Source organism: Armigeres subalbatus, unplaced genomic scaffold (assembly GCF_024139115.2).
Source record: "Armigeres subalbatus isolate Guangzhou_Male unplaced genomic scaffold, GZ_Asu_2 Contig1821, whole genome shotgun sequence".
NCBI classification, from domain to species: Eukaryota; Metazoa; Arthropoda; class Insecta; order Diptera; family Culicidae; genus Armigeres; species Armigeres subalbatus.
In genome coordinates, this window is record NW_026942641.1 from 1 (window position 1) to 72089 (window position 72089).

Sequence of the window (72089 nt, forward strand, 5' to 3'; positions counted from 1 at the left end):
AAGATTGATTACGTGCCTTCATCTATGCAGCAGGCCGACATTTTGACGAAAGGATTGCCTGCTCCAGGTTTCAAGAAACTGCGTGATAGTTTGGGAATGGTTGTTTTCCATGTTTAAGGGGGTGTGTTATGTGTGTAAACCTAGCTTATACCATAGGCTCTTTTAGTTCTTACAGTTACCTGTCAATTATGACTTTTTTTTTATCCAGTTGATATTAGTACCTCAAACAATAAAGAAGTGTTTCTCTGTATCGCGTTCGTTTCTATGTACCTATACCATATCACTTCAGAATAGCAGGCTGGAAGCCCCCTTCTCCGTTTCCACACACAGGGCCGAGACGACTTCGATCTTACTTTCTACAGCAAACGGTGCAACTGTGACGGAGGAAAAAGGGGAAGCTTCCAAAGTGCTTAGAATGGTGCGTCTCGGAGGTGACATCATAGCAGCACCATAAAGGAAAGGGATTATTCCGTCATCATTAAATACCGACGAATATAATCAGTGCGAGGTGGGCAGTTGCTATCATTATTGGATGGAAACTGTCGTTCAATGATAGAGGTCATACTGGAAGGTGGAAAGGCATCAGGGCCACGAATTGAAAGATGATGCGAATACTTGCCTGTAAGAGCAGGCTGGAAGACCCCGAACACAGGGCCGAGACGACTACGCTTACGATGAATTCCAGAAGGCGCGACTGTGACGGGGAGGTAAGGATATTCCAAAGTGCTCTTTAGCATGCGTCTCGGTGGTTGTTCATTAATTACTGACTTGTCCCTGATGTTGTTAAAAAAACTCCGCCTTCAGCATTGTGGCAGCACGACGATTCACAAACTCTCGAAATTGGACTCTCTCTGTCCATGTTTCTCATGCTAATGCAGTAATTCTCAAATGCTTAGGAATACCCACTTTGGAAGAGACGAAACTTAGTTCTGCTAAACTTCTTCCTTTAGGTACTAGCTTCACTATTTTCGGTTTGCAGTTTGGTTCTAACACCAGACATACTCTGACTATGAAAGCAATATCGTCCTCATTGGTGCTTGTTTCAAAAGCCGATAAATAAATCCAAACAAGCTCTGCATCAAGACTGTTTTCACTGACCCTGCTAGTGACTTAGTTCCGTGCACCATCGGTTTGGCTGGAGTACCATCGTTTGTTCGAAGACGTTTTGGTGTGTTTCTAATCCAATTAGAACGATTCTGGTCGGATAAGAAAGTGGAAACTGGTGTCCTTAATAGGAATCGATTCCACCTTAGCACTCAAAGAACTAATCGCTGTGGGAATCTCGCCTATGCACGGTGGCTAAAATCGTGTTTTTAGCGCGTTTATTAAATAGCACCTTAATTATGTGATTTAGCATAATGGTGACTTCTAGACATTTTATCAGTAAGTCGACACGCTTTTCTTCTTCTTCTTCTTATTGGCATTACATCCTCACACTGGGACAGAGCCGCTTCGCAGCTTAGTGTTCATTAAGCACTTCCACAGTTATTACCTGCGAGGTTTCTAAGACAAGTTACCATTTTTGCATTCGTATATCATGAGGCTAACGCGATGATACTTTTATGCCCTGGGAAGTCGAGACAATTTCCAATCCGAAAATTGCCTAGACCGGAACCGGGAATCGAACCCAGCCACCCTTAGCATGGTCTTGCTTTGTAGCCGCGCGTCTTACCGCACGGCTAAGGAGGGCCCTAGTCGACACGCTCCTTTGGAGGTATTATCATTATGATCAATCCCCCTAAAAATGAGATGAAAAATTATTTTTTTCCACTTTACAACATGGAAGATATAAGTCTTCGCGAGAGTTGCAGTAAAAGTTCATTACTTTTGGAGATTTATTGCATTTTATGCCAACAAGTTTTGAACATGTTCGATGTATAAGCATACAATCTTATGGAGACGCATGGTGCATTGGTTCATCAACTCCTTGTGGTGGGTGATTGATTTCTACCTTGCAAAGTAGGAAATGGTTTTTGATGAAACATTACTTATGTCGAATTCGTTTTTAAACCTGGGTCAGTGCCAACCCGAACCCTGAATAAAAAAACACTTTCAGTTCCATCTGTCATTGGATATGTTGGTGTGCGTAGCATCGTGTTTGTTTTGATTCGAAACATATGATCCAGGACATCCAGTGCACTGGCAGTGCGTTGGCGTTGACTAATCAGATCATGATAAATAAATATGTTCAAGTGCGTGAACTGATTTTTTCGGATAGTGGAATTTACTTTTGGGTGGATATAAACAGGGAAACTGCTCCTGGAATTCATCTCATGGCTCCGATATTCATATCATCAAAAACAAAGCAATGGAAAGGAATTTGGATTGTTTATTATTTTTGTGATTTTTCTCAACAGTAAGCACGCATGTTGACAAAAAGAGGCGACGAAATTGGTGCTGCATTTCTTTGTTTCCCGTTGAGATGAATATATGTTCAGTGAGATGGAGATCGGAACAGTTCCCCTATTTAATTATATTCAAAAACCCGTGCACAAGAATTCCGTATTTCCGTAAATTCATCGATTTCTGCAAAAGTTTTTTTTTTCGGGGAACACTCAGAAGCATGTATTGTAGATCCAGTTGAAAACCGAACTGAGCTCTCGCGACAATCGCATTTTCTCCCATTTCCGAATGTCGCAACTGCATCGCGAGTTATGCGCCTGATGGCGCACGGCTATGGCATAGATGCGCACTACTCGCTATGCAGTTGCGACATCCGGAAATGGGAGAAAATGCAATTGTCGCGAGAGCTCAGTTCGGTATTCAACTGGATCTACAATAATAAAAATTCTCCAGGATTCGCTAATTTTTTTTCCTCGCTACCTCTCCTGATAAAGGTAGCCTCACACCTCGGGAAAATTTTCCGCCGGATTTTGGGCTCCGTGCATTTTCAATTTTCAAGAATCTCCCGGAGGAATCGCTCAAGGTACTTCCGGAGGAATTTATGTACGAAACTTGCGGAGCAATTCCTGAAGGATACTTCGAGTAAGTTCCTGTATTCTAGAAGGATTTTCTGAAGGAATTATATTGTAGGAATTTCCAAATTAATTCCTAGAGCAACTTCCAGAGAAAATCCTGGAACAGTATTCAAAGATATTCCTAGAAGATTTTCAAAGGAATTCATCTCGAAAGGATCGCTTGGAAGAAATATGGAGGAATGCCTGAAAGATATCGCCAAAAATTCAAGAAAGAATTACTGAGAGAATCTCTGAAGTGATTTCTGGCAGAATTCCCGAAGAAAATCCTGAAACGCACGAAAGAGTTTTTGGAAGAATTTCAAAAGAAATTCTGCATAAGAAATAATTCTAGTCGGTATTCCTCAAATATATTTTTCTGACAATTCTTAGCGGATTTTGTAAACGGGTTTCAAGGGGAATTCCCAAACTACATAATTCCATCCACCGACCTAATTTAGGACACCATCTGTGAGAAAAACCTGAATGAACTTAAGAATACATAACTTCCCTAACAATTATTTTTAAAACTGAATCTAGGCAACAGTACCGGATTAGTTTCATTTTAAACTACAATAACAAATATCGCAAAATTCCCGGAAAAAAGATTTCCAACGCGCATTTTATTTTAATAAACAAATAGTTTCGTTTCTCCCTTCTGCTTGTTTATTCCACCCAGTCCCACCCACCCACGTGGTTTTGACAGTTGCAGTACAGTTGTATTGGTGAACCCGGTGCGAAACCGTGAAACAACACAGTGCGAACCCGACAGCTTTGGGGTTGGAACTAGTGCGAACCTAGTTCCAACCTGAGCGAATAAAAAAACACTTTGACAGCACTTAGGTTGGAACTGGTTCCAACCTAGGTTGGAACTTTTTAAAAACGAATTCGACATTACATTCGCTTACAACTCTACAGTTCAGATATTTATTTAAAGTTCATTACTTGTACTTTGTTATGCGTATGAGATTGACTGTCACAATTTGCCAATTGTCAAATAGCAGTTCAATCAAATATGCCAAAAAAATACAATAAAACTGTTATAACTTTTTTGTTTTTTAAGTTTTTAAGTCACAATAGCCACCCAAGGACGTATTTTAATGCTATCTAAAACTTTCTAGAACATTAAAAAATATATAATGAAAACCCCATTTTTAAGGGGTTGTCAACATAAAACGTAAAAAATCTCCAAAAGTAACGGAATTACAAACTTGGTGTCTTCGACAAAGTTTTTCAGGAGAACTTTTACTAGGGGAAACCGCCAAATGTTGAACGGCTAATTTTGTCGCCTATTGTTGAACTCCCATAAGAAATGCACGTGCGTTCAACAATAGGCGAAGAAATTAGCCGTTCAACATTTGACGAATTACCCTACAATTTTTATGAAGAATCAAACCTTATATGTTGGGAAATGAATTTTATGAAATATGGTGGGAAAATGAATTTTTCATCTCACTTTTAGGGATTGATCAGTAAGCTGAATACCTCCAAAAAAAAAGCGCATTAACTTACTGATTAAATGTCTCGAAGAAACCATTACACTAAATTGCATAATAAAGGTACTATTAAATAAACGCGTTCAAAACACGATTTTAGCCACTGTGCAATGTCTGCTTTCATCGTTTCGATCACAGCTGGTAAAGATAAACTTTTATGTTCTTATTATTCTTGATAGGAATTGATCGTTTGAGAACAGATCCACACAACAATCACACATCCAGAAAACGTCCCTCTCGTGAACTCCTAGCATGCCCATCAGCAAGGAATCGACCATCACGCAGTTGGCATGAAAAATGGCACCAATGGTGAGCAAATTGATTTTATTATATGACGAGCACGTGTGGGCAGTTTTTCAGGGTAAGCTTGGTAAGTGAGTCCTCGTGCAGGGTAGCACCAGCAGGTAGACAACAAGCGAGTTGGGTAATATTGAGCTTCCTAATGTTGCTTCCAGATGGCGCTTCCAACCAGTACGCTACATCCAGAAGGTAGCTAAAGCAGAAAGGGTACGATGGGCAGGGCATGTTGCAAAAATGCCGGACAGCAGCCCTGCAAATATGGTGTTCGCTTTCAATCCGGCAAGTATAAGTAGGCGTGGAGCGTAGCCAGCTAGGTAGGCTGACCAGGTACAGAAAAACTTGGCGTGCATGAGGCGCAACCGAAATATGGCCTCGAACCGTGAATTGTGGTGTGGCGTCAAATTGTTGATTTAGTGTTATTTGTTTAGATGTTAACTAAATAAATGAAGGGCTACGAAATGACATTGGGCTCTGTTGAACTTCTATAAAAAGCTACAAGTAGCCGCAAGCAGGCCCTATCAAAGCAACCGTATGTCGCGCACTAGCCTAGTCCTGGTATTTGTTGGGACTTCAAACAAATATTTCCCGACTGGCATCCAGCGGCTGCCAGCTCTCTGGCATCCAGCGGCTGAGTATGAAATGCTATTCCCCAGAAGCTGTACTTAAAATGGCAGCCCCGTCCCGGTGGATAAGTTACCTTGGGCATACAACCTACTGTTTCCAAAGCATCAACTTGATTGATAATCCGACAATGAAAGATTACGGACTGAAACAACGAAACCACGGACACGAATAGGAACACGGAACGTTTTGACCCTATGAGGCACGCCGCATGAAGCTTGAGATCCTGGGACTGAGTGAAGTCCGTTGGCCAAACTTTGGAGAACACAAAATGCTATACTCTGGTTCACGAGGTGAACACGCTCCCCGGCATTGCGAAATTGGCTTCCTACTAAGCGCCCAGGCACGCCCTGCGCTTTTAAAGTGGGAACCTATAAGCGAAAGGATAATCTTTGTCGGATTTATAACACGGGTCCGAAAGCTTAATCCAATGGTAAGCGCCAACCGATGCTGCCGATCTGCAAGACAAAGAGAACTCCCTCAACTCAAAGCCGTCGTAGATAGAATTACCAAGGATGATATTATGATCTGTATTGGCGACTTGAATACGAAGATCGGATCCGACAACTCCAACCATGAGCATCACCGATGAGACCTAGATGAGGATAAAGGAACGAAGGCCAAAGCCGTGATAGAGCGAACAAAACCCAGAGGAGCCAAAGTCTCACTCCGTCAACAATATTCGGATCTGGAGAAGGAAGTGAAACGCTCATGTCGACGGGACAAGCGAGTGTGGGCGACATTGGCCTTCTATACGATATCTTACGATGCTTAAGCGGGCGAAGATGAATGCAACGATGACTGTAAAAGATACGAATGGTACAACTGACCAGCTGAAATCGAACAACTTTTTCAAGTGCCAGCACACTACCATCACTTCAGCATGATCTGTCTAGGATGCGACGCATAACACGCTTCAATACCGAAGCTCCATCACTGCTAGAGAAACAGCCACCCAAAACATGTAATCGAACAAAGCCCCAGGGGTCGATCGCATATCAGCCGGGATGCTCAAAACTGACCCCATGACATCCGCTCAACTATTGCATCGTTTATTTCGTTATACCTGGGGCACCGCAACTTTCCACTTTCCCTTCGATGGGACTCAAACCCACGACCCTACCAGTCTAGTGTACTGTAGGGTCGTGGGTTTGAGTCCCATCGAAGAGAAAGTGGTTACCTCCAATACATTTTTCAAATCATAATCTTCCACATAATGTACATATTCACATATGAGTTTTCCTAACAAATTCTAATAGCCATTTTACTTGGTATTCATTGACTACGAAAAAGCACACTCCGTACATTCATTTACTACGTAAAAGCTTTCGATCATCTGAGCCACGATATCTGTTGAGCACCCTTAAACCTTAGGAAGTTTCGGATAAAATTGTTGGCCTCAAAGCGCAGTACGAAGCTTTAAAATACAAATACCTGCAAAATAAAGCTTCTTCGAACATCAATCGAGTAGTCGCTGTGGTTAGGCAAGAATATATTCTATCTCCACTACCATTTCTCGTTGTAATCGACGCCGTTATGGTGGCTGGGATTAACCGTGTACCAAACCGTTGTAAAATCTGCTGATAATAATTCAGAACAAACGCAACGGGGATCTGATATGCAGCTCTTCTACAGCAGGAAACAATGGAGAAGGTTGAAAACTTTCAAGATCTTGGCAGTCAGTCACCGTCGGACGGTGAAAACAAGATAAGCACGGATCAAGAAGGCTATAACTGCTTTTGCTAGTTTACGAAACATATGAAGAATCCATTGGAGATCCAAACAGATCCAAGGTAACCATGAGCCTGAAGCAGTATGATCGTATTATAGTTATGAGCTATACTGCCGTAATCTGAAAAAGTGACGTATACGCCATTTTCTAAAAATGGTGTTAAGGAGTACTACTCATCGAGCTCTTTAACAGAAAAATGGAAAACATGCATGTTGTAAAATGGCTGTTACGTCACTTTTCCAGATTACGGCAGTATAATCATAATGCGATCATATGTTAGCCCTTCTCCTTGTTGGTTAGCATATGCCATAAGGGACGATTCAAATGTCACGTCCACTACTCTCCCCCCTCTGTCACACTTTTTTGTATACCTAGTATATGTACTGCCATAAAACCTTACCCCCCCTTAAACCTTAGACGTCATTTTTGAACAACCCATAAACATACTTTAAATATGCAGTTCGTCGTGTTTCAGCTAAATAGTTATTTGGGATTAGCCAACACATCAAATTTTGAATATTCAATTCTAACGTGTAAGCCATGTTGGCATACGCTAGACAGACTAGGTGTGTATCATCAGAGATCATGCAAAAGCTGCCTGTACCGTTTGCTACGTTTCATTCAGGCCTGGTGTCCTTACAACTGGAGCTCTATTGACAATGCCATCAGGGGCTGATACAGTTAGGAATTCGAGAGCGTAAATAGAGGTGGGTCGGTCACACACTCCGAAAGAGTAGCTAAGCAAGCGCTGGGTTGGACGATGAAGCCTAAATAAAGAATGATGGGAAGTTGAAAGTAATCTGTCCGGGGTTCAGGTCAAGCCTAAAGCGAGAAGTTGTCCAAAATAGAAACTTTTACTATGGCTTAATATGTATATCCCTAGGAGTTCTTTCAGAAATTACGCAATGCTAACGTTACGTTATTTGAGAAAAGCTCCTAGTGTTTTGACCATTTCACAGGAAATAGACCCTCGCTTCCCTTCCTGTTCACCATGAGGTTTATCGTGGTCAAATGCCGGAGGCCTCACGTTACTTATTGTACAACCCCCAGGATGTAAAACAAAGTGGGCAAGGTGTGAAAATCATCTCATATGTATATGTCCTGGTTAACAGCTGTTAGAAAGAAATTTTTATGACGCCGTTTTAAATGCGAATTTTGTCTTCCTGCTATTAAAGATCATGCACCGTTGCTGATTAATGTTTTATTTTTAACAATTATCTTGCAAATTTAATTAATCGATTGATTGTGTTTTCCTAGCGCAATAAAACTTGTTTTTTCTCGTTTAAGCTTCGCTATTCAGTTGCTTTTCTTGTTTTGCAGGCCATGTTGATAATCATTTTACTTTTTTTTTGCGAAATGACATCTTACCCGAATCGGTGAAGGTTATCACTAGCTAGCCTTGAGTACATCTGAGTTTTTACTAGGTCTGAGTTTTTTTTTCAGTGGTATGGCAAAATTGAACAATTAAAATTGAGAGCTGAGATTAAAGGGGTGCAAAATTCGCTACTCATTATATCACAAATGTCTTATATAGCGCTATATTCAAGTTGATAAGAAAGTACGCCTGCGAATAAAAACTCTTATTCAATAAAATACAGTCTGTTTCTTTTTTCTTCAGTTATTTGTTTCAATGTTCAAAATAATGTTTTGAAAAATCGGATTGCAAATACTTACACGAATACACATTGCAGGCAGCAAATTAAATTACTACGCCTTGATAATAATAATTCACAAATGATTGCATATTATAGTATGATTCGGGCTTACGGACGGTAATGTTAAAATAATAAACTCAGCTCTGCATATGCACAGCTCATATTTAAAACTCGCATACTGATAATAAATCCACGTGTCTCTGCGGGAGGCTTTGTGGATTGTCACAGCCTTTCCTACCAATACACGTGGATTGTTCTTCGAAAATTTCATATCAGTTTGTTTATTTTATGTTAGCTAGATCCTGCGAAGATATTCTCAGCACTAGACTAGTTCTGATATCCAGAAATGTTAGAAAAAATATAAACACTAGAATACACTAATCTACAAATGAAAAATTAAAATATATACTCAGTTTTCACCAAAGTATCAGTTAATTACATGCTTAATGAAAAGCATTTATTTGTTTTATACGAATTTTCGAAAAAAAAACAACAATTTTTATACACATTTTACCATTTGTTACTTGTAGTGTGATCCGAGCGATTTTTTTTCTGTTCCTCGATCGTTTCGCACACATTTGTGAGTAATAACGAATACCGAGATAATAGCACGGGGATCATCCATAAAGCATGTGGTCATTGGGAATATGGAGTTGCTGCGAACTACACACATCGTGAAATTTTTTGATTAACTTAAGGCCATGATTGAGACAGCTTGAATGAGAATCCCAAAAAGACCACCTGCTTTAAGGATGATCTTATATTTATGTGATTATTGTACCATTGGCTTTTAAACCACGAGGTTATCGGGCTTCTGCACATGCTATGCGGCTTCTTCACTGCTTTCCTTACACGTTTACATGTGTTGAAAGGCTGAACGATCATCTTACAGCAATTGAAATGATCATTTATAAACTAGTGCTAAATTGTTTCACATAAATTTGTTCCACTTATCGATGCAGTCAAAAATAGAGAGATAAAAAACAAACACTAAAATATTAACACATTTAGGAACAGAGAAAATATAATTTATGAAACCAATAATGATTTTACAATAGACAATCGCGGAGATTTGGCAAAATAATATTATTTTCTATATTTGATTTTTGAGCCATCACTGGGAATGGGCAGAATACGAACAATAGTAAGATTAAGTTAAAAAAGACATTTTTTTCACTTCTAAGTGGATTAGAAAAGTTCCTTCTTAGAAATTTTAAATTGATAACAAATTTATTTTTCCAGGTTTTTGATAGAGGAAATCGGTTTAAAATGCGACATTTAGGCAAAGCGAATTACCGCAATTTCTTAGTCAACAGCTTATAATTTTTTTCTTTTTTCTTAAAGTTTTCTTTTCTACTAGCTAAAAATGTATCAATGGTCTGCTTAGCCTAATGTAGCTTGTTAAGATTACGATTTACGATTTTTTGATATCCCAATGAATAAAAATAAGATGAGCAAATGTTGACATAAAGATACACTTTATCTCTTTATCTGAACAAGCTATAAATCTAATGACAGTTTATTTCCAGTCTCAATCAATAACAAAATTAAACATTTTAGGTTATGCAGCGACTGTACTTAACCTAAATCTTTTGACAGAATAGTTTATAATTAGGTCAAGACTATAGTCATGTTTTTCATAAGACGAGCTCGCAAAATTCCATTAAATTCCACCACTTGATTGTACCTTAATTGACAGAAACGTATTTGAACCTCAACAGTAAGGCCGTCTTCAGTGTCTCGTATTTGACTCGACGAAGTACGAGACACTGAAGACGGCCTTACTGGTGAGGTTGGTATACGTATCTATGGAATTATACGAAATCGTCTTGTGACAAGTAAAAACATTTTTTTGTTAAATATCTTGGCTGCGCAGTACATGTTTCGAAATGGACAAATTGATATGAAATTCGCGAAAAAGAATCCACGTGTCTTGAAGGGACTCGAACTCTCAACCTCCTACTCTCTAGAAAGGCGTGATAACCCCTTCACAACAAGACCACTTAAAGGTTTTGCGGAAAAGCCATCAGAATCCGCAAATTGGATGTCTTTGGATACTCGATTGGTCCAATGTTCACATGTGCTCAACTGTTGTATATCTGCAGTCAAGCGAGCGCACCTAGAAAAACCCAGATTAATCCACCTACAGTGAGATTTTGACCCTTCCTTAAGCCCCAAACGCAATACAACGGAACGGCGACGGAAACGGCAAATTTGACAGAAAATATATGGGCTAACTGTCAATTTTTTTGTTTCCGTCGCCGTTCCGTTGTATTGCGTTTGGGGCTTTACCCAAGCAACCAGAAGTTCAGATTTTACTTAAATTTACTCTTAACCGAACTAATTGGTTCACTATGGTTCACATCAAGTTCCAAGCATCCTTAACGAAACTTTAAAGTTCACTTAAAGTTCCGTTACATACAAAAAATTACTTAAAATGAGAGCTGATTAAGCCAAAATAGCCCTTCTTATCCGAACTTCTGGTTGCTTGGGTAGTTATAAGGATTTTTTTTTCCAGACTTCAGTATTTAAACCGAGATAAAACTACTCAGCTTCCCACGGTGATTTTCCGTGAAGCTGACAAAATAATTGCCTACTCAAAGGCGGATGTCATGGGTTGTATAACAACTTAACGAATGATAACGTACTGTGCTTCATGCTGCCTATCTATAAGGCGCTCGTCGGATTGAATAACTATTGTGACATGGTTAGTAACTATCGTAACGGTGGTTTAATATATTGTACTCGTAATTTCCAGAGACCTTGGTATTAATTAATCCAGAACTAACTAAATCAGTCATTGATCTGAGCGAAACTCAATAGCGTTCAATAATAACATATATTTCGCCTTATGGATGCCTAATTTGGTAAAACTAAACTTGTTCAATACCTTAAAAATGAGCGAGATTTTTATGGTAGTAAATTTCAGAATTTGCACACATACGCACACATACATGCATACAAGTGATCTATTAGTGTCTCAAAACATGCTCACATTTGCTATCTAGCTTCCACTGAAGAAATTTTTGAAATCCCTTTCAATTTTTACGTTTTTTGTTTTCCTGAGAAGATTTTCTTGTACATGCTTCTATATGTTCCTTAATTAAAATCATTTGTTTCTTTGAAACAAATCAGAAAAATAGGCATAATTCCATGTCATATTATTTGTTATAATTATATTTTCAATGTCAAAGTGTATTTGTTTAAAATACCATACATTTTATTTAATAATTCACGAGGTTTCTTGATAGATCAATACGTAACACACCTGCGTAACGCATACAAAGTGAAATTATAGACACTTCCGAAGGAAGGGTCAAAAAACCTGATTAATCCACTTAGCGGTGATCGTGCCTTTCTCGTGCATTATAAAATAGTATATTGGCCATTACTCTTGAGCCCATAGTCCGATCTAGCCAATTTTCGATAGGAAACAATGGTAGAATATCCTGCGTCGCATGCAACTTGTTGCGAGTAAATCGGTTGAGGATAAGTGCCTGAAAAATAAGTTACATTTTTTAGGTGGGTGCGCACAGACACACACACACATACGCACACACATACACACAGACATCACCTCAATTCGTCGAGCTGAGTCGATTGGTATATAATACTATGGGTCTCCGGGCCTTCTATAAAAAGTTTGTTTTTGGAGCGATCATATAGCCTTTACGTGTAGTACTTAGTATACAAGAAAGGCAAAAATAAACAAGATAAGAAATAAAATTTCAGAAACCTGAATAAGAAATATAAAGCAAGGCTATAAAGCAAGACCATGCTGAGGGTGGATGGGTTCGATTTCCGGTGCCAGTCTAGGCAATTTTCTGATTTTAAATTGTCTCGATCTCCCTGGGCATAAAAGTATCATTGTGTTAGCCTCATGATATACGAATGCAAAAATGGTAACTTGGATTAGAAACATCTCGGTTAATAACTGTGGATGTGCTGAATGAACGAGGCGGCAATGTCCCAGTGGGGGATGTAATGCCAGTAAGAAGAAGAAGAAGAAGAAGAACTTTTTCATTTGTATAAGTGTAGATCATCTTAAAATGCTCGCAATAAAGTGATTTTTATTTTTTTTAATTTTTAATTAAAAAAAAGTGTGCTAAGGATTACTTAGGGGACGCACTTCCCCTACAAATTAGCGCGTAAGCCATTTTGCACGTTCAACCATCCAAACATTATTAGGGTTTCGCATAGCGTCTGGACGGTCTGGACTATGGCATACGTATTCAAGCCAAATTCGCACAAGTGACTGGTTCTATTCAGCCGCCAGTATCAACAAAAGGTTATTTACATTGTTTACATTGATTATGAATAGAAGCGCGTATAAGCTAATCACCAAGGATTGATAGCAGACAATGGCCCGAAATGGGAGAATAGAAGTTGTTTGAAACTAGAGAATAATGGTTGACACCTGGGTGGTGCGGATAGAATCGATTTGGTTGTCAAACTGAAGCCAAAGTTTTCTATTGTGCCGGAGCCAAACATTGAAGATTGTGGTTATGTTCGTTTCTGATCTAATATTGAGAAGTATTGTTATTATTTTGGGAAAAAATAAAAATAAACTTTGTTTGAGTTTTGTATTCTTTGTAACAAATATTCTCACATTATATTTCGAGTGGACAATTAGTGGAATGCAACTAAAAAGCACTCGCTACGAAATTTCACGAGATCCAGCAGCTGATTGGAGCATGAATGTATGTAAACAATCGTAAAGTCATGTAGAGTCTAGCGCATTTGTGCGCCTTCATGCAGCGTGGAAAGAGAAATTCGAAGAGCGGGAAATGTTTGACAGCCAAGTAACTGCAAAATAATTTTGTTTATGGGAGTGATTTCAAAATATCCCTCTACTCGCTTGAGCGCAGAAAAGCGGCTCTATCCGCTGCACCCAGGTTGACACACATTGACCGTTAATGGGCTTCAATTGCAAAAATAATCATCGTAATATTGAGTCTGAATACCCTACAGGCTCAGACTATGAATTTTATCACTTGATGATTATGAAAGTATTCCAAACTAATTGGAAGTAATGGGCATGTACCTATGACGCTTCATGAACATACTGCAATAAGGGAAGTAGCTTGAGAATACCCTATTAGATAAAGTTGTGATCGTGATTATAACAAGCATCTGGCACTATTGAATCCAAGGTTCGATGGCAAATCGAATCTGAACAATGAATAGAAGTATGTCATAAACTGTAGGTGTAAATTACAGACTTGGTTTTATTTGTTCTCATTCAAACAATTGAACATGCTTCAAAAATATAAGAAAAACTATTTCCCAACTGCCGCAAGTAGGGGGAACTGGGGTAATAAGTACCCCTGGGGCAAAACGATCTTTTGGCATTTTTAGCGAAGTTCCAAGAGCATTTTCAAGAATGTTTACTCCTGGATTGGTAGTTCGAGATCCGAACTACATGCGCTGGTGTTAATATTTGGAAAAACTGCCGAAAAAGTACTCAAAAATGCCAAAAGGTCGTTTTGCCCCGGGAGTGCATTTTACCTCAGCTTCCCCTATTAATACTTCACAAGTACCGCCTGACGTAGACTACTAAAACACTTGTTAGTAGACGAACTTGTACTATCCCATCCCATCGTCTTTAAGTACGAGACACCGAAGACGGTCTTACCGTTGAAGAGGAAATACGTATCTGTAAAGTTATAATCAAGTGGTGGAATTAAATGGAATAGTACAAACTCGAAAGATCGAGAACGTGAAGAGACGGAGCAACTGTACCGCGCTAATAACGCACGAAAGTTTTATAAGAAGTTAAACCGTTCACGTAAGGGCCACGTGCCACAGCCCAAAATGTGTAAGGATATGAACGGGAACCTTCTTACGAACGAGCGTGAAGTGTTCCAAAGGTGACATTAGCACTACAAAGAGCACATGAATGGCGATGTGGCAGACAACGGTGTCGGTATGGTAATGAACCTAGGATCAAGCGCGCAGGACATACGACTTCCAGCTCCGAATCTCCAGGAAATCCAGGAGGAGATCGGCCGACTGAAAAACAACAAAGCCCTTGGATTTGACCAACTACCAAAAGAGCTGTTTAAATACGGTGGTGAGGCACTGGCTAGAGCACTGCACTGGGTAATTTCCAAGGTTTAGGAGGATGAGGTTCTGCCGCAGGAGTGGATGGAAGGTGTCGTGTATCCCATTTACAGAAAGAGCGATAAGCTGGATTGTAGCAACTGAACGCCGCCTAGAAGGTTCTCTCCACCGCCGCCTAACAACAATCGCAAGAGAGTGTGTGGGGCAGTACCAGGAGGGATTTATGGGTGAACGCTCTACCACAGACCAGGTATTCACCGTACGTCAGGTATTGCAGAAACAACATGCCCACACATAATCTATTTATAGACTTCTATTTATTGACATATTATGGCACGTAACTTTGAGAAGATGGAGGAAGCCTACATCAGATTAAAAAGCAAAGCTAAACAGATTGGACTAGCCATCAACACGCCGAAGACAAAGTACATATATGATAGGAAGAGGGTCAAGAAAGGACAACGCGAGCCACCCACCACGAGTTTGTATTGGTTATGACGAAATCGAGGTGGTTGAAGAATTCTCGCTTAACTTTTCAAAAGGTCCTAAGTAACATTTTTTTCATGAATTAATTTGAATACAGCAATCAATAGAACAGCATGAAAGCTATTGATTGCGCTATTCAAATTAATTCATGAATAAAATGTTACTTAGGACCTTTTGAAAAGTTAAGCGAGAATTCGTGTACTTATGCTCACGATACCAGCAGAGATAAGGCTCCCCCCAGACCTAAGCGATTTCATCGCAGCGACGGCGACAACTAGTCGTTGCGATTTCTGTCGTTGGGTCGCTGCAGGCAATGCTCTATTTACGCTTCCATACCAACTGCGACAGAATCGCTGTCGCCAAGCGATAGAAATAGGATAGGACCGATAGACGATAGGACCAACGCGCACTGGGAGTTTTCGAAAGGAAAGTGCTGCGTACCATCTATGGTGGGATGCAGACGGCGGACGGTATACGTGGAGAAGACGAATGTACCACGAGCTGCATCAGCTGTTGGGAGAACTAGAGTCCTACAAGAAGAGTAACGTCATGTGCCACGTTTGACAGGTCTCCTGCTCGTTTGGAACGCGCATTTGTATGGAACTGACAGACGATTCTGTTCCAATTCTGACACTTGACGACACTGTTATTATAGTCACTGTAGGGAGAACCATTCATCGTTCACACCGCGAAAATCGGAAGATTTCCCAAGTGCAGTACACGCTCATTTGAATCTACTCAAAAGTGAGTCAAAATGACTCACTTTAGCAATTTGATGGAAATGTCAAAAAGTGAGTAACATTATATTTTGCAAGTGAGTCAATTTTCACTCACTTCTCAGAGTTTTATGGAACGTACACACGGTCAAGCAGTTTGACCAACATTGACTCTACCTCTCGTTTATTCAAACATCCATCAAGTTTTATCAACAGCGACACGAACAATCAATTTATTCGACCAACAATATCACACACGAACGAACGAAGCGCCAACTTAAGCACCAACCATCAAAACATATATGGGGGTTTGTGCAACTTCACTACAAATGCTCAAACATGTTCGGCGAACCTTGACTCCACCCCCGACAACTCAAACCAAAATCAAACCGTTTTAATTTTTTACAACCGAGCCGCCAACTGTCAAATTGTTGTTCGAACAACTTCACACACGTTCAAACAAAGCAGCAACCGAAGCGTATTCTTGGGGGTGGAGTCAATGTTCGTCGAACTGCTTGACTGGTGTGTACGTTGCATTAGGCTTTACTCACTTTTGCGTTATATTGTTTTCAAACCGTCAAACAGTTTGAAAAATATCCGCGAAAAAGGTTCTCTTATTTTTATAAAGTTTTTTATTTAGTTTTGTTGTTAATTTGTGATGTGGTGATGTGGTGAGCACAGCAGATGCACAGAGCTGGTGGTGGTAATCTGGTTGTGCATGTCCCCAAGAATTCTCGCAGAACTGGCAGTTCCGCTGCACGATCGAACCGGAGAAGTTGCTTTGATAAATTCAATGTCGGAATCGATGATTTCAAGACAAAATTTTCAAAACGACTTATCTGCTTTTGTAAACTACCGCTACCTGTTGATGGTGTTGGTTTGCGTGGGAGAGCTATCAGATTCGTCAAATCGTTGTTTAAATCTTTGTTTACAAAAGCAGATAAGTCGTTTTGAAAATTTTGTCTTGATTTCTCCTATTCGCGATATGGTGTTGATGGAATAAGGAACTAATGATGTGGGTACTTGACTTTTGCCTAAGGGGTCCACGGTGTCAACAAACGTGGTGAATATGTGCCCTAAATGTACCGGATCATGATGCGATCCAAGCACCAAGACCGGCATGTGCCAGTACTGCGACAGAACCGGAATGGAGACTATTATTATCGGAGCGTTTGTGATGTACATTAAATATCCATGCCTGGACTGCGTCTGCAACGGGCAGGTGGTTCAGCAGAAGCGGGTAACCATCCCAGTGCCGGCCGGCGTTGATGATGGACAGAAGGAGCTGCCCATTACATTCAAGTAAGTTTCTAGGACTGGGCTTGTTACGTGATACTTTCCAACTGTGGATGCATGTTAATGAAAGCATGCATTGATCTCGTATTTGTTGTTGTTCTCAACTATACGATGAATTTGTAATCATTAAATGGATACAGGATCAAATACGTTGTATCGTTAAGGCGTTATAAGGTTATCTACGTTTTAATTTTATATTCACAGCGTATGGAAGAGTCGCTACTTCCGCCGACACGATTCCGATGTGCTCACTGACGGGTGCAGGACGTCTACAAAGACCAGGCCACGTGTTTTTAAACGGGCCAACAGCTATGGCACCGGTGACCATTTGAACCAGATCCCGATTAAGCTAAACAAGCAGTAAGCGCTGATACACGTAAGAATGTTCCGTTTTGATTGTGTTACAATTTACTCTTATTTTTAGGTATACGAAATAAGAGTAATGATCCTCTGCACGCTTAGTTCAGTCCACCCAAATATGGGTGAAGAGTACCTAAAATCACCAAAAAGTGCACATACCTAGATATGGGTGAATTGCCATTTACCTATTTATGGGTAAACCCAGTTCACCCATATATAGGTACTTTAATAGGAGCGGTTTATTAGTAAAATTCACCCATATTTGGGTGGTTGCTTGCTTTTGTTTTGTTTGAGAATATTTTCAACAGAAACAATTTCTAAATTAATAATAAAAGCTTTTTAATTTATTATTTATCGAGAAAACATTAATACAAGTTCAACATAGTACATAATTGAAGCCTCTATCTAATAAAACGAAAGCATATACCACTTTTAAAATCGGGAACAGCAGGAGCTACTTCTGGTGACATAAGTAACAGTTGGTTCCGCCGTCTGATATTCCTCCTTGTTGCGTGGGCGAAACGGGTGTTCATCTCGTTGAACACTTTGTGGTGTGGATGACAATTTGTTCCACGGCTGGCAGCTGTTAACAGTGAGGCGAATTCATAATTTTTATTGTCTAGATGCGGATGATAATTGAAACTTACCTGGAACTGTGAATACGGTGGCTGCTGATTCGACGGATTCCACATTTTGGTTCGAAATGAGGAATGCTCTAGCAGGACTAGATGGCTTCGCTGGTGTTATCACGGTGTATTGGTTTGCTCTATGAGGGGTTATGAGAAAACCGGGTGGGGTGATGGGATGTGATCCAACATAGATTTTGCACTGCTTCTGGGGAGTCCATAGCCGCCCAAAGTACAGCTGCCAGATGTAAAAGAAGATTTTGCTTGGAATAGCCTCTGCTGCGGTCATAGATTTGCTGAAACATGCAATAACGTCAATTCTAACAGTACAAATTATTTGCTTCCAGCATCACTTACCGCTATTTCAGGGAATCTGCAGGTCACAATTACAATCGTAACTATACTTGAGTACCGGTGCGGGTATTTCATCGCCGGCCGTCGGCTACATGCATGCCGAATTTTCCCGAATAGTGATAGCACTATCAAGAACGGAAGTTCCACCAGCGGAAATCCTTGGGAAGCGAGCTGCACAGTTCTTTTAAGGGCGTTCCGACTTCTGCTGTTTCTATAAGGATGACAGAGGAAGTGCCATGAATGTTAGAGGAGCGGATCTTTATTCAAACTTACCTATTGGTTGGGTGCATGCAATGGATGTAATTCCATAGGTATCCGTATCCGTTGAGGCTGAGAAGTGGTTGAATATTCGGCAGTTTTTCGGCAATTTTTAACATCAACTTCCTAAAACGGTTTTATTGATCTGATCGTGGTTCTGACTGGTTCTGATAATGTTTATTTTTTCACCCAAATATGAGTAAATTAGTTTACCCATATCTTGGTTAAGTCATATTACGAAGAATTTGAGTGAAATTGACTGATTTTCTCAGTACATTTCACTCATAATATAAGTAAAGTTTACAGTACCCAAATATGGGTGATTAAAGTACCCATAAATAGGTAAACTGATCTAAGCGTGTGGACTGGATAAGGTTCATCTAATTCTTCATCAAATTCCACCTCTCCAGGCCTTCATCGTGCACATCGAAATCAACGTCTCGTTTCTTAGTGAGGATAAAGTTCGCTTAGCGCCCGAAAGGTGATTTTTCTAGCCGAGGTTCTAGCGACTTAACCACACGATGAAACCGGTTCTCAGATTGTAAGAAAGGTCAACTCGGAGGATTGAGATTATATTTCATCCTCGGCGTTGCACGGGTCTTCGTATGGTACGTGTATTGCACCAGAAAATTTCCCACCAGCTGCAACTAGAACGAAATACATCACTGAAGAGGCAGCCACAAGCAGCTCAAACTCAACAACCTCAGAAGAATCCTTTAGACGACGCTTAAAACGTTTATGGCCACCGGAAATTATTTAATATTACAATTATATTTTCAACAAGATAATATGCTAACTAATGTGTTGTTTAGTAGGAATGCTAGGAACGGTTGTTAAGTGGTTATTTGTATACAATGTTAGAGCGAAACAAAAATGTGCTGTATCTAACCCATGGGTTAGGATGCATCCTCGCCAAGATCTAACTAATAAATTAATTAATAAAATGAGTGAAGCAGATAGCTTCTTTTTCTAATATTTAAAATGCCATTCCTTTATCAATCTGAATGTGCCCAGCATTTCCTAAAAGTGAGTAAGATCTACTCACTTTTTGTTGCAAAAAAGTGAGTAAGTCTTACTCTAATTTTGACATGATGCTGTATTACTCTTAAGTGAGTAAACATACGGTTACTCAAAAGTGAGCTGTTCCACCTTTTTTCAAAGTGAGTCGAATATGACTCACTTTTGAGTAGATCCAAATGAGCGTGTAGGTGCGGTGGGTGGGCACAAATTAGCCGGCCAGTAATATGGGGGACACACTTGTGGTATTCATACCATGGTACAAAAATCTTGAAATGAGTGCCATACCAATTATTGTCTTCATTAAAGATAGCCTTGAAATTATTTTCTTGTCGCCTTGTACCATGGTACGAATACCACAAGTGTGTGCCCCATATAACGTGAGAAGTTCTTGTCTACAAAGGCAGTTTCGCCTTTTTGAAATGTTGGGTCCGAAATATGTTGCTGTGAGTTCTAGAGGTGTTGCATTGCTCTTCCCTGCATGTTGCGCATGATGTTGACATGAGGTTGCGCCGTTGCGGGCACTCGAGCAGTTGCAAGAGAGCAAGTGAGTGTTTAAGTTAGCAATAACACGATTTTTCATAAAATATGCAGATCAAAGGATTAATATGTGCGGGAAGTATTTGATATAAGAGTTTGATTGTTATTATAAAAATTGTGGTGCGCATACTGGGTATATCTACATCTTATAAATCGATTTTTTCTGTTGAAGCGGTGGTAAGTACACTTTACCGTTGTTCTGTTTTTACGTTTGCTCGAATAAACCAAAACATTTATCGGTAATGTGACCAGCAAGCGTCCTGCGAAACGCGGGACGCCTTTCTGGATTGCGTCACTGGCATAAAGATGGATCCTCCAAAAGTGCATTTCGCATACATTTTGGCCCAAAAAAAATGGAAAAATATTTGTAAGGCTGTATGAATTGTAATAAATTTGTAACACGAAGTTGAAAAATGCAGCGTCCCGCGAAACGCGGGACGTCTGGTCACATTATTTATCGGTCAGGGATGCCCATGTCATGCATACACGCACAGCTGAAAGTATGCTCTTTTCGGCAGAAATACACTTTTGCGGGAGAATGGGACTACCCACAAAAGGAGTAAAATTTGATGCATAAAAAGGATAAGTTTTAAACACTTCTCCTGTTTTCATGCATAGATGTTAATCATTTGTGAATAAAAGATAGTCATAATTGTGCATAATATTTATTCCTTTTTGTGTGTAGTCCCATTCTCCCACGAAAGAGCGTACTTTGAAGTAATAATTGAATACTTTATAGTCAAAAGAGCATACTTTCTTTTGTGTGTAAACTTTTTTAGCAGTGTAAAGACATGCTGCACGCTGCACATAAAGACTGAGGGTCTGTTCAAATATTACGTAACGCAATAGGGGGTGGGGGTTGTTTGATTTTTGTTACGCTTTGTTATGCAAAATATAGGGGGTGGTCCTTCGAAATATTGTTACGCGTAACAAATTATTTGCATAGAGAAAAAATATTTTAAAAATTAAAAAATATTCATTATGATGATATGGAAATGCTAATATCATCTTCCAAACTTGGACGTACATGTTCATGATAGAATTAGAGGCGAAAGTATAGAATTGATAGTTCCGTTAGGATACGGCAGGCATGAAGAATGTTTTTATAGAAGTCGATTTGAAAGCGAGCGGAGGGCAATATTTGTGATGGCACATATCACACGACCTTCCTTCTGTGATATGTGCCATCACAAATATTGCCCTCCGCTCGCTTTCAAATCGACTTCTATAAAAACATTCTTCATGCCTGCCGTATCCTAACGGAACTATCAATTCTATACTTTCGCCTCTAATTCTATCATGAACATGTACGTCCAAGTTTGGAAGATGATATTAGCATTTCCATATCATTGTAAATCGTTTAACTTCACGTAGAAGTAACACACACGAAATCATTAATTTAGAATATTCATTGTGTTTAAAAAGCATGACATATGCAATAGATAATAATGTATGGCACCGTCCTTCAAATTCTATTAAAATAAAGACCTTTTTTTTAAAAAAATAGCATTTGTTATGCGTTACGCATAGGGGTGGGGGTGGTTCTGAAAATTGTTACGGATTGTTACAAGGGGTGGGGGGTTCTTAAAAACAACGTTTTTTGCGTTACATAATATTTGAACAGGCCCTCCTGGATAGAGTGGTACACAGAAAAAATAAAGAACCTAAAAAAAAGTTTAAAAAACTTAACTTTGAGTACAAAGTTCAAATTTTTAACTCAATATTAGGTAGTTTTCTCACTCCCTCTCATGAATGATATTATAAACAAAGAGAGCTGCATCGACCCAACGTGTGCTGTTCCGTGGAAGAAGCCAAATTTGAGTTGTTTTCACCATAGTCTCGAGTGAGTGAAAATAACATAAATTTGAGTTGGTGAAACTTCATAGTGGGTGAAAATTCAACACATTCAACATTTTTTCGCATTTTACTTATTTTTGGCTTCTTCCACGCAAGGGCGGATTTGAGTGAAAGGAACCGTAAAGTGAGTTGTTTCGCGGTTCCGTGTAGACATCTTGGGGTCTGTTCAAATATTACGGGTAGATCAAACAACCTAAATATTGAGTTGTTTTAGATTTAGCATCTCTTTCATTCCTCTCGTTGTTATTTGTAGATCCAGTTGAAAACCGAAGTGAGCTCGCGCGACAATCGCATTTTCTCCCATCTATGGATGTCGCAACTGCATCGCGAGTGGTGCGCATGATGGCGCACGACTACAGTCGCGATTCGCTGGTTTGCCTCGACCCAACTAACGAATTCGGTCTTCTACACTGACAAAAATCCAATCATATCCATTATGTGTGGCATACATAAATTTTGACTCTATAGCATTTCTCACATAACGGCTATGTGAATTCGCATAGCATATATGTGGAAACACACATAACCCTCATTAACTAATAACCTTTATGTGGATTCTCCGCGGGTGGTTATTAACGCACACATAAAATTTATTTGTAAATTTCTTTAGATTTTTGCCAATAAAAAGGTGTGGATTTATTTTAGCGTAGTTGGGTCAACTGACAGCCATTTGATCACGTGTATTTCGACTTCACCATCACAAATGATGTCCAGTGACGCCCTTTTCCGTTTTCCGTTTTTACTCTGAATTTTGACGTAAGGTTGCTTTTTAGTTGGGCCATGGCCCAACTAAAAAGTGACCCAAGTATTGAAATCCCAACCAGCGAATCACGAATGTATGGCATAGATGAGCACTACTCGCCATGCAGTTGCGACATCCGGAAATGTGGGTAAATGCGATTGTCGCGAAACCTCAGTTTGGTTTTCAACTGGACCTACAATATCAAAAACAGAGAAAGAAAACTACTTAATGATAGCAGTTTGATGGGGGAGGCCAATTTTCAGGTTGCCGTGTTGGGGGTTAGGGGTTGTACTTATTTTTTTCACCAAATTGAACCTTGCATTGGGTGGAAACAACTTTGTTTTAAATTATTGATATAAAAAATTTTGGAATGATTTATAAAAGTTAATGTATGAATGAATTCATTTTATATTAAGAAGAGCGATGTCTGCGGTTGAAGGCAACTCCTCGGGCAACTCTGCATAACTTTTGACGCTTGACAGATTCTGAGCAATGCCAAAATTGTAGTTTAACAGCACACATAATCAGAGCCAATACCGAAGGGTGCACACACATATGGTGTCATGCTTCAAGCAAACAATGAAAATTTGTGTTACAAAATTTTGTCAATTTTTTAGTGCAATGGATTATAGAAGGAGATGAGTGTTATAATTTGTTATTTAATACATTAAATGTACTTTGTGATATGATATTGTATTGTATACATTTGAGAGAGTTAGTTCTGAAAATGTATTGCGAGAGATCGGCTGGTACCTGGTGCTGGGAATTTGGTTTCATCAGTACCCGCTAAGCTGCGGTGGACGACGGAGGTCCTTCGTAGCTTAGTAGGGAAAGCACCTGTCATGCGAACTGGGGTCGTGGGATCAAACCCACCGAAGGGCGGTTACCCTCAATACCTTTTCCGAACTAAATCTATCACATGTTGTACATATGCATAATCAAGTTTCAGACATAGTAATTAATTTCCACTCCGGGTGGCTTAATACCCGGCATATAGGCAATTAACTTTGAATGTACTGATCTCGAGTGGCGATCTCTCTTCGCTTGTGTGGTCGTGTTGGGATCTGACGACCAAACTGGCACAACCTCACACAACCCTACTTCATTGAGCGCCGTTGCTGATGAAGCAAGTGTGTAGGAGCCGGACAATATTAAATACTCATCCTACTTGGTTGACATTGTGTACAAAAATACATTTGAGAGAGTTAGTTCTGAAAATGTATTGCGAGAGATCGGCTGGTACCTGGTGCTGGGAATTTGGTTTCATCAGTACCCGCTAAGCTGCGGTGGACGACGGAGGTCCTTCGTAGCTTAGTAGGGAAAGCACCTGTCATGCGAACTGGGGTCGTGGGATCAAACCCCACCGAAGGGGCGGTTACCCTCCAATACCTTTTCCGAACTAAATCTATCACATGTTGTACATATGCATAATCTTATTTTTCGTTATTATGCATCTCGAGATAAAATAGAATACTGCGGCTTCCTGCTGGTTGCTTCTCAGGTAATCGCAACGGTCACTAAACACAACAGTGTCAATGAAAATCTCACACACCGTATGCACTTGTCATGATAAACACTAGAGTGGGGCGCAGTTGTATGGAAAAACGCAAACTTCGTCCTATCAAGTGAGATCAAGGTTTTTCTGAATCGTTTTGGGACCCCAATCAACTGTGCAAAATATGGGCTCGATTGGTTGCAACCTCGCATGCCGCATCGCGTTATAAATTTACATGGAGATTAGTATGGGAAAACGTACTTTTTTACATTTTTGCTCTTAGCGACTTCAATTTATCATCAATCACGTGACTCAATACGTTAGCATATAGTCTGGAAGATGCTGAAAGACCTTGCCGAAGAAGGTACGTAGCTGGAAGGTCTACAAAAAATGTTAGTATGTTTCGAAAATTTATTATTTAAACCATATGCAACAAATCAATGTTTCTGCCAGCACTACCGGACAACCTATGGTTATCGAAGGGCAAAACCTATCTTCCTTCTTGTCAGATTTTTTTCTTTATGAAATAATTCCGGATAGCTCCCATTAGCTCTAAACCCCTATAAGATCAATTATTTTGAAATAACACTCAGTTAAATTATTGGTCTACGTAGTTCGGCAGTGCTGACAGAATAAACTATTTTTTGCATATGGTTTGAACACTCAATGTTCGAAGCGTTATAAATTTTTTCGTGGACGTTCCAGCAACGTGCCTTCTTCAGCAAAGTTTTTCGGCATCCTTTGGGTTATACTTTAACGCAATGTGCCACTTGGTTTACGATGAACTGAAACCTCTAGTAGTAGAAATGCAAAAATATACGTTCTCCCATACTAATTTCCATACAAACTTCAAACGCGATGCGGAAAGCGAGGAAGCGACCAATCGGTCCCAAATTCTGCACAGTTGTTCAGGGCCCAGAATGGCTTCGAAAAACCATTGATTTGAAAAAATGACCATGACGCCCCACTCTAATAAACACTCTCCATGTACTTAGTGACTCCGGTTGCCTCTCACTATTGTCAGATTTTTTGAATATGATACACTGCGCGGCGTTTGTAGTGTTCCCAAATGGGTACTTGCACAAAACTTCACGCGGCGAATGACTGTCGAAAGGTACGGCCGCGCCAAACGATACACCGCAATGCTATTCACATTCACCCATAAGAATCAAATAAACGGGGTGCAGAAAGCGTGGTGGTACCTTTCATGAAGGGTTCGCCGCGTGCAATTTTGAGAAAATCAGGCAATAATACAACCGAACACTGCTGTCATTTCGCGAAAAGCACGTGGTTTTTTTTTGAGCGGGAAAATTTTGCCTATGTTTTAACACGGCGGCTATCTTGACGTTTACCTTCGCAGTCGAGCCTGCGAGTGTAAGACCGCCGCAGCATTCTAGAAAAAAATAAGCGCGACAATACGTCTAAAAAGAAGCGGAGGAGTAGATTTTTTAATGAGCCGTACTACAGTATCCCCCCGCTGATCCGACAAATGTATGGCCGGACTATCGGGTGTCTCTCGTCAATCCGACTGTCAAATCCATACAAATGAACCAAAACAAAATCACAGCACAAATTTGAAAACTGACAGCATAATGTGTTTAAATGGGTGTTGATACTTTTTAATCCGGAAAATTCCGAATTAGCGAGATCCGGACTAACGAGTCGTCGGACTAGACTAAACTTAAAATGCAAATTGAAAATAGTTCACGGATCCTAGGTTCACGGCTCCAAAAATTCTGGAAAATTAAAGTTCGGCCGTTTTTACAGATTTTACAACCCAATTCTTGACAGTAGAAAAACGTAATTTGTAAACGGCCCCCAATCGAAGCAACAAAACACCGCCAATGCAACAACATCAATCAGCGTTGCGCGTGCTCCCGATGCGGCAAATTTCTGTCAAATTTTTCTTCTCTCCGCTCTTCGTCGTGGTTTCCAAATTGAGTTCCTGTTTGTTGTGTTTTCACTACGCTGTTCGAACCAAACCAGCTGTTTTTGTGCAAAAAATTGTGATTCTCGTTAAAAATAACCATCAGCATGTCGTTTAGATCTGGAGATCAAGTGGCTTTGAGCTTCCACGAATCTTGTCTGCGGCTATCGGACGTTGATTTGCTAAAAGGACCGTTCTGGCTCAACGATCAGATCATTTCGTTCTACTTTGAGTACCTGGAGAAATTGATTTTCAAAGACGAGGAGGATTTGCTGTTTGTCAGTCCGGAAGTGACCCACTGCATCCGGATGGTGTCGGAAGAGGAGGTTGGCGTCTTTCTTGAACCGCTGCGTGCTGCCGAGAGATCGTTTATCTTTTTCGCTCTGAATGATAACCAGATAGCGGACCAAGCAGGAGGATCCCACTGGAGTCTGTTGGTGTTCTCTCGACCGGAAATGGTGTTTTACCACTTCGATTCGTCGCACAATAGCAACTCGGACATCTGTCGGCAGTTTGTGGCGGCGCTGAAGCGGGCACTCAAGTGCCCCAAGGCACAATTACGGACCGGAGACTGCCTGCAGCAGAGCAACGGATACGATTGTGGAGTGCATGTCCTCTGCACCGTGGACAAAGTGACACAGCAGATACGCAAATCAGGGAGAATCGAGGGTGTAAAAAGCGCACGATATGATGTTATTCGGGCCAAACGGGAGGAAATTCTGAACATCATCATAGACCTGGGCGGAAGAATAAACTAAAGGGAAAAAATGGCTCCTGAAGATGATATTGAAGATTTCTCCACCGGAAGTGCTTTCTTAGCAAATCGATGACATAGTCGGATAGTCTATAACGTTCGAACACCTCCCAAAACGATGCGATGTATACCGTGTGCGAAAATAGAATAACAAATCTGAAGTTTGTTCGTACTGTAGTGTTATACTTCCAGTAGCAATAGTGATGGAATATATTTTTTAGAAATGTGTTTATTGTGCACTATAAATTTATGTTCTTATATTGTAAAAAAATTAGATTGTAGTAATTTATTTTCTTTTTTAATAACGATAAAAAGCGTACCAAGCATTTGCACAAATTTACTTTTGATTATAAATGTTTCATAAATATATCACAAGTCTATAACCTTCATATAATATTTTTGCCTTTCTCGTACAACATAGAGGTGTGCGCCGGTCCAAAAATGGTCGGCAGCGTTTTCGGCGTCACGCTGAAAGCTTTTCCGGCATGTGGCGGCGGCGGCGTGAATCGGCGTGGCATGTTTTTTACGTTAATTTCCTAAAAATATTTTTCCGGGTTTTCTCGGGACATATTCAAGACATTAAGGAGAGAACATTTTGAATACCACCGGAAAAATCTGATGAATTGCCATAAAAAATTCTTTAAGTTTTTCAAAAAGAGAATTTGGAAATTATTTTTGAATTTTCCACCAATTTCCAAGGAAGCTCTTTTGAATTCTTGAAATTCTTCGAAATTCACATGAGAGAGTATTCAGATTTATCACGGGAAATTGTTTCAAATTTCTACAGAAATCTGTTCGGTATTATTATTTAGTTGTTCTGGATATTATTAAAAGAGAGAAGGGTCGGCAGGCCGAAAATCATTCGGCGAGAAGTCATTTGTCCAGACAACACGTTTGGCCAAAATGAACGGTTAGGCGGAACGGTTATTAGATCGAAAAGAGTTTAGCCAAAAATTTCTTTTGGTCTAAGCGTTTTCTCAACAGGTCATTTGGTCGAAATGGTCGTTTGACCGAAAATTTAATCTGGTCGAAAATGCCGTTCGGATGGAATGGTGGGCATTTTCGGTTAAATGATTCATTTGGCCAAACGAATCTATTATCCAAAAGACCAGTTCGGCCGAACGACATTTCGGCCTTATGTCAATTTTGGCTAAACGACGTTTTCGGCCAGATGGGTTTCGGTCATAGCATAAACTCGACCAAACCCCTTCCGGCCTTGTGGCTTCCGCCCAAAAGTAATTCGGCGGAAAAGCCATTTGTTCGATTGTCACTTAGCCGAATAACACGTTGGTTAAGCCAAGAGACATCTAGCCGAATTTCATTTGGATAAATAATTCATTTCAGCACCAGCAAATATAGGGCGAAAGTGCTTTTGATAACAAGAGCTTCTCACGTCGCTGGTAGGCTAATTTGAGCACACCCACGCAATCCAACAACTCTGATGGGAGCAACGATTCTTTTATTTAATTAAATGGCGCTGGAATGCGTGGGTGGGCACAAACTGGCAGACCAGCGACGTGAGAAGCTCTTGTTTACAAAAGCAGTTTTGCCCTTTTGAAATGTTGGTGCCGATTTGTCCGAAACTATTATTAAATCTTTTGGCCAAAAATACAGTTTGTTGAAATGGTCTGTAGGTAGAAAGAGCCATTTGACCCGAAAATGTTTTTTCCACCAAGCAACCATTCGGACAAACGACTTTCCCGACAAAATGATCAATTCAATAGAACGAAGCTTTCAGTCAATTGTTTATTCCGCCCAAATGACCCTTTCTTCCAAACGGCCATTGTGGCTGTAAAAAATCGCCAATATTCTAAAAGACTAAAAACCAAACTGAGTTTCGCTTGCCACGACTCAACCTGCGTCTTGACTCGTCTCGCTTCAATCACTGGCTGCCGACGGGGGGCACGCCGGCCGGCAAAGTCCGCAGCGTCGTCTTGCTTCGCTCAATTCACACAGTGCCCCATAAAAAATCCTCCCGATTTTCCCCCAGACTAAATCGGTTCTCGTCGGTAGGATCGACCTATTTTATTCCCGACGAATTTATAAATTGTTTCACCGAGCCTTATGGGATTTTTACAGGGGCTACAACCGACGCGACGCCAAACGAAATCGGTAGACTAACATCTACTATATCGAGTGAATAAAAGGTCAATTTCGATTTCAATGATGTGTGACGAAACCAGACGAAATTGAGTGATTAATCGAGTTTTTAAATATTATTATACAGCAAACCAGACTTAATCTATAGATTTATCGGTATGGAAACTATTGAAATCAGACGAAATAGGGTGATTAGTCGAATTATTAAATTAAATCATGGAGTAAATTAGATTAAGTCTATAGAGTGATCGGTGCGGAAAATAATTAAATCATGATGAAATAGGGTATTTAATCGGGTTAACACATTTCATCATGGAGCAGATCATATTAAATCTGTGAATTGATCGGTTTTTAAATAATAAAATCAGACGAAAATGGTGTTTAATCGGTTTATTTTATTTTATCTTTAAGCAAATTAGATTAAATCTATAAATTCGTCTATGTGGAAAATAATGGAATCCGACGAAATAGGGGGATTATTTGGTTTATCAAATCGGGTGGCATATGTGTCATCGCAGGAACTTCATGATTCTGTAAAAAAGCATAAATTATGGTATTATCTGAGGATATTTCTGGATTGGAATAGTCTCAATTGGTACGCGGATCTTATCCTCATGTATTTTTAAAGTGGCGAGATACACGAATTCTTCATCACGGAAAATCAATACTTAGGCATCATTTAAAATAAAAGGGAATTGAAATCCGGCGGAAATTGTTTGAGACCATGTTTACTTACTTGTTACTTGAAGGCCTACAGCTCTTCGATGAACCTACGCCGAATGGAGTATCCTTCTCCACTGGACTCGATCCTGGGCCAATCGCTTCCAGTCGCCCTGAACATTGAGCGCCCTCAGGTCTTCTTCAACTGCAAAAAGTAATTGTGTACGCGGCCATCCACGAAGCCATGGCCATGTCTGTGAACACTTAAATAACAAGATATTTTAAAACAAGCTCATAATTGCATATTTGTAGCATTTGCATATTTGTTGATTTTGAAAATGTTTTGTATTCTAACATTTCAATTCTTCTGGGAATCAGAAACATATGTTAATATAGATCAAAAGTGATTACTTACCTTTATTAATCGCTTACTGCCGAAGAACCTCGCGAAGAACCTTCCTTCCAGGATGTTCCGGAAAATGTCACGTCACGAAAATGTTAGAAAAAAGGTCATCTTCACTTTATTAAATATCAAATACTTACTTTTTTTCACTCTATGTTTATGAACATGGGGATTCGATTTCGTCTGTTCATGAATCTATCAAAATTAGCACCAAATACACAATCAATCGATTATTTTACCGATGAAATAGGCAACCGATTGCTCACGTTATAATCGTTCAATGAATCTGACGACGAAAATATGTAGCCTACGACAATCGACGTCGTCGGTATAAAAATAGGACGATCTGGTAGGCACCCGATTTCGTCGGATGATCGTGAAATTTCGGAGCTGTCAAATTTTTTATGGGGTGGTGCCAACAGAAAGAAGTTGACGTAGTGTTACATTGACGAGGGCAAAGAAACTGGTCATTCACTCTCCAAATCTGGTGCTGAACGGACGTTGGAAAATATTCCCAAGTGTTAAGTTATCGCGACGCTTAATTTATTGGTGATAAAATCACACTTTTTGACTGCGGTCAAGAGTGCGGGTAGTGTTTTCGTTTGTATGCGGTGATTTGTGAAGTTTGAAGTGATTGTTGATCTGTTCCATATACTTTTTGCTTGATTGATAAAGGGCAGTTTTACATTGTTTTGGTTTCCGCGAGCGATCGAAAGATCCTCGTTGGATGAGAGATAGTGATGACGAGAACGGGGGATTTGCTAGTCCCCTAGAAGATAGTGAATCATTGACAGGTTATGAGTCGGCTACTGAAAGTAATTTGCGCAGAAAAATGGAAGAATTGAACACGGATGGGATCAAAGCTCCTGTTGCGTACATAACCGAAACGGACACTGATCAGCGGAATCTATGCAGTGAAACACTCGCGGGCTACGTAAACAAACACCCTTTATTTCAGACGAAACTAAAACTCTCGCTTTATTCGAGTGTACGCGATCGCGGTTTATTTACAACTAACTAACTACTCTGCCGTTTCTATGTTTTTACGCTACAGTGGTAGCTGGTTCGAGCAGGTCCGAAGTGAACTGTCGATCGGTTGATGAACAATAGTATTGGTTCTATCCTACACACTACTGAACTGAATCACACGGCAGAGTGCGTTCAATGCTATCGCACCAAATGTGGATCGCGTGGTGGCTCTAAAATATTTCATTCATTCCGTGCGCAAACATAGCCGGCCACCTTGAAATCAGCATGAATTCAATTGTGTCGTATCTAACAATCACACATCTACAAATAGAACCACCCTGTTTCGGTTTGTTTCACTTCCTACTCTCTTCTAATACTTAATACTATACATGAACAATACAAAAAGTAGCACCTATACAACAACACACTTGTTTATATCAATCAGGTAGCTGCTGCTGGCATATTTTGAATTCTCGTTATTGTCGCTGCTGAACATCTCCACGGTTCGTTTCTGCCCCGGAGTAGATGACCTTTTGCTTGCTGTGGGACACCTTCGAAATTGCTGCTTCACGGAAACCAAGGCTGGACGGGATTCTGGATCGCTTGACCTGCTGTGCTGGCTCAGGATCGCTTCTTCTGCTTCAGGACCGTTTTTCCTGCCGTGCTGGCTCAGGATCGCTTCTTCTGTTTTTGTTTGTAAACTTCCTACCAGTGGATAACTACGGTGCAAATTCGGACGTGTTGATATGATAGGAACTCGGATAATATTGCACTTCTTTCAGGTATGTCTCCTGTCATGGTTGGTGAAATGGAATTTCCTGGACTATCCCCGAATCGCCCTCGGCGACGCGACGTCAGCGCTGGATGACATCATTCGACCTTGAAAAACATAGGAGGCTTTTTCAAAAGAATTAACATAACAAACAAAGACTTCCCTGGAAGCGGAGGCCGGATGGCCCCCGCGGCCGCTCCTGCGGCGATGATGATGATGATGCCTCGATGGAATTGGGGTGTATTATTGAATACTGGATCGTGTGCTAAAATCTTGCTTCAGCGGTGAGCTCATTCCGCTTCACTGGACAGGTTCAACTCCTTCCACCCTGAGCTAGTCATGCTCCCTGGGTGGACACTGCTACAGTGTACAGAGGGTGATCAATCCTCCGAACGATGTACTGGGATGTATTGAAGCAAGTTTGGTAGCACCTCGTGAAAAATACCATGACATTAGTTTTACTCAAAACGATTTCTGCGTGTCCGTTGACAGCGCAGCCTCTATGGATAACAAATTCCATGCTCGCGGAACTTGTTCGACTGGATTCGAACGGAGACAGGACGGTACAGTTGACATTCATGCACAATATCCGACTTTCACCAACATGCACGTAGTATACCTCGAAAATTGACAACAAACGGATGGGACAAAAACTGGTCATCTGAATCGACATGGAACTGGTGGGCAGGCTGTCCCACGCCCTCGGGACAGCTGGACGACGGCTATGGAGGATAAACATAGGGTGACTTTTTGGAAATACAATGTCAAAACAACACTTAACTGGACTGCGGAGGCCGGTTGGCCTCCGCGGTTGCCGCAACATCACTGGTGGAGGAATGTTGACTTTCCTCGTTTCTTACGTCTGCGTTGTCCCGGATAGGGAGCACGCAAACTTTCGAAATACCCCTCAAGAATTCTCCGGTTTGTGTCCGAATGGCCACAACACGAACGTTGTTGTCTTGTCCACGGACAATCTTGGTAACGCGGCCGAGTGGCCACTTCAACGGGGGCAATTGTTCCTCCTTCAAAAGCACCATGGTTCCCACTCCAATGTTGTCCCGTTCTTTTGTCCACTTGGTTCTATTGTGCAAATCCGACAGATACAAAGTCGTCCATTTCTTCCACAGCATTTGAACGTAGTTCTGGGACCTCTGCCAGATAGACAAACGATTTGCAGGCACCGCTCCCATGTCTGGATCAGCCAAAGCTGTCAATGGTCGTTGAATGAGGAAGTGACCGGGTGTGAGTGCCTCAAAATCCCCTGGGTCATTACTAATGGGAGTTAGGGGTCTCGAATTTAAGACGGCTTCAACTTGCGTGAGGACTGTAATCATTTCGTCGTACTGCAAAATGTTCGTGCCAATGGTCCGCTTGAACGCTCCTTTGAATGATTTTACAGCGGCCTCCCAAAGGCCGCCAAAGTTTGGGGACCTCGCTGGAATAAACTTGAAGTCTATCCGCTCATTCACTGCTTCTGCTGTAACCGCATCTTGGAATTGCTGTCCTTCGAATAAACGTCGTAGCTCTTCCAGCTCTCGCTTAGCTCCCACAAAATTTTTGGCGTTATCGCACATAACGACAGTTGGTCGCCCGCGCCGTGCGGCGAATCGCCTTAGAGCAGCAACGAAAGCCTCTGTGGTCAAGTCAGCAACGAGTTCTAGGTGAACTGCCTTGGTAACTAGGCACACGAATACTGCCACAAAACATTTCTTCGGGCTACAGCGACGATTTGGGTATGTGACCAAGAATGGGCCGCAATAATCCACTCCAACCTTGAGGAATGGTGACGTCGGAGTTACTCTTTCGGGAGGCAAATCCGCCATCAGCTGCTGTAAGACTCTTGGTTTTGAACGGAAACATCTGACGCACTCAAAAATCACCTTGCGAGCCAGACTGCGAATGGAGGTAATCCAGAATTCCTCTCTTGCACTGGCAACGAGCAACTGTTGGCCAGCGTGACACAGTTTTTGGTGAAAATCCGTGAGGATTACCTTGGACAGCTGATGACTATGGTGCAGTATGATTGGATGTTTCCGATTCTCTGAAACAGGTGCGTTGCGCAGCCGGCCACCAACCCGGAGTAACCCATCAATCATTTGGGGGTGTAGACTATGAATTTTGGACGAATCTTTGACCTGTCTCCCCTTTCTCAAATCCAACAATTCTTGGGTAAAACATTCCGATTGGGCTAGGCGGATTAGAAACTTGTAGTTATCCTCGAACTCTTCTCGGGTAATGGGTCCAGTTTTGCGACAGGATCTGTTCTGCGGTCGAACGTTGAACATGAAGCGACGAAGAAGAACCACCAGACGTACTAGTGTTGTAAGTGAGGAACGTAACGAAAATACTTCACTCGACGGTACGACTGCTACAGGCAACGCAACAGCACGTCTTTTTTCCAGCATTTCAGCATCAAATTGCTCTTCGGTGACTCGAGAATCCGCAGGCCAGGTATGTTGATTTTGTCGCAGCCAAAGGGGACCGTTCCACCACATGGACTGATAATGCAATTGAGCTGGCGTCATACCACGAGATACAATATCCGCTGGATTTTCAGCTCCGGGTACGTGATTCCAATCACAGTCTCTCGTCAAGTACTGTATCTCCGATACTCTATTTGCAATGAACACTTGCCATCGCGAGGGAGGGGATGCCAACCAGCAACGGACTATCATAGAGTCGGTCCATAGAAAAACTTTCATTTGAATCTTGACACTGGCTTGAAAAGTCTCCAACAAATGGCTGAGCAGAAGGGCAGACGAGAGCTCCAGACGCGGAATGGATTGCTTCCGCTTTTTCTTCTTGAGATCATCCAGAGAAGCGACTCTCGATTTGGATGTTATCAATTGTACAGTGATTTCACCGTCTGTATGTGCGCACCTTAGATACAAGCAAGCTCCGTAAGCCTTGTTGGATGCATCGCAAAATCCATGGAGCTGTACTTCGGAGCAATTTCTGCTGTAGCCAACCCAACGTGGAACTGATAGAGACTCGAGGGCGACTAGATTTCTCCGATATTCACGCCAATACTCCTGCAATTCATCTGGTAGCGGTTCGTCCCATGTGTAGCTATGCTTCCACAGCTTTTGGATGAATAATTTTGCTTGAACCACCACTGGACCGACTATTCCATGAGGATCGAACAACATCGAAGCATCAGAGGCCACGATGCGCTTCGTAATACTGGTGGTCGAATTCCACTTGGGAACAGAAAAGCGGAACGAGTCGCAATGGGGATCCCAGGCCAAGCCTAGAGTTTTAATGGTGGCTCTGGATGAGTCTAACTCATATACTGGGCGCTCGTCGCGCAGGTCAGCTGGAAGATTGGCCAATATCTCCTCACAGTTGGAATTCCATTTTCGGAGCACGAATCCCGCCGTGTTCGTTAGCATGATCATTTCGTTGACTAGTTTCACGCCTTCTTCAACGTCTTCAACTCCGGTAATCATATCGTCCACGTAGAAGTCTTTTTTCAGAATCCTTGCTGCTGTCTGATGCGTACCTTCACCTTCAATTGCTAGTTGCTGCAAACATCGCGTTGCCAAGTACGGCGCCGATGCTGTACCGTATGTCACCGTCGTCAGCTGGAACTCTCGAAGTTCTTCATTGGCAGATTCTCTCCAAAAGATGCGCTGTAGGTTCTGGTCTTTTGGCTGCACGTTAATCATACGGTACATTTTGGCAACATCTGCAACAATCGCGATGGGATGGAATCTGAATCGCATGCTGATTGCGAACAGGTCTTCTTGGACGACTGGACCCACCATCAATCCTTCGTTTAGCGACACTCCAGTTGAGCTTTGACATGAAGCGTCGAACACGACCCGCAGCTTCGTCGTGGTGCTTTCGGGCTTTAAAACAGCGTGATGTGGCAGGTAATAAACTGTTTCTGCAGTCTGGATGTCCTGAACCTCTTTCATGTGTCCCATCGATTGGTATTCGTGGATGAAGTCGCAGTACAATGCCTTTAGGTCTTGATTTAGCGCAAACCGTCGCTCCAAACATAGAAACCGTTTCAATGCGGTACTCCTGGAGTCTCCCAATCGCTGGATAACGTCATTCTTCTTTGGCAGAGTCACTACGAAGCGTCCGCTTTCATCTCTGGTGGTAGTGGTTTTGAAGATCTCCTCGCACATCATCTCTTCGACTGAGTGAGTGTTCTTGGTGTGGCACGTTTCTAATTCCCAAAACCTGGTGAGCTGGTCGTTCAACTCCGATAGAGAACAAAGATAAACTGCTGCGTGCGGACTAGGAAGCGACCATTCAGGAACTTGACCGGCCACGATCCAACCGAAAACAGTATTCTGTAGAGTCGGTCCACCTTCACACGCCTTCAATCGCCCCTCTCTGAGCAAATTCAGGAAATATTCAGCACCAATCAGCATGTCAATCTCGCCGTTTTCATGGAAATGAGGATCCGCCAATTCAATACGCTCCGGAATGTTCCATTGGCCAATGTCGATACTCTCAGCCGGCAGGGAAATCGTGAGTTTGGGCAACACGTTGAACTGGATGTCTTCTTCGAAAGTTGAAATGCCTAACATCCGAGGGCTGACTGTCATCAGCACAGCGTTTTTGGAAATGCCTGCAGAGTTTCCGATGCCTTGTATAGCCAAGAAATCAGGAAATAGCTCTAGATTGAGCTTTCGACAAAACCTTTCGGTTACAAAGCAATATTGAGAGCATGAGTCAAGCAATGCTCGTGCGAGTTTAGAGTTGCCAAAACGATCCTTCACTCGTACAATGGCGGTTGATAACAAGACTTGGCGTTTGGAAGATTGTGCGAGGGAGTGTAGTGCTATTGTGTTTTGATTAGTGTGTGGTGGGTCTGTAGCTGGGAGCGAGTTTGTGCTTTGCGACGGTGTATTGACAACTGTGGGTGGTGCGGCTTGGAGTGTGTGACGTGCTATGTTTTGGTTTTGTGGTCTCGATTGTGCTAACTGTTGGATTTGTTGATATTCACTTGGGGGTCGTCGTGTCGTCTGTGAAACGGAGGATCTTTGTGTTGCACTGTTCGCCGAATCATTCGACGGATGAAGCAACGTGTTGTGTCGTTTTCCGCAAAGACGGCAGAATCCCTTGCTGCAAGCGCGTGCTAGATGACCGGCTGAAAGACAATTTAGGCACAATCCGTTTCTCTTCACAGCATCGTACCGATCTGAAAGCTTCATCTTCTGGAACTTCTTGCAGAAAAAGGCCAAATGGAATGGCTCCGAGCAGAAGCAGCATCGCCCGGTAGTGGATGGATGGCTCACTCCAAACTTCGGCTTTCTGACCTCTAGTTGAACCGGCCTACTGGATTGGCCGACTGATTGAAGGACTGCGCAATGGTTCTTCAAGAAGGTAATCAAGTTGACGTACTGTGGAACTTCTCTCGAGTTGTGATTGGTCTCCCAGAGTCGCAGCGTAACTGGATCAAGTCGTGCGCAAACCATATGGACGAGCATAGTACTCCAGCCAGCTGTATTTTCTCCAATCTTGTCAAGCATTTGAAGATTCTTCTCGAATTCACTGACTACGTTATTGAGCGACTCGTAGCTCTCACGTTTTATGAACTCCACGTTGAAAATCGCATCCAAATGCGCCTTCACGATCAGTTTTTTGTTCTGATATCGGTTTTCTAGCGCATTCCAGGCCACGGTGTAATTCGCCGCTGAAAGCTCGATCATCTCTATCTCCTGCAGGGCCTCGGAAGACAAGGATGAACGAAGATACGTGAACTTATCCATATCGTTTAGTTTCACGTTCTGGTGTATCAGGCTGTGAAATGCATCCCTGAATGGGACCCAGTCCCGTAATTTGCCAGAAAACTGCGGTAGCTTGATCTCAGGCAGCTTGATCGACGACATCGAAGAAACCGAATTTGTTGCCGAACTGTTTTCCTTAGCTTTAACACGTAACCGCTCCAAAGTGGCCTTGAGTTTGCAGTACAAATTCTCCACCTCACTGGCAACAGCAGCATTCTCAGCATCTCTTTGCATGGACGCAGCCTCCAACTTCGCTGAACGAGCCTTCGCCGATTCGCCTGGTTCTGCCTCATACCTTTCTTCGTCAATTTCGTCGAGACGCACTTCAATCTTCTGCCGCACTTCCATGAATTCACTGAATGCCTTGTCCAACAGATGCAAACGAATTTCCACTTGCTCTTGGTCTCTTTCTTCCACAAAGCCGTCCACAAATTGATGCACTGTATCAATAGTGTTCCGAACATGTCTTTCCTTTTTTGTCAGATTTCGCAATTCATTGCTCATAATGAAAACCACTTGGGAACCACTGATCACCGCACAATATTGGAATATTCGTTTGCACTGCGCACTGCCACTGTAATTATGCACTCATTGAACACTTTTTCACCGTTGAATCGACTCCGTTCCACGCGCCGCGAGACAGGACTGACCACCCAAAATGACAGCAGCGAGGGGAATTTCTACCAGCGGACGAATCGAGACAACCAAATAACCAGCAAATTCCAAGACCGACCAGATTTTAGCGAACCCACAAGGAATCAGCTGTTGTCAATAAAAACCAAAATGTCGCATGCAAATAGATTCTTTAATAAATGTTTCATGCCACAGACCTCAACCAAAATCACACTGTACTTCCCAGCCTTCGTCTCCTGATTCCAGCTTCCATTCGATGTCCAATCCTTCTCGCTCCTCTTGTTATTCTTCTCGATCCAGATCCAGAATCCTTTACAATCTTCGTCCTGAATCCTTGGCTTGGAATTGAATTCTTGGCGCTTTCCAACTCGTCACCTCGGTAATGGAGAAAATGGTGGGAATCTTTTCTTTAACACTGCACAATGTCCAATTGTTCCGCGAATACAAATGGTTCACTCGCGAAACTGTTCTGGACGCACGATCGCAACAATGTTCAAATTCCGCTTGATCCGGCTCTACAAGGACCAAATTATGTTGCGTACATAACCGAAACGGACACTGATCAGCGGAATCTATGCAGTGAAACACTCGCGGGCTACGTAAACAAACACCCTTTATTTCAGACGAAACTAAAACTCTCGCTTTATTCGAGTGTACGCGATCGCGGTTTATTTACAACTAACTCACTACTCTGCCGTTTCTATGTTTTTACGCTACAGTGGTAGCTGGTTCGAGCAGGTCCGAAGTGAACTGTCGATCGGTTGATGAACAATAGTATTGGTTCTATCCTACACACTACTGAACTGAATCACACGGCAGAGTGCGTTCAATGCTATCGCACCAAATGTGGATCGCGTGGTGGCTCTAAAATATTTCATTCATTCCGTGCGCAAACAGCTCCCAAAAAACTCAAAATTGAACACGGAACAAACAAAACTGAAAAAAGGAACAAGGAAAAGAATAAGGAAAAAGACAAGAATAAAGATAAATCCAAGAATGAGAATAATGGCAATGGTCTCTTCGGAGATGGTTGGCAGAAGAATCGAGTTTTCAAAACATTCATGATAGAACCCAAAGACGAAACATCAGAACCGATACACGTAATGGAAATAGCCAGGCTCCTTCGTAATATCAAGATAACCTACCAAGAACTAGTCAAAGCAGGAAAAAACAGATTCAAAATTACCTTTGCTAATCCCCGACATGCAGAACAGCTAATTAATTCCCAAGTTTTGATCGACGACTTCAAATGCAAAATATTTGTGCCTACTATGTTCAAGGAGACCATCGGAGTTATCAGAAATGTGCCTCCATCCATCCCCGAATCAGAAATTCTAGCTAATCTTGAATCAGAAAGAATTAAAATAACAAAAGTGGAAAGAATCAAAAACTACAAAAGAAGGACTTGGTACCGACATATGCTATCAAGATTTACGCTGAGGGGAGAAGCTTCCTCGTCAGGTGCGAATCTATGATCTACCATATGATGTTGATTGCTACGTTTTTCCAATGAAATGTTGTGTTAAATGTGTTAGGTATGGTCATTCTTTCAAAGCATGTAAGTCACCTAAAGTAAGATGCTACAACTGCTCTAATGAGGGTCATGAAGGTCAAGATTGCAAATCCTAAATGTTAGTTGTTGGCATTGTAAGGAAGGACACAAATCTATTGGCACTAGCTGTAGAGAAAGAAACCGGCAAGACAGTATCAGGAAAGCAATGGTGCACAATAGGCAAACCTTTGTAGAAGCGGCTAAACTTTATCCGATTCAGTCCCGAGTACAATACAGAATTCAGGATAATTCCCAAACTGAAATTCAATCTGTTAATACCCAAACTCCGGAAATGTTGAAATTTAGTTCAAATCATAATCAAAACACCCAAAACCAACCAATTAATAACTCCCAGAAAAATTCCTACACAGAAAATAGAAACAACATGATGCCTACGGATTACATAACAAAATCAGAACTAGACCAAATTGTCAACAAACTTAAGGTAGAAATAGTTAAACAACTAAATGTCACCAAACTCATAACCAAAATAAAAGAAATCCAAGAATCAATAGTTCAAAATATTACAAAGTCAAACGAAGAAAACAATCAAACTAATAATCACAATTTACTTATCACTATCAGCCAGCAACTGAATGATATCATCAATCCGGAAATTTTACGTAATTCAAAACCTCCCGAACGTTAATACACAAATGGCCCAATTCAGAAACTTAAACATTCTCCAAAACAATATAAATAGCATTCGTCCCACTGCAAACCGGACTTTACTAATAAACTTTCTTCAATTACATAAAATAGATATAGCTTTCCTATCAGAAATATGGTTGAAACCAACAGAAGATTTCAAATTTCCAGGTTACAAATTTCCTAAGAAAACTCGTGACAAAGGTTACGGGGGAGTAGGATTCTTAATCAAAACGAAATAAGCTTTCAAATCCTGAAACTACCAGATCTGCATCCAATAGAAGCAATTGCCATAAAAACCCTTAATACTCCCATTCCATATTTACTTATCTCAATTTATATCCCGCCTTATCCAATAAACAATAATCAAATAAAATCCCCATTGAAATTATTATTTGATTTTATAGACAGACTGAATATTAGTACAATATTAGCTGGGACTTTAATGCACAACATGCAATTTGGAATGGTGCTTGGAACAGTACAAATAGAATTTGTTTAAGAGGAGAACTTATTGCTGAGATGATAGAAAATAGAGATCTTGTTTCAATCAATGATGGATCACCAACTATGTTAAAGCCTCCTAACACAACGCCATCTGCAATTGATTTTACTTTTGTTTCATCCAATATTGCTCCAAATACCAGTTGGAAAGTCTTGAACGAAGAAATCTGTGGAGATCATAAAATAATAAATTTTCAAATTATAAATGCTACCATACAATATATATACCATAAAGAACTTACGAATAATAAGAAAGCAATAGATAACTTGAATATGATTGATCCAAATACCATTAATACACCTGATGAACTTGTTAAAATTTTTGAACAAAAAATATCAGAGGCTAGATATAAACCAAACACAAAATTTCAACCAAAGAAATGGTGGACTCAAGAAATTCGGGAACTATTAGAAGATAAAACCAAAAACTCGCTATTTATTGTAACAATCTAACACTTGAAAATTTTTAGATTTTAAAAAAGCAAGATGCATTTTAAAATCTAAAATTAGAAAAGAAAAAAGAAAATGTTTCCATCAAATGACCGATTTATTAACCCCAGACTTAAATATTAAACAGCTTTGGTCAACTGTTATACTATTAAGTGGTGGTTTCTCTAAACCAAATAGTGTAATTTTACTGAATGATGTAAATTTATCATCATGTTTTATGGATACAAATTTTCCTAACATCTCGAACGACATCCAATATTCTATTCAGCCAACTGTAAATAAACTTTCAATAAACTTTTCTGATTTTTTAAATTTTATTCATTCTAAAAAAAATAGCTCTGCCCCAGGACCAGATCAAATTTCTTTTTAATTCTCAAAATCTTACTCCAGAACTGTTGCAAAAATAGCGAAAATTTGTAACAATGTCTTATCATCTTCAATAATTCCAACGGAATGGTTGAAAATAAAGTGTGTACCTATACTAAAGCCCGGTAAACCAGAAAATGACCCTAATTCATATAGGCCAATTTGTCTTATTTCAACTTTACTTAAAGCATTAAATTTTAAAGTAAAAAAAGAATTAACGAAATTTACTCATACTAATAGAATTATTCCAGAATTTTCATTTGGTTTTAAGACAAAAACTTCCTCTGTAAATTGTGTAAATAATTGAATATCTTCTGTAAATAGCGCAAAAAGTAATAAAAAAATAGTTATGGTTACATTTCTAGACCTATCTAAAGCTTTCGATAATGTAGATATTTCCAAACTTCTAAATATACTTAAAGATTACAATTTTCCTCCTGAAATAATAAACTGGCTTTATATGTACTTAAAACAAAGAAAAATTACCTTAACTCTTAATGATGGAACGATATTGGAAAGACAGACTAATAAAGGACTTCCTCAGGGATGTCCTTTGTCTCCAATTTTGTTCAATATTTATACTTCTAAACTTCATGCAGTTGCCATAGAAGGTTTCCTAATACAATTTGCTGATGACTTCGGGTTAGTAATAGAAGGTGACGATTTTTGTATAGCTAGTAATAAAATGAATTTATCTTTAAACATAATAAACAATGAATTTGAATTACTAGGAATGAGAATAAATTCAAATAAATCAGGTACAATTTGCTATGCTACCAACCCTCCGGATAACTTATTTATACACATTAATAACAACCCTATAGAAATCAAAAATGTTCATCAATATTTAGGTATTTGGATCGACCATAAACTCAATTTCAAAACACACATAACTGAAACCATAAACAAAGCCAAAAGAAAAATCAATATTCTCAAAATGTTGAGTAGAAAGAAGGGAGGGTGCCATCCTGCAACTTTAAAAAAAATCAACAATTCCATAGTAAGATCATTTCTAGATTAGGGTATTCCCATTTACGCTTCAGCTTGAAAAACAGTTTTTAATAGAATAGAAAAGTACAAAACCTATCAATCAGGACCAGTTTAAGATACCTACAATCAACACCCATCCATGTCATTTATGCAGAAGCTGGTGAACTTCCACTAAAGTACAGAGCACAATACTTGGCCTTCAAAGAAATTCTTAAAACGTTGTATCATAAAAATAGTCCGATTTCAAACAAGCTTTTAGATCTAATAACCTCAGATGAGGAACCAAAATTTACATCATACATTGAAAAAATAGCTTCAATAAACAATTTTCATATTCTCCAATGTAAATACTCCTCAATTCATACAACAGACACAATGGAACATAATAAAATAAAAATAAAAACTTCAATTCCCAATTTAAACAAAACTAACACCCCAATTTCAATGCAAAAGTTTCTAGTTCAAAAGTTGATACAAGATAACTATCTTTCTCATTTCAAAATTTTCACAGATGGTTCTAAAACAAGTCAAGGTGTAGGTTTTGGTTTCTATGATGAGGAAAACAAAACTTCATATAGCTTTAAACTTCACTCAGCTTTCTCAATAATGAATGCAGAATTAGTAGCTATCATAGAAGCAATAGAATATGCAATAAGTATAGATCAAACAAAAATAGTCATTTTAACAGATTCACAGAGCAGTTGCATTAAATTAACAAATTCAAACTCAGACAATTACTTAATAGATAAACTTTTAACTTTGACACATTACAACAACTTTAATGAAATAGTCATTCAATGGATTCCAGGTCCAGTGGATTAAAATGTACTGTCTTGAACTGTAAATCTGTTGATGGTCACGTGTTGCATGTGTGATGGTCATGTAACACAAATTATTGTAGCATGACAGAAAAAAAAGTCATGAGCTACCGTGACATTTTTCTATGCGACATAGTATGTGTCACAAATGAAACTAATGGAATATAATTTTGAAGGTGATGAATGCATCACCAATGGAGCTAAATATTTGAAAATACTACAGTTAATATAGCTGAACTCGCTTTTGTGGTTTCTTTTCGCGGATTTTGGGATTTATAAGTTTAATTTCCTATTTTCCGGCCACCCGAAATGAACAATAATTACAATATTATGAAAACACGATTTGCATATACACAGCAAGTGAAAGATTTAAGAAAGATGAACGGTTTACGCAAAATTTATACAAAATGTTTTTTCTTTCACGCAAGTAAAACCACTAGAAATCGATTTCGTTGAACGTTTCTTAAGTTTATTTTAAAATTCACGTTCACGGATTATCGATATTGATTTATTAGCTTTTTCGGCGTGCGTCTTTTCAAAATCAATTAGGACCATTTGAAAAAATCCAAGCAATATGACCATAACATGTGTCCTTGTGTTTATGCTGATATTTTTTCAAGAAGTATGTTTGTGCTGACGACGTTCGTTCTCACATTAAAAATTCTAAGCTAACATCTAGCGTTGACTACGACTTCAGTATATGTGCAATGAACTGAACTGCAATCAGGTTACGAATTATGCTTCTATCAATCATTCCGTTACACCGATCTATAGTGCCGTGATCCGGGGGAACATTGATAATTTTTTAATTGTTTTGTACATATTTCCTCCGTAAGTGGCTTTTCTCATATTTTTAAAACGAGTACTGCTACATGTACATATAATGTATTAGGCAATTGTTCTTAATTATTTGATAATTTTAAACTGGTTTAAAATTTTTTTTATGGAGTTTAAGAGTCAAATTCAATTTGGGGTAACTTTGATCATCAAACGTTTCAATCATTTATCTATGTATAAAGCAAGCATCGGTAAACGCCTTAAGGTAGGCAATTATAGTTGGAATACATCGATTGTTTGGACAAAGGCATCATCACCGCTAGTGGCATTAGGGGTAACTGGGGTAATATGCGCCCCCGGTGCAAAACGACTTTTTGGCATATTCCGCTATGTTCCAGGAATATTTTCATTAATGTTTACTACTGGATCGCTAGTTCGAGATCCGAACTACATGCGCTGTTGTAAATACTCTGGAAAAACTGCTGAAAATGTATTAGAAATGGCAAATGAGTCGTTTTGCCCCGAGGGTGCATATTACAGTTTCAACCTGGGTTTTCAACAATAAAAATCAAAATTTTGAAATAAAAAATGTGGTTCAACCTAGAAAATAAAATTACTTATCACACAATTATACGTACGAGCCTATTTTTTTTGTTATTATATTGATTTTTAGTGCTTTTTTTTAATATGGGGGAAAAGACGGCTTTGGCAGGTTTTGTTTCAAATTTAGCCACAATATTGCCAAATTTGAGCATAATCAGTCATAACCCCCCCCTCCTGCCAATAATAGAACAAAACCTGCCAAAGCCGTCATTCCCCCTATCTAGAAATATAATTTTTTACTTAGATTAGATAATCAAACACAGGTTAAAAATAAATCTGGCTCGAATAGTTGAAATAATCAATTATTCAAATGATTTTTAAGTCTGTAAACACGTTCTTTTTTCAGAGCAGAAATAGCTTAGAAATATATAAAAAGTGTCTCATCGTTTGACGATTTATTGTTTTGAGAAATCTTACTCGGGATATAAAATGAAGATACACTCAGTACGAAAGCGAATTCTCCGGGCTTTGAACCCCCTCCCCTATGAAAAATTGTTTCATTATAAATTATTTTTGTTCTTACCCCACCCGCCATAACCATTTACATAATAAGTGTGCAGCCAATGCAGTCTAACGAAACAAATTAATTATTAATTTACTTTTTCTATAAGCATCATAGCTTTTATGACTGCTCAGAACATTCATTTTGCACTACCATCATAATAGATAGCGATACATTCACAGGCGGCACGAATATTGTCACATGATACGAACGACTCGTGGGTAATACATTCATTGCCATGAATGGCATGTGTCTACAACACTATAATTGTCACAAGAGAATGTTGTGCAACATTCTGTCCGGTACAAGCAATGTGACATGATAATAGCAGCAAAAATGTACTGTACGAATCACTGTCCAGGTCACATTAATTTAACAGGAAATGATAGAGCAGATACAGCTGATAAATTAGGCATCAATAGACATACTCCTGAAAACTATGCGCTCACTTTAGGCGACTGCTTGTTAAAATTCAAATCGGATCTTTTTTCCGAATGGAATCAAGAATATAACACTTTATCATTGGAGAAAGGCAAACAACATTACCAAATTATGAACTCAATAGAACTAACACCTTGGTTTAAGAATATTCCCATGTCTACTACAGATACTATCATAATCAATAGAATAAGGACATTTCATACCGCGACTAAAGACAGATTAGCTAAATGGAAACTAATTAGATCAGACCTTTGTACATACTGTAATACTCAAGATAATCTTCACCATATTCTCTATGACTGCGTCAAACTCACAACTTTAAGGGCTAAATTTCCCGTTCTCGTGAATAAAATTGATTTGAAACAGCTCTTAAAGAATAAAAACTTAAATGATTATATTCAACTGGCAGGATTTATTAGTGAAGCAAAGATCAATGTTTGAACGAGATTCAATGCAATTACTTCAATATCCGATTCTACTGTTGCAGACGAGATACGCACCATTCATTAAGAAAGCAATCAAAAAGTTTTAATCGCGAAACGGTAATTTCAAATATTTCATAACTTTATCCAATTTGACACTTGGCAAATATGGACCAAACAGGTCTGTGCCATATACCAGAAGAAAAAAAAAAAAAAAAAAAAGAAACTGGTGAAATAAGTTTGGTATGCACCTCACAGTGGCCAAACTACATTTTCGGCCAGAGAGTTCGGTCGAATGACAGAAGTGTAAGATTGGATGCGTTCGTATTAAGACGCAAAATAATCGCGAGATCCGGGTTTGTGCATTGTACGGTTGGTGAGTAAATAAATTACCGCATCACATTAGGCTGAAATAACAAAAGGCTGAAACTCGAAAGGCTGAAAAGTCGTGAGAAACAAATTTTAGTGGAAGAATTCATATTTGACGTTAATAGGAGCACAAACTAAAATGATCCGCAAACTTTCTTTCAATTTTTATACGGAATTCTTATTTTTTAGTCTACACAGGTACAGGTAACATAAAAGGAACAAGACTTTGTTGTTCTTGGTTCTTGTTGTATTTGGTTTTTGATTCTTGCCTAGATTGCTTTCTTAATTTTCATTTTTTTACCTGTATTCTTCTCTCTTCGTTCTTCTTTTTCCTTCTTTATTCCTACTTCCTTCGCCATTTTTTCTTCTTCCTTCCTTTTCATTCAGTTTTTTTTATTTCTTCTTTCTTCTTCAATCCTTCCTAGTTTCTTCTTCCTGTTTCTACCTTTCTTCTTAGTTCTTCCCCAACAAGCATTGGAGGCTGCTAAAAAGCTTATTTCGTCACAATTTGGCTTGTTCAGCTTAAAAACTAGCTTATTCAACTTAAATTGTTTGTTGGGTCCTCCATAGTTCTTCCTTCTTAATTCCTCCTTCCGTGTTCCTATTTCCTATTTTTCCTTCTTCTGCCTTCCTTGTTCCTTATTTCTTCTTCCTACTTCTTTTTTTTCTGGTTTATTCTTCCTTCATTTTTCTATGTTCTTCTTCTTCCTTCTTCATTCATTCCTTTTGCTTTCTTATTTCTTCCTTTTCCTTGCCTTCCATGATCCTTCTTTCTTCTTCCTACTTTTTTTCTGGTTTCTCCTTCCTTAATTTTTCTTTGTTCTTCTTCTTCCTTCTCCTTGTTTGTTCTTCTTTTTTCTTCTTCTTTCTTCCTTCTTTCATTTCCTTGTTTTTCCTCCCTTTCTATCTTCTTCCTTTTCCTAATTTCTTCTTCCCTTTTTCTTATTCCTTTTCCTCTATTCTTTCTTCATTCTACCTTCTTCTTTCTTCCTTCTTTAAATCTTTTTCCTTTTCTTTCAATCGTCATTTCTTTTTCTTTTTTATTTTCCTTCTTCATTGTCCCTTGTTTCTTCAACTTTCTTTCTTCTTTGGTCCTGTTTTCTTCTTCCTTCATTTTCCTTCCTTTTTCCCTTTCTCCTTCTTCTTTCTTTTACCTTCTCCCTTCTCTTTTTTCTTCATTTTTGTTCCTTCTTCATTCTTCCTTCTTTATCTTTCCTTCTTCTGGCTAGAGGTGTGCGCCGCCGCCGACAGTTTTTGGCACGCCTCCGCCGCCGACATTTTCGCATCGGCGCGCCGCCTTCTTTAAATTTGTCACGCCGCTGATCTATAATTTTCCACGCCGATTCAAAAAAGTCCGTAGAATTTTCTGATTGATCCCTACAACATCATAAGTCGAGTCAAGTACGAGACACTGAAGACGACCACACAGTTGTGGTCGAAATACGTATCTGCAAAAATATCGAAAATAATTGATGGAATTAAAAGGAGAGTACTTGATTCGTCTTAGACGGTTGAATACATTCCACTAAAAGAGCTTAATATATTTTTCTGAATATCATGTTGCAACTTCAGAGAATGTTTCGAATGATTTGAATTGTATGGAAATTTTTCGAAAAATCATCGATTTTTCTTGAAAACTCCATGTTAAATTGTAAAAAAAAATCTCCGTAAAAACTAAGAAAAAAAATCCTGTGGAAATTGCGAAGGATTTCTCGTTGAAATGCAGAGAAATGGAATTTTTGAACGGAGAAAAAGTCGTTCGGCAGAAAGTCATTTAGCCGAAGACCACAAGGCTGAAAGTTGTTTGACCAAATATGTCGTTTGACCGAATAAACCAAGTAGTAGAAGACTGTCTAGCGTCTAGCCTAAAGCTATTTGACCGTAAATGTCATTTGGTCAAAACGGTTGACCGAATAGCTTAGTTGGCCGAATAAGCCCTTTGGTCGAAATGGTCGTTGTTCAGAGAGCGCCATTTGGCCGAAATAGATATTCAGCCGAAAGTGTCGTTCAGCAGAACTGCTAGTTTGGGATATTTACAAAACATTAACGGAAGAGTCTTTCGAATTTTGCCTGAAAAGTCTGACCAACCTTACCCAGAGGAGCTCTTTGGATTTCCAAAGGAAAGTTGGTTTGAATTTCAGCGAAATATTCGTCGGATTTTACATGACAACCTTTTCAGAATTTTCACGGGAAATTGTTCCAAATTTCTACAGAAAAATATTCGGAATATCCGCTGAATGTTGCTGTTAAGTTTCTGTTGAGCATTCTTCGAAATTTACACAGAAAATCCTTCATAATTGAAGGAGCTTGTAACTGGTAGAAGGGATGCTTCAATTTTGACTTTCTCAATCTAGATTAATTGGGTCCTAAAATGAAGAAAGGATATTCGATATCCTTTCAGAAAACGATGAAGCTTACCATCTAAAACGCGTCAGGTTTTTTCTACTTTAAAATCAAAAGGAACATTGTTTGAAATTCAAAAGCAGATGGAAAATGCTTCCTCGATATTTTCGGTCTTGTATGACGTACAAAACAAAATAAAGTGATTTAATATAGTTTAAAACGCACCAACGCAAAACACTACTTCAATCCAACTTTTGTCAGTTAATAAGGCTTGCTAACGTTTGATCATCTGTTTTTTACAGGCACACAGAAAGATAGGATTTGTTTTCATCGGGAAAAGCTTCTGATTTTAAAAGAATTTCCTTGGATTTCTACAGAAAATTCTTTGTATTTTCCATAAGAAAATCTTGGGAAATTCCATTGGCCGGATGCGACAGACGACCGACAAAGCCATTTGCCCTAATAGGTTGTCTAGCCGAAACGATCGTTTGTCCGAAGAAGTCATTAGACCGAAAATGCCGTTTGGCCATTTGGCCTAAAATTTCATTTGCCATACGGCTAAATGTCAATTACTGAACGGATGATAATCAGCAAAATAAAATTTCCAAAAATAATGCAAAATCAACAATTAAGAATTTTCCACAATACACAAATAAATAAGCACTTTTTAAGGCAAAAATTGCAATTATAAAAGAATAATTTTCCATAAAGAGATCAAAACGCTTCATTGAGAAAACTCAAAATTTCCATAAGTAAATCAATATAACAAGAATTTCGTAACCTCTCTACTTTTAAAGCTGATACTGCCCTTTAAATGAAAATTCATCTCGCCAAACTCCATTAAGCCGAGCCAAACTGAACGTTTATCTGAACCTATTATCAGGTCGAAAATGGTGTGACCTAAAATGTAGTTTGGCCGAAAGCGACATACAGCCGAAAAGAACATTCGGTCGAACTGGTAATTTGACCGAAACAGTTTTCCCTGAAAATGCCGTTCAGCCGAAAAAGTCGTTTGACCGAATAGATCATTTGTCATTTGGCCAAGCGGATGAACATTTTTGACCATAGTATCCGTTCAGTAATTGACATTTGGCTGTAAGACCCGTTGGGCTAAACGACATTGTCGGGCAAATGGCCAATTCTGTCGAACGACCATTTCGGTCATACGACCTGTTAGGAAAAACGACTGTATCGGCCACATTTCTAATTCGGCCGTATTTTGCTATCAGTCAATGGGATTTCCAAAGAATTTCTTATGGCCAATATAAATACTAGTCGTTAGATAACTGCAACATGTTTTCGTTTCAGTAAGCGAATGTCGCATTCTAGACGTCAAACGGTTGTCAGTCGACGTCATAAGCAACAGAAATGTAAAAAATGTTTTATTTATTTATCATCAGACTAAGGCCGGAGTGGCCTGTGCTGCACATAAAAGACTTCTCCATTCAGCTCGGTTCATGGCTGCACTTCGCTAACCACGCAGTCTGCGGAGGGTCCGCAAGTCGTCCTCCACCTGATCGATCCACCTTGCCCGCTGTGCACCTCGCCTTCTTGTTCCCGTCGGATCGTTGTCGAGAACCATTTTCACCGGATTACTGTCCGACATTCTGGCTACGTGCCCGGCCCACCGCAGTCTTCCGATTTTCGCGGTGTGAACGATGGATGGTTCTCCCAACAGCTGATGCAACTCGTGGTTCATTCGCCTCCTCCACGTACCGTCCGCCATCTGCAACCCACCATAGATGGTACGCAACACTTTCCTTTCGAAAACTCCCAGTGCGCGTTGGTCCTCCACGAGCATCGTCCAGGTCTCGTGTCCGTAGAGAACTACCGGTCTTATAAGCGTTTTGTAGATAGTCAGTTTGGTACGGCGGCGAACTCTATTCGATCGGAGCGTCTTGCGGAGTCCAAAGTACGTACGATTTCCAGCCACTATGCGTCTCCGAATTTCTCTGCTGGTATCGTTATCGGCGGTCACCAGTGAGCCCAAGTACACGAATTCTTCATCCACCTCGATTTCGTCACCACCGATAGAAACTCGTGGTGGGTGGCTCACATTGACCTCTCTTGAGCCTCTTCCTATCATGTACTTCGTCTTCGACGTGTTGATGACTAGTCCAATCCGTTTAGCTTCGCTTTTCAGTCTGATGTAGGCTTCCTCCATCCTCTCAAAGTTACGTGCCATGATATCAATGTCGTCGGCGAAACCAAATAACTGGACGGACTTCGTGAAAATCGTACCACTCGTGTCAATCCCTGCCCTTCGTATTACTCCCTCCAAAGCGATGTTGAATAGCAGACACGAAAGACCATCACCTTGCCGTAACCCTCTACGGGTTTCGAAGGGACTCGAGAATGCCCCTGAAACTCGAACTACGCACATCACCCGATCCATCGTCACCTTGATCAACCGTATCAGTTTATCCGGAATTCCGTAATGTAAAAAATGTGCTGCTCAGCAAAACTGTGTTAAACGAATTGCAGTTAAAAAGCATTGCAGTTATACGACTTTTTCTCCTGTTATATGACTTGCAATTATCGAACGTCTACTGTACAAATAATTTCTCGTAGAAATCCAAAGAAATTCTTTATTAAAATTTTCATATTCATATTCAAATCTTCCGCGAAAATTCTTAAGAGCTTTACGTTGAAATTCCAGAGAATTTCTTGTGAATTTCCCTTGAAAACTCCTTAGAGTCTCCCGCGGATATTCTGAAGAATTTCCTGTTTTAAAGTTGGCCATGCGGACTAGTCGTCCTTATTATTCTAGACTGAGAAAGCTAACGTTAAAACACTTTTTCTACAAGCCGCATTCTTCTACAATTAAGAAGAGTTTTCTGTGTGTATTTGAAAAAATACTCAACAGAAACCCAACCACAACTTTCCGTGGATATTCCAAACATTTTCCTGTAGAAATTTTAACAAACTCTCTTGAAAATTTTGAACAATTTCTCATGTAAGTTCCCACATTATTCCTGCTTTTCTTTGGGAATTCCATTCCAATTTGTTGGTAATTCTGAAGAGTTCTCGAAACTTCAAAGTAGTTCGCGTAAAAAATCTAAAAAATAATTTGTTAATGAACAGTTTGGAAAAACTTGAATAACTTTCTGGAGAAGTTCATTAGATTTTTCAGGCGATATTCGAAAGATTATTCCGCTCATGTCCTGAAAATATCCCGAAAAAAAAACAGAAAAAAATCTTAAAGAAACGTAATAAAACAAATCGCCACGCCGATTCACGCTGCCGCCGCCGCCGGCTAAAATGGCTATCGGCGTGACGCCGAAAACGCTGAATATCGGACCGGCGCACACCTCTATCTGGCTTCATCATTATTCCTTCTTCCATCTTTATCTTACTTTTTCCTTCTTCTTTCTTTTGTGTTTTTTCTTCATTCTCTCATCTTTTTTCCTTCTCCCTTCTTCCGTCTTCTCTATCCCTTCTTCCATTTTCGTCTTCTCTTTTTCTTCTGTCTTCCTTCTTATTTCATCATTATTCCTTCTTCCATCAAGTATGATAATACTTTTTCCTTCTTCCATCTTCTATGTTATTTCTTCAATCTTTTATCTTTTTTCCTTCTCCCTTCTTCCGTCTTCCTCATCCCTTCTTCCGTCTTCTTTCTTCTTCTTTCCTCCTTCCTTCTTCTCTGTGCAATTTTTCTTCATTATTCTTTATTCTTTATTCCATATTCTTTATTTTCTAATCTTTAGCCTTATGAGTATTCAGCCTTATGTGTTTCAGCCTTTCGTAGGACACCCCCTGGACCATAGTGCACCGTCAATACAGAAGTTCTGCGTTCACAACATGATGACTTCAAAGATAATCCCCACATCCTCTGTAAATTTCAAATAAGTGTTCCGTTTATATTATAATTGAACTGAACTCGTTCTAATATGATCTGTGAATGAATTGACTTGCCACATATTTAGACACATCGTGAATAATCAATATTATTAGTATATTTGAAATATTCCAGTCGATTAGAAAAGCAAGTGCATAAATTACTATTCAATGGCAACATATCAATACGAAACTGGATCCTTCGGACCCTTAAGTAAGATCTCGGTCCGATTGCATCTAAGAAGATCTTAGTGCTGTGCCCATCGGCCGTGTTGCCCGGTAGACGCATCACTTAGACGTTTCGTAATTCATCGGTAAGGTCATCCATTTGAAATAATTTCTATTTTTCAACCATTCAATACCATGTATATTTTCTCCATAAAAATATATGATTTCATTAAATACTATAAAAGGCCGGTGCCGAAATGCTCGGCTGTGTTCATAAGCGTATACTTACTACACAGTTCACTCGTATGTATACAGCAAATATGAATAGTAAGCTTCGTCTGTAGCATCTCGCCAATCACTGGTCCCATCATCATCCACAAATACCTCTTCTTTAGGCTAACACTTCGGGTGCCACCCATCCTCCGAACGCACGCTCCAGCTCACACGCTACTGCTAAACACAACCGATCTTGGTTAACATTGGCAACGACCTGAAGTCCTATTGGCAAGCCTTCACGACCCAGTCCCAACGGTACAGCCGTCGAAGGGAATCCTAACACGTTGATAATAGCCGTGTAGCTGAAGTTTAGTGCCCGTACGAGTGGTTCATTATGATACGGAGCTACCGTCGGATGAGTCGGATAGATGAATACGCCATTCTCACCGAGCATGGTCTTCATTTCCTGCAGCAGCTCATCCCGCTGCTGAACCATGTAATGGTACTGCTCCGTTCCGTATTGAATTCCCTTCCGTTCGGTAATGGCAGTCATAATTCCGATGAATGTATGATTCGATTGTCCAACGATCCACTTCAGGACTTCCACGTACGGATTGACCGTTCCTTCCAAATTGTCTAACTGCGCATCGAACGAAATCTTTTCCTTGTGTTTCATGTTACCGAACCAGATGTTGGCCGATTTTCGCAGCTTGTCAAAATATACCTTGCGAACTTCTGACTTCACTGTGGATCGGAAATGAGCCATCACCTTCTCCATAGCGTCACGGATGTCCATATCTACCGGTGACACGAGAAAACCACCACCGTCATTGTGCTGATAGAAGAACCGCACTTGCTTCAAGTCGACGGGTTCGTCCAATCGTAGCTTTTTGGCATTTTGATCGGCGATTATTCGCAGCATGGGTTTCAGGTCGGTCGCGTAGCGACACATCGGTCCAATTCCTGGAATTGTAGAGTATTGATTAGTATTCATAACTTGATCTTGTGAGTGATTAAACAACCTAGGAAAATCTCCTGCTCTTCACTGACCGCCTCCGGATACTGTCCATCGTTGGAAACGATCTGGCGGGACGGTTTGTGTCCAAAAATTCCATTGAAGAACGCCGGCATTCGAATAGAGCCTCCTATGTCGGAGCCCAGGCCGAAGGGTGAAGCTGCGGAGGCTTGAATGGTTCCTTCGCCACCGCTTGATCCACCGACGATACGGTTTGTGTCGTACGGATTTCGTGTGCGACCGTGAATGGTATTAACACTCTCCCACCTGGAAGAAAGAAGCAAATATTTAGTTCATAAAAATTATTATGGTGAAACTTCTGTCGTGTCCCGATCAAGATTTCTAGTCTCGACCGTTCTGTAGTATATGTATGTACCAGCGTGAATGAAAATTCTGTATGTTTAAAAATAATAACCAAGAAATAAAAAAAATAAATAAATTAAAAACGAAAAAATGATTCTTTAAATTATTTACAAAAAAAACGGACCACCTGCATTCGAATCTAAAACCCATTTTGCTGAACTGCATACAATGCTCAAATTGAAAGCAAAATAAACGAAATGACGTACGACTACCGCATCGCTAACAGTACATGTTCTTCGAGTATAAAAGCGCATGCATGACAGTGAACTCGTCACTTTTTCGACGGACGCGGAACAGGCAGCCACAGCTCGGCTTTATTCGGCAGAGCGTGGGAGCCGCCTGGAGGATCAGCTCCGCTTCGATCCGGGCAAGCGGGTGGCACCGCCCCCGTCAGTCGAAGCGTGGGAGTAGGAATGGGCGTTTTTCGGAAAAATATCGATACTGCCGAATCGATGTTTTTATTGTCGAAAAATCGATGCCGAAAAATATCGGCGTTGAAACATCGATATTCCGATATATCGATACGCCCGAAAAATTAAAAGCACGAGCAAAAAAAAACAGGGTTAGTTTAGATTTTTCATTTCAGGTCATCGAATCGCACATCAAAGTTTCGCTGTTTCGCAGTTTTTAACAGATTGTGCCTAATGTGCTATATTTTTGGAATTCAAAAAATCGAAATCCGATATCCGCTAGAAAAAATCGATACAGTTAAATATCGAACTTAAAAAAATCGATACGAAATATCGATTAATCGGAGCGAAAATATCGATTCCCGATATATCGTATCGGTATCGCCCATTCCTACGTGGGAGCCGACGTGTGGACCAGCTCCGCTCTATTATTTGAGCGTGGGAGCCGCCTGGAGGAGCAGCTCCGCTCTATTACCTGAGCGTGGGAGCCCTTTGGAGGACCGGCTTCGCTTCGACCGGGTAAGCGGGTGGCACCGCCCCCATCAGTCGAAGCGTGAGAGTCGCTTCAGTGGCTGGTGACGCGGAGGAGGAGTAGCTAGGCGAAACGTCAGATTACGACACGTTCGTCGCAACAATACTTAGCAAACTGATTCTCATATCGCTCTCACATGATCATCCCGAAATGTTTCTTGCTGGATGGAATCAAAATATCTCACAACCTAAGGTAGCTTGCTACACTTTTAAACGAAAAACCTTTCAAAGGAGTATCCCTGCCCTTTGGTTCAGAAAGGGTAAGGGCGCGTTCTGCCAACTTGGTCGAGGCAGATTTCAAGTGTGAACAAGTTACTACATGGACGTTCTAATGTGCCTGAATGAAATGTGTAGCTTGTGAGGAGCCCTTGAAAATGTGATGTTGGATCAGTATCTTGATATAAATCAGAATTTATTATGTAAATTATTATAATTTTTTTAATAACACTACTTTACTCCGTTACGTATTTAGTATACTTGAGTTTAAACTAAAACAATGTCAGTTTTGATCACAAATACAATGTCGGTAGTAATTACAAACTTATACTTATCAGTATTTTTACTTGATTCGCGATCCTAATTAAAAACTCCGATATAATAATATTCATAGTTTATCGCGTGTAGTCAGAAAGTTTTGTTTAAAATTACAAGACCTAATAATGATCCATAATTTGCATCCGCTGAACCATTCTGAACGGCCGTATTGAGAATATCACCTTTAACATCTTCTCTGCTTAAATAACAGACGCGAGACGCCTGATGCTGGATTATCTGATTTTCCTCAATATCTGGTGCTTGGCTTCCCGGTTGAACTTATATTAAGTATTCTTCGGAAAGAATCTGTGCCTGGGATGTGGGAGTCTATTAAGGCAACATTCGTTTGAACAGTGACTTGTCTTTGTGGGCGGGGACTCGAGCTCGAGTGTCGATTTCGGGAGTCTGGTGGCGCTCTCGCGCGGACCAGCACTGTCAACAGCGAGACCCTCGCGTGCGTGTTGATGGTGTTGGTTTGCATTGGCTTCATTCTCGATATTTTTTTTCTAATAGATAGGGAATAGGCGTGATGAAGCTAAATTTTGCCACCGAAAAGTGAATCCTATAGCTGACCACGACCCATAAAATAACAGTAATGCTACGCTTGTATGTACGGCTTTGAGACTATTAGACAACTTAAAGACCATTTCTTCACGTTTGCTTAACTCTAATAGAGACAATGAACTGACATCAAAACGTAACATAATCTACAATGAGTATAGAATTGAACAGAATAACGTAGGAAACATAAGATAACTAAGACAGACAGAGTAATAATGACACAGTGCGAAACATTCGACATAATTATGACTAGATTAACAGTAGATTGATAGATATAAAGATCTACCATAAGACTTCCTAAGCCTATCAAAAATTCGAAGCTCAAGAAATGTCTGTAAAATTATTACCTGTTGAATCTTATTCGGAGGCGATTTCGAAGCTTTTGAAGACCAACAGGCCCATAGCAACAGTATTCGGTCTTGTTAAGTTGAGAATTTTTGATTATTGCTGGGCGCACGGTTCTGAAGTGTGGCCTGGTAAATAGACTAAATAGATTCCAAAATAAATTTTAAACGAGTCATATTTATCAAAAACTAGTGCGTTATTATTGTTTCAAAATGCACTTCTATTCGAGTTTTCTCTCTCTCTCTCTCTCTGTCATCATATCTACAATAAGACTGACTCTCGCGATAGATTATAAGCTTAGTATTTTTTGAGCTTCATTTGTTTGATAGAGACTGCAAATTTAGAAAAAAAAAATGACTGACTAGTTTTTGTTTGCGGGATAGTAGTGATGATTGCTGATCTCGATGAAATTGTGAAAAAAATGGTTGTTGATATGAAAATGGTGTTGTTGTGTTAGTGAAAAGGTTAATACACAAGTTGGTATTGGTGGTGTAAACATAGTGACAGAAGAAGCTAGGTAAAAGATAGAGTTGATTTGGGATGGGAACATGTTCGCAATGAGTATGAAGAATGAAATGCAATATTGAGTTGAGGTGCTAGAAGTGGGAATTATTTTATAATTATACTAGAAATAATGTAAAATATTCGGTACATGTCCAATGAAAGCTAGTAGAAGTGTCGGTTCTTATATGATATATAACAGCGCTGTTTTGAAGATCGATTCATTGTGTGTGTTCATGACTGTAAATAAGATATTTGTGATGACAGGGACAATAGTAATTATGATAGTGATCGTGGTGAAAACGATAATAAGTGATGCTACCGGGATTATTTTATAGAAAACTATTTGAATCAGGCCTTAACAGTGACCATTTGAGCTACGTAGCTTAGAAACGTCTGTTAATGATCAAAAATAGAGGCTCGTAGAAGCAAATTTAATCACCGGATCAACAGGGAATAGACCTAGTTAAGGGTATGCGATAACACACTTTTTCCTAACGAAACGAAACGAAATTTAAAATGTCTATGTTGATTCGGATCGAAACGAAACGAAATATAGATTTTCTTTCGAGACTTCGAAACGATACGAAATCAAGGTTCATTAAATTCGAAATTTTTCGAAACGAAACGAAAGTTTATTTTTTTTCCGCGGAATTTTATTAAATTGGTTTTACATTATGTACGCAATTCTGATCTCACTTTTTCGAAGTCTACTAACTGTTTTGCGACCAATAGAGTTATAATAACAGAAGAGGCAGTCTGTGATAAATTACCGCATTTTTGCCGCATATACCATTGACGACAAGGCAATACCCCAGAATTTGTGCCGCGTTCAAAGGAATTCATCGTGGAGCATGTGCTTCCGAATATGATCAATTTAATATCAGTTTTATACAAGTAAGTATAAAAAAATATAGAAATTGTGTGATTTTTTCATATGCGGATTAAAATTTCGTTTAAAACCTTAGTTGACTTAAGAATAATGTAATTATGCTGAAGCATACTTCATATTGTCTTGTCAGCGTGGTTTCATAGTATTGAGCTAAGTCAAAATTAGAAAATGAATGCTTAGAAGAATCCTGTGCACCGTTCTAAAATGCACAAAGATTGTATTTCAGATTGAATTTCACAGACCCATACTGCCGTGAATCGCATATTTGTCCCATATGAATAGGAAACCCAGCAAAGATGGGACAGATATGCGATTCACGGCAGCATAGTCAGTATGAGCTGAAAACAATCATAAGTAAAGAACTTTCAGCAATTTCAATGATCTTTCAACCCGTTCTGGATTTTTTTTTTGCAGATCTAGAAATGCTTACAATTCTTCAATGTCCCTGACATATTGTGCAAATAGGCAAAGAAGAGCTTAGCTGGATTAAATGTACACATCGTAGTTGCTAATTTTGATTGGCCGAGAAACAGTAAATATGCACAGCTCATTAATTAAATAATATTCTTGGGCTACAAAAAAGTTATTCTTATTGTATACTTGCTTCGGAGTTTTCAATTCATGGTCAATAACGATGCTGGTCACGTCCTTACAGTCAATTTAGAATTAGGAGAGGAAAATTAGTTTCACACTCATTGTTATAAAAAACCGAGGAATGCTCTGCATCTCCGTGAGCGCTACGGGAAAGGAATCGTTGGTTAGTAGAGAAGGTAATTCATGTTAAGCCCCTTGGTAACCGACTAAATATTTATTGTAAACAAAGTTATTTTGAAAACAAGAAGACGAAAACTGTGTTTCAAATCAATCCAACGCAAGATCAATGTGCTTCGTTTAATAAGCTTCTACAATACGATCGATTCCGCACTAAATATTTTTGTGCTCTTCGATGCAGACATTAGTTTTATCACTTCGCGTTCACCCACACTAGCTGTCGTGATCAGCATCTACAAGATCGATTGTATTACGCATTGCAAGAAAAATTTGGAGCCCTGGAAAATCCAAAGAGCCTACAATGAATATTTTCCAGGCTAGTGATCAAAGCTTCAAATGCTATATTTGCGATGTTTTGTTTATATTTATAATTATGACATTACTAGAAAATATGCTTTGCTGAACAGAAAACACATAATTTAATGAAATGTTGAAAAGCTTTGAAATTTTGTGTGTCTCAGGAATCACCAGAAGCGTTGCGATTTGTGGCGGAATTTGACTACGGGCTCTGGTAACCTCTAGCTCTAGCAAGGTGTTTCTGTATGAATCTGAAAACTGGTTCAACTAAAGCGATATCGTTTCGCTCAGAACGCACTAATCCAAATCTTAGTAATGATGGGTCTCTTAACAGAACCGACAAGAAGACCTTTGGGTGAAATGGAAGGTCAACTCAGGTCCAACAAGCCGTCGATCAAACCAATTATCACGAACAGTGTAAGCGCCTTGGAACGGGTAATATGAACATTCTTTCAAATTTGACAGGAAGTCGAGATTATGTAAAATATTTTATTGATTAGCTTCCCAAACCATAAGTAACTGAACCACAATAATACAATTATGTGAAAGAAATACAATTTCTGTGAAGAAAACATCAATAAAGAACTAAACTGCGTAAAATTGATATTGATAAATTAAATTAATTTAATTTAATAAAATGGAGAGTCCTAAACTCGTCTTAGACGGTTGAATACATTCCACTAAAAAGAGCTTAAAATATTTTTTTTCTTAACGATTTTGTTCAGCGGCGCAGCCAAAATTTTTGATAATATAAAGTATGGTTTAAGTTTTGTTTCGAAATTCCGCGGAATTCCGTTAAATTTCGTTAGAAGCTTAGTTTTTTTAGCGAAATTTTTGTAATTTTACGAAACGAAACGAAATCAAGAAGTCAGATTTCGCCATGCTCAAATTCCGCGAAATTCCGCGGAATTTCGTTTCGAACCACCTGAAATACCGCATATACTTAGACCTAGTGTTAAGTTGGAGTGATGAGTGATAGTTATAATGGTGAAAACGGTGATCAGTTGTGTTATTGAAGGGGACTATTCAATAAAACTATTTGGATCAGGCCTAAAACAGTGACCATTTGAGCAACGTGGCTTAGGAACGTCTGTTATTGATCTTAAATAGAGGCTCATAGAAGCAAATTTAATTACCGTGGGGAATAACAGGGATGGACCCGGAGTAGAGTTTGAGTCGAGAGACTGCCAACGGGTCACATGAAAAAAAAAAAAAAAAAGACTTTCAGAGGAGTATGGTTTCGTTAAAGATAGTATAGCTGAGCCCGACCGATCGTTCACTTGTCCGAACTGCCAGCTACCTTACGCGATAGTGTCTGTGAATCCATCCAGAAGTAAGACAGGTAGTGTTGCTTCAATAGGGTCCAACAGTGTGAGGGCATGGAAGGCTAGATTAGAACTCGGGAAACTCGAGGCCAGTGGATTAAAATGTACTGTCTTGAACTGTAAATCTGTTGATGGTCACGTGTTGCATGTGTGATGGTCATGTAACACAAATTATTGTAGCATGACAGAAAAAAAAGTCATGAGCTACCGTGACATTTTTCTATGCGACATAGTATGTGTCACAAATGAAACTAATGGAATATAATTTTGAAGGTGATGAATGCATCACCAATGGAGCTAAATATTTGAAAATACTACAGTTAATATAGCTGAACTCGCTTTTTGTGGTTTCTTTTCGCGGATTTTGGGATTTATAAGTTTAATTTCCTATTTTCCGGCCACCCGAAATGAACAATAATTACAATATTATGAAAACACGATTTGCATATACACAGCAAGTGAAAGATTTAAGAAAGATGAACGGTTTACGCAAAATTTATACAAAATGTTTTTTTCTTTCACGCGAGTAAAAACCACTAGAAATCGATTTCGTTGAACGTTTCTTAAGTTTATTTTAAAATTCACGTTCACGGATTATCGATATTGATTTATTAGCTTTTTTCGGCGTGCGTCTTTTTCAAAATCAATTAGGACCATTTGAAAAAAAATCTAAGCAATATGACCATAACCTGTATCCTTGTGTTTATGCTGATATTTTTCAAGAAGTATGTTTGTGCTGACGACGTTCGTTCTCACATTAAAATTCTAAGCTAACATCTAGCGTTGACTACGACTTCAGTATATGTGCAATGAACTGAACTGCAATCAGGTTACGAATTATGCTTCTATCAATCATTCCGTTACACCGATCTATAGTGCCGTGATCCGGGGAACATTGATAATTTTTAATTGTTTTGTACATATTCCCTCCGTAAGTGGCTTTTCTCATATTTTTAAAACGAGTACTGCTACATGTACATTTAACGTATTAGGCAATTGTTCTTGATTATTTGATAATTTTAAACTGGTTTTAAATTTTTTTATGGAGTTTTGACTCTTCAATTTGGGGTAACTTTGATCATCAAACGTTTCAATCATTTATCTATGTATAAAGCAAGCATCGGTAAACGCCTTAAGGTAGGCAAATATAGTTGGAATACATCGATTGTTTGGACAAAGGCATCATCACCGCTAGTGGCATTAGGGGTAACTGGGGTAATATGCACCCCCGGTGCAAAACGACTTTTTGGCATATTCCGCTATGTTCCAGGAACATTTTCATTAATGTTTACTACTGGATCGCTAGTTCGAGATCCGAACTACATGCGCTGTTGTAAATACTCTGGAAAAACTGCTGAAAATGTATTAGAAATGGCAAATGAGTCGTTTTGCCCCGAGGGTGCATATTTCAGTTTCTAACCTGGGTTTTCAACAATAAAAATCAAAATTTTGAAATAAAAATGTGGTTCAACCTAGAAAATAAAATTACTTATCACACAATTATACGTACGAGCCTATTTTTTTGTTATTATATTGATTTTTAGTGCTTTTTTAATATGGGGAAAAGACGGCTTTGGCAGGTTTTGTTTCAAATATAGCCACAATATTGCCAAATTTGAGCAAAATCAGTCATAAAACCCCCTGCCAATAATAGAACAAAACCTGCCAAAGCCGTCATTCCCCTATCTAGAAATATAATTTTACTTAGATTAGAAAATCAAAAACAGGTTAAAATAAAACTGGCTCGAATAGTTGAAATATTAAATTATTTAAATGATTTTTAAGTCTGTAAACACGTTCTTTTTTCAGAGCAGAAATAGCTTAGAAATATATAAAAAGTGTCTCATCGTTTGACGATTTATTGTTTTGAGAAATCTTACTCGGGATATAAAATGAAGATACACTCAGTACGAAAGCGAATTCTCCGGGCTTTGAACCCCCTCCCCTATGAAAAATTGTTTCATTATAAATTATTTTTGTTCTTACCCCACCCGCCATAACCATTTACATAATAAGTGTGCAGCCAATGCAGTCTAACGAAACAAATTAATTATTAATTTACTTTTTCTATAAGCATCATAGCTTTTATGACTGCTCAGAACATTCATTTTGCACTACCATCATAATAGATAGCGATACATTCACAGGCGGCACGAATATTGTCACATGATACGAACGACTCGCGGGTAATACATTCATTGCCATGAATGGCATGTGTCTACAACACTATAATTGTCACAAGAGAATGTTGTGCAACATTCTGTCCGGTACAAGCAATGTGACATGATAATAGCAGCAAAAATGTACTGTACGAATCACTGCTCGAGGCCCAAAAAGCTCTCGCATCGAAACGTCCGGAGCAGGCATTGAAAAAAATCAGATCATGAGTAAAAATCAGCTTAATTCATGCCAACGTGATGTTCTGCTGTGGTCTAATCGCTGATGCTTTCTAGATCGTTGAAATTTGGCGTTCGTTGATTCAATGTTTAAAGATCTTCAACGCTCACCAATGGGAGACAACTGAGCGAGGCAAATCGCTTGGTAGCCTAACAATGAGTGTTGTTACCACACGGTGTTAGAAAAATCTTTTCAGACATTAGGAAAATTAAGACTGCTATGAGAATGGAACTCGGATACACTGCATGGGAGGCTTCGATACTTTCTCTCCTCCATCCCAGCAACTTGAAAGCAGAGTGAATAAAGTAGAACGTCTGATGTGTTTTGGTTTTATTCTAGTAAAGCAAGCGTAATACAAATGCTCCAGTCGTAGCTTCCCTGGATACCATACCAAGTTTGGCTTGGCGAACCCTGTCGCTCGTTGTTTACGCAGCAACGATCGCTCATAATCGTTGTCTGGTATCCATCTGAGCAAGGCTGTTCACTCACTGGCATTGGATGCTATGATTGAATTAGATCAATGCTCTTCCGCTTCACTCACGCTTTCAATGCCTGCATAAGCTCATACGCCAACTCTACTGCGGCGTGTGGCTAGCAAGGTTACAGCGATGCCGGAAGGGGTATGCCCTCGATCTCTTACTTCTCTTACCAACGAGTGTTCCACATGTGCTTACTACCTTGGAGACGCTGTACGGCTGATTAAAGCTGTTGAAGAAATATGTTGATGAGCGCTGGAGGATGATACAACAATTGAACCTGTGTCGCCTATGCATTGGAGCATGGAAGAAGACCGTGCGAGATTCGCAAGCAGTGCGACATTGAGGGATGTCAACAACGTCATTCAAGTGGTTACAACCAACAGCCTAGTGATACCAACCGGGACAAAATGATGATAAGCCAGGTAGACGAGAAAACATGACCACGGCGAGTATTACAATGATGTGCAAAAGTGAAAACTCGCAAGGAAAAGGAACCAAAGCCGAGCGACTCTAAACTTTCTACCAACCACTATTTGGTTGGTGAGGAACATTCTTCCGCCTTCTTCTGGTGACTTCTGGTGACTTAGTTCGATTTCTGTGTATGCATTCCTGGTCAGAGAAGACGCTGATCGTTGAAGAAGTGGTCGGTGAAACTCAACCAGTGTACCATCAGTGGACAGAAAATGTGAAAAGAACCGAGGCGAATTCCCAACGTGTTATGGTGAAAGTTATCGGACACGCGAGCTCGGCCAAGCATTCTTTGACCGATGTACGAACGGTAAGTAAGCTAGTCTTGCCGAAGCAATCCCTACAGTATTCAGAGCTAGCCGAGGCGTTTCCATACTTGAAAGGCCTTCCGGTGGATGATTATGAGAATGCAATGGGATGGGATGGACAGTTTACGAACCTAGTCAATAGACAGTCCTGTGAACAGAGTTCACGTTTCCATATCTGTGAGTACCAGGAGAGTTCCAAGGGTCTACACGAATTCGCATCCTGAGGGAAACTACCAAACGGATTGACCAGCGTTTCGAGACCGGGCTTCTGTGGAAGTACGATTGTTTTGAGTCCCCGGATAGCGGAGTGATACAGTCATTGGAGATAGTGTTTAAGGAAACAGCTTGCAGAAAACGTGCCAAAGAGGTACATCCACAAAGCAACAAATAAAGAGCTTGCGGATTCACGATGCACATGGTACTTACTTTTGGGTGTGGTCATAAATCCAAAGAAGCCGTCCGAAATTCGCATCCTTTGCGATGCAGCAGCTCAAGGATCTGCTGAAGAAATGTTCTTTTCGGTTTTCGTAAAAAGCGGATAGCTCTGTGTGCGGATTTGAAAGAAATGCTTCATCAAATTCGGATCCACCCAAAAGATGGACATCCACAACGATTTCTCTGGCGGGATAGTGCAACTGAATCTCCGGAGGTGTATAAACGGAACCGTGAGACAACTCACTTTATGGTTCCTTCACTCGGACAGCGCTGATTGGCGCTTTGATGTTGCATAAAGAAGAAGAAGAAGAAGCAGAAAGATGATAATTGAAAAAATCTCCACGGGAAACCATACGAAGAAGTTTTTAAAACTCTTCCCAAAAATTCTAGAAGCAATTTAATTAAAAACGGTAAACAATACGGGGTTGGACTTTTCTTATACTGTGTATTAAGTGTAATATCACAAAATAAAATTTTGAATTGTGTTTATTATACAGTACAAGAAAATTCCAACCCCGTACTGCTTACCGTTTTTAATTAAATTGCTTCTAGAATTTTTGGGGAAAGTTTTAAAAACTTCTTCGTATGATTTCGCGTGGAGATTTTTTCGATTATCATCTTTTTGCTTCTTCTTCTTAATTCAATGCATTCAACAATTAAGAACACGTAAAAATTATGCAATGATGCAAATCAAGATTCAAATCATGACTGATTCTCTTGGCCATGCGTCTGATGGAATTTGACTTGCGATTGATTTGAATCGCCCATGAGATTTGAGAATTTAAGGATTTACCAACACTGCCTACAGTTCGATTTGGACTATTTTCAATAGGAAACAATGGGATTCCTCGTCGAATGCAACTCTTTGTAAGCAAATTGGTTCAGGGTAAGTGCCTGGGTGAGACACACACACGCACAGACATCAATTCGCCGAGCTGAGTCGATTGGAATATAACGCAGCGGGTCTCCGCGTTTTCTTTAAAAAAGTACGTTTTATATCTGTGTGTTTTTTCTCATTTTTTAATAATGTGCGAGAAAGACATCACCAGTGGTAGGTGGATTAATTTAGGTTTTTGAATCATAATTGGGTTGAGTGCATATAATCCCATCCTAAATGTTTATTGAAATGCAGTTCTTCAATCGAATCAACTAGATTGATGAAATGCTGCGTAAAATAAACAACCAAACAAACCCAGTAGTTAAGCATCATTAACGTTCTTCCATTCTACTACGAACGAGTTGTTTACCAACTCGTCGTTTTTTACGTCCCAGTAGTAGCAGATGTGGCACTATCTTCTGTACTCACCACATGCAGCACTCGGAAACATTAGTCAGCGCAAACGGAATGGCACCGGCTTTCCTCATAAGCTCCATGGCCCGTGAATCCTTCTCCCCGCGAATGTTGCGCCGCTTCCATATACCGGCCGTGTGAAGCATATCTAAAAATGTGGTAAATAAGTTAAACATCATCCTATTTTAAATTAATGCTCGATCTCAACTACAGAAAACCTTAACGCACCTTTCACGCGGATGCAGTCTTTGGTTGAGATCGGGACACCGAGGAAGGGCTTCTCGGTGGCCAGTTGTTCCTCGGTGAGTGTTCCCGAGGCGATCAGTTTGTCTGCCATGGCAGCTTCTTTTAGCGCTGTGGAGTAGCATTGATCAACGACGCAGTTTAGCAGCGGGTTTATCTCCTTGCAGCGCTCGATGAAGGCCTCCATCACTTCGACGCTGGTTAGCTGGGAAGGGCAAAGAAAAAAGGCAATAAAAATGAGCTTGTTTGTATGCATAATTAAAAAACGGTCGATTTTTTTTTCATTTCTTAAACAATTTCATTCGTTTTATCTCTGATAACCAGTGATAAGTTTATAGCCTAATCAGATTACGCCTTTTATCTTAGTAAATATTGTGAAAAATAATTGAAGGTTACTCTTTATCATGATGGCGTAATCTGATAGACTCTTCTACATATTTGTTATTAATATTTCTCTTATATGAAATTTACAACTAAAACAGTGAAACACTTAAATTACATTGTGCACATTGTCTCTATGCAGGGTAACTTCTGCCGGGGCTTAGTGGTTATCTGAAGTTATCTGTAGAAAGGCGTCTTAAGTGAACATTCCAAACCATAGAATCCGACCTTCTAAATAAATCAAAAGAGAAGCACCCCCAAGATTAGTTCTCGAGTGATGAAACAGACATTTCATTTCAATGGGAGCCCCCCTTTCCAAAGGAGGAGGGGTCGCGAACCATCTTGAGAACCTTTCCCGGCCCCTAGAACCTCTGCATACGAATTTTCACGTCGATCGGTTCAGTAGTTTCCGAGTCTATAAGGGTCAGACCGAAAGAAATTCATTTTGATGTACATATATAGATGGAAAATGGAGTCTCATACACCCAGGTTTTTTTTACACGGTTTGGTTTTGGTCGTTTAAGACCTTCAGCGTGAATGAAGCAATGAGTTAACCCCACCAAAACATTCACAAAAAATCAAAGAAAATTCAGGGGGTATTTGAAAAGCTGTAAAAGTTCAGGTTAACCGAGAAATTAATGAATTCCAACCGCGTAAAAAAAAACCTGGGTGTATTCTTCCATATTACAACACTTTTCTCTCCCAAAAAACTGTCCCAAATGGTGGCCCATTTTCAGGATTGTTACGACTACGCGGATTTCGCGATTTTCGCGGATTTGGGGCGGATAACGATTTTAGGGATTTGCGCGGATTTAGTTTTAGGCGAATATTTAACAAATAAAATGCTAGATCTAAGGACGTATATTTGCAAATTAGATTATGTCTATCTAGATGGGCTTTATTTTCGTTTGCAAATGTTGTTGAGAACGAAATTTACGTTTGAAGTCAATTGCTCACATTATTTTTCGGATATTTACAAGCCATTGTTGTATGCCATGATTACACTCTTGAGCATTCATTGAACAAATGTTATGAGTAGAGAGTCGCCGAGATATTTGTCGTAATTCCAAAATATGTGTCACTTTCTGATTGATTATTCCCTTTACGATGAACCTGTTGGAATATTCACCGAAAAAATACGAAATCACCCTAAGGAATTTTCACAAGAAAGAATTCTCAATACATAAATTTCCACAGCCTAAAGAGAATTTCTGCAGTATTCAAAATCCAAAAAATTATAAAGGAATTTTTGAAGGAACTATCGCGAAAATTCTTGAAGTGCTGACCATACGAATTACTGTAAAGAAATGCACAAGAATGCCGCCTTGAGTTTACGAAAGAGTTCCCGGAAGGGTATCTAAAGGAATTCACCAAAGAATGTTTGTAGAAACTTCCAAAGCATTTTCCATAGGGATTCATGTAGGAAATTCAGAATTTATTTGCGGAAGAATTTTTGCAGAGAATCCCAGAGAAATTTCCGCAAGAATTCACGTTGCGATTTTCTCAGAAATTCCTGTAGTAATGATCACAGAAATTTCTGTATACGTCCTTAAAAATTTCCCTTTGCATTTATCGTCAGATTTCAAGAGTATTTTTTCCGCAAGAAGTCACCAATAAATTCCTGAAAGAATTTCCAACCCGATTTCCACAGGAATTAACCTGATTTGGTAACCAACCTGATTTAGACCCCTATAGATTTTGGACCCTCCTAGTGACATTTTTTTGAATTTTGACCCAAAATCAATCCCGCTGCAAATTCCATTACTGTTTTCATAAGAATAATGTTGTTCTGCCTGTTGAATAATGTTGTTGGACGGCCTCATTTGCTCGCTCTTTAAGAAAGAGCACAGACTGGAGTGCGCCAATTACCGAGGAATAACCCTCCTTAAAGAATAACCCTTGGCGTACACAATTATGTCCCGTATTCTGTTCAACAGATTGAGACCGCTTGAAGAGTCCTTCGTCGGCGAATATCAAGCAGGTTTTCGTGAGGGCCGATCAACGACGGATGAAATGTTTACCCTGAGACTAATCATTGATAAATTCCGGGAGTAAAACTTGCAGACACATCATCTGTATTGATTTTATGGCGGCGTACGATTCAGTGAAACAGAATGAATTATGGCAAATTATGCTAGATCATGGTTTTCCGGCGAAACTGATACGGCTGATTCGTATAACGTTGGACGGATCGCAATGAAGTGTAAGAGTTGCTGATGAAAGATCGACGTCATTTGTTACCTTAGATGGATTAAAGCAGGGTGATGCACTCTCGAATCTACTGTTCAATATAGCGCTCGAGGGAGCGATTAGGAGAGCTGGTGTGCAAAGAAGCGGTACCATTATCACAAAATCGCATATGCTCCTGGGATTTGCGGACGATATCGATAATATCGGGATTGATCGCCGTGCCGTGGAAGAGGCTTTTTTGCCTTTTAAGAGGGAGACAGCAAGGATTGGGCTCACGATCAATACCAGCAAAACCAGTGGTAGCGAAATGGTGGATGGTGAAAAGTTTGAAGTGGTAGAAAAATTTGCGTATCTTGGAACATTAGTGACCCGCGAGGTGAAAAGGCGTATTGCAGCTGCAAATAGGGCTTATCACGGACTTCGTAACCAGCTCAAGTCCCGTAGTCTGCAAACGAAAACAAAACTCGCGCTGTATACTACTCTGATTCTTCCGGTGGCTTTATACGGCCATGAAACATGGACGTTAAAGGAGGCTGATCATAGAGCTTTCGGAGTGTTTGAGCGTAAGGTGCTGCGGACAATACTCGGCGGTAAACAGGAGAACGGTATCTAGCGGCGCCGCATGAATCACGAATTGTACCAGGTGTATAAAGGGCTGGATATTATTAAGCTTATACAACACGACAGACTACGGTGGGCTGGTCACGTTGTTCGTATGCCGGAAGAACGTCAAGCGAAGATAATATTTAGTAGAGAACCCGGAAGAGGCCGCAGGCTTCGTGGAAGGCCGCGTACACGATGGCTTTTTGCAGTTGAAGAGGACCTGAGGGCGCTCAATGTTCAGGGCGACTGGAAGCGATTGGCCCAGGATCGAGTCCAGTGGAGAAGGATACTCCATTCGGCGTAGGTTCATCGAAGAGCTGCAGCCCATCAAGTATCAAGTAAGTTATCATGAGATATTGCCTCCGAAATCAGTTATTCATCATGCCAGCTTGTGAAAAAGTCTCTCGCGGTATGCTACATATCGTATATGTATTAGGGTGGTTCAAAAAATCGATTTTGCTCCACAGTGCTCATCTGATTCTTTATCATGTTCTAAGTCTCCTCTGAAAATTTGAGCTCATTTGGATTAAAACTGATTTAGCACAAGCCGTATCAAGTTTGAATGAAAATTGGTATGGGGAAATTTATTTTTTCATTATACTGTTAATAACGCATCTCCATTAAGCGCAGGTTAAAAGAAAACCTACATAGCTGAAAGGAATACTCAACAGCTTTCACTCAGTGAAAACCGCATCTTAATTAATCGTTCCAATAATTAGTAATCGAATTTAATCTATACTGTGGTTTTCTGGAGCTAATTGCATAACTCCTCAACAGGCAACATTGCTGCTCGTGGCGCGAAAGATAGCACACACAAATTCAGGCTACTATGTTGCACTGCACATTTCAGTGATGCCCTCAAAGAAGTTTAACGATCATGACTAAAGATTCGCAACCTGTATTAAAATCGATTACTAATTATTGGGGCGATTAATCAACATGCGGTTTTCGTTGGGTGAAAGCGGTTGAGTATTCCTTTTAGCTATGTAGGTTTTCTTTTAACCTGCGCTTAATGCGGAAGCGTCATTTACAGTATATTGAAAAAATAAATTTCCCCATACCAATTTGCTTGCAAACTTGAAATCGCTTGTGCTAAATCAGTTTTAATCCAAATGAGCTCAAATTTTCAGAGGACACTCAGAACATGATAAAGAGTCAGATGAGCACTGTGGAGCAAAATCGATTTTTTGAACCACCCTAATATGTATACTAGGGTGGTCGGTATTGGCCATTTTTAACAAATACCGGTATTCGGTATTTGGTGGAGTCAATACCGGTAATACCGGTAGAATACCGGTTTTTGTGAAAATATCAAGTATTATAAGAAAAACTTTTGATTTGGACTTTTGGATGAAAAACAACATTTGATGACAAACTTCAATGCTTGTTGAGCTTGGCAAAGCGAAACTTAAGTAGACATAGTATACTGAGCTGGGGCTGCATGATTGCATGCCCTCCTTAGCCGTGCGGTAAAACGCGCGGCTACAAAACAAGACCATGCTGAGGGTGGCTGGGTTCGATTCCCAGTGCCGGTCTAGGCAATTTTCAGATTGGAAATTGTCTCGACTTCCCTGGGTATAAGAGTATCATCGTGCTAGCCTCTTGATATACGAATGCAAAAATGGTAACCTGGCTTAGAAACCTCGCAGTTAATAACTGTGGAAGTGCTTAATGAACACTAAGCAGCGAGGCGGCTCTGTCCCAGTGTGGGGATGTAATGCCAACAATAAGAAGAAGAAGTATACTGAGCCACTCATCTCCCAATCCGCATTGGATTTTGTTGGCAATGTTGCCAACTGCTGAAAATTCCCTCTCTGGTTCAACCGAAGTTGGAGGAATGGTTTCAAGGCCATCGAAAAATCAGTGTCAAGTACTTGCCATTAATCCCTCCAGATTCATAGTAGGAGAATCCCTTACGGATTGCATGCAAGGATCCTGGCGTCAACGCATTTGCCATCAGCAGTGTTTTGCTTTGCTACAGTCTCTGCACAAGTTGTTCTTTAACCGATGAACCAGAAAAATTATCCATAGAGGCATCTTCTTCGTACCGATCGTCAGGTATGGTCATTGTCTCAGTTTCAACGATCGCATCAGAAATGATAAGACGCTTCAAGATCCCTCTTGCCGCATGCTTAATCAAAGTAGCTCTGGATGTCTCGAAGAAAATGACAAAATCGTTTCTGATCAATTGCTTCAAGGCAGAATTATTC

At 39.8% G+C, this 72089-nt stretch overlaps 4 protein-coding genes and 1 long non-coding RNA gene across 5 annotated transcripts in view; 2 read left to right on the forward strand and 3 right to left on the reverse strand.

Moving 5' to 3' along the window:
• Positions 1-16994: 16994 nt before the first annotated feature.
• On the forward strand, positions 16995-17683 carry LOC134203367 (protein tumorous imaginal discs, mitochondrial-like). The gene is made up of 2 exons (XM_062678238.1): positions 16995-17325; positions 17524-17683. Exons 1-2 carry the CDS (start codon positions 17144-17146, stop codon positions 17681-17683), a joined length of 342 nt encoding a protein of 113 aa, XP_062534222.1. The 5' UTR covers positions 16995-17143.
• A 359-nt stretch (positions 17684-18042) lies between these two features.
• On the reverse strand, positions 18043-19040 carry LOC134203369 (uncharacterized). The gene is made up of 4 exons (XR_009977583.1): positions 18933-19040; positions 18663-18870; positions 18327-18601; positions 18043-18262 (listed from the first exon to the last, which is right to left on the reverse strand). It is a non-coding gene; the product is annotated as an uncharacterized LOC134203369 (long non-coding RNA).
• A 7436-nt stretch (positions 19041-26476) lies between these two features.
• LOC134203365 (sentrin-specific protease 8-like) lies at positions 26477-27589 on the forward strand. Its single transcript, XM_062678236.1, has one exon. It carries the CDS (start codon positions 26603-26605, stop codon positions 27251-27253), a length of 651 nt encoding a protein of 216 aa, XP_062534220.1. The 5' UTR covers positions 26477-26602; the 3' UTR covers positions 27254-27589.
• Positions 27590-32929: 5340 nt separating this feature from the next.
• On the reverse strand, positions 32930-38404 carry LOC134203366 (uncharacterized). Its single transcript, XM_062678237.1, has one exon. It carries the CDS (start codon positions 38402-38404, stop codon positions 32930-32932), a length of 5475 nt encoding a protein of 1824 aa, XP_062534221.1.
• A 15088-nt stretch (positions 38405-53492) lies between these two features.
• LOC134203368 (fatty-acid amide hydrolase 2-B-like) overlaps positions 53493-72089 on the reverse strand; it is a 30534-nt gene continuing 11937 nt past the window's right edge. Inside the window, exons 3-6 of the mRNA XM_062678239.1 lie at positions 66691-66910; positions 66478-66610; positions 54562-54821; positions 53493-54502 (exon numbers count right to left, since the gene is read on the reverse strand). Of these exons, the coding sequence (XP_062534223.1) occupies positions 53715-54502; positions 54562-54821; positions 66478-66610; positions 66691-66910 (1401 nt within the window). The 3' untranslated portion in view covers positions 53493-53714. The remainder of the gene's footprint in view (positions 54503-54561; positions 54822-66477; positions 66611-66690; positions 66911-72089) is intronic.

Bases quoted from the DNA above. Each gene is read 5' to 3' on its own strand.
- LOC134203365 (XM_062678236.1), top strand. From the start codon at position 26,603: ATGTCGTTTAGATCTGGAGATCAAGTGGCTTTGAGCTTCCACGAATCT.
- LOC134203367 (XM_062678238.1), top strand. From the start codon at position 17,144: ATGTGCCAGTACTGCGACAGAACCGGAATGGAGACTATTATTATCGGA. The intron at 17,326-17,523 runs GTAAGTTTCTAG...TTATATTCACAG, and splicing joins GAGCTGCCCATTACATTCAA to CGTATGGAAGAGTCGCTACT.
- LOC134203366 (XM_062678237.1), bottom strand. From the start codon at position 38,404: ATGAGCAATGAATTGCGAAATCTGACAAAAAAGGAAAGACATGTTCGG.